General features: G+C 46.8%; 1 protein-coding gene across 1 annotated transcript; it reads right to left on the bottom strand.

The window, feature by feature from the left end:
* Positions 1-3,903: 3,903 nt before the first annotated feature.
* On the bottom strand, positions 3,904-40,165 carry PSMB2 (proteasome 20S subunit beta 2). Its single transcript, XM_084815969.1, has 6 exons — positions 39,976-40,165; positions 34,686-34,808; positions 33,238-33,308; positions 9,118-9,280; positions 6,339-6,388; positions 3,904-4,119 (listed from the first exon to the last, which is right to left on the bottom strand). Exons 1-6 carry the CDS (start codon positions 40,064-40,066, stop codon positions 4,012-4,014), a joined length of 606 nt encoding a protein of 201 aa, XP_084672095.1. The 5' UTR covers positions 40,067-40,165; the 3' UTR covers positions 3,904-4,011.
* Between the last annotated feature and the right edge of the window lie 31,924 nt (positions 40,166-72,089).

The following is a 72,089-nucleotide window of genomic DNA, read 5'->3' on the forward strand; positions in this document are numbered from 1 at the left end:
GACCATGAAGACCAGCCCCTCTCGTCAATGGAGGGGGTACCCAGCCTCCTCTGGCTTCTGGGGTTTCATCACGCCCTTTCAAGCTTGTGTTTGCTGCCATAAGGACTAGAAACCTATCTTTGAAAAAAGCTGACTTTCTCAAGATGTTGAATGCTGTGCCCATAACTTAATTCCATGCTTATGCAGGGCATACAGAGTCTTGCGTAGGTTCCCCCCCCCCCCCCCCGGTAACTATTTCTGCTTCTAGCAATTGTATCTTTTCCGAGATTTGGGGGGCAGGGAGACAGGGGCTGCCCAAACTGTACATATAATTTATGTACATGTAGTTATTTATCATTTTTTAGATTATAAGTGGCAAATTATATTATACAAATATTTATTATTTGTTTCATGTATCTCCCCCCCCCCCCCCCCCGCTCTTTAGCCTTTTCAGGTCATTTCTTCTTGTTGTTTTTTAATTCATCGGAAGAAAAATGGGAAAACTCAGTTAAATTCTGTTTTTGTTTGAAATTCTTGGGATTCCCTAAAATAAAATAAAAGAAAGCAAAATAAAAAATAAAAAATGAAGATTTTCCTAGAACGAAATGTTCCACTTACGGATCCGTTTTGGAAGGCTTGGCCAAATTTTTGTTCCGTGGCTTACTGCAGGACCACTTTTTGTTTTATTCCAAGAGGTTGCTGCTCTGCCCTCTTCCAACACCACCTCTCCTCTCTCCCCTGTCCGTGGGGGATTTGGCGCTTGGTCCCTTGCCCTGAGGCAGAACACATGCTCCCTTCTAACCCAACTCCAACTAGCCTGTTTGGGGGTGGAATCATTAATATACATAAAACTATCACCTGCCAGTAAAGACGGACTAACCATGAAACACACTCACATACACACCCACAGGCACACACACACACTGACTAATATTCTAAGCACATCCAGTTTGCCGGTGATCATCCACAATGCAAATGATCGTAGGGTTTGTATTGGCGGAAAGACATGACAATGTAATTTTTTACCCTTTAAAAAAAAAAGAAAAAGCACAGACCAGGGTCATTTGCAGCACCACTAAATACATTTTCTGCTTGGTATGCAGCGAAAAGACAGCATTACTACAGCCTCAGTCTCACGGACGTCACCATGGCTTCTGGATAAAAAGGAAACATGCAAAAAGCAGTCAAGATCGGCGGTGAAATTAATTAGAGGGAGGGCCTATTAAAAGGAGCTACGCTAATTCCACATGAAGGGGGACGCGCCCAACGGCAGCGAGGGCGTTGCGAATCAGTCAGCCTCAGCCACCACGTTCAACGAGGAATGTGTCTGCGTTGCCAGTGCAGTTGGGCCTTTTGACAGAGATGTACAGCGCAATCCCATGTCTGCTCAGAAGCCAGCCCTCTTAGGCTCAATGGGACTTACTCTCAGGTAAGTGTGTATAGGATTGCAGTCTTAGGATTGCCCTCTTAAAAGTGGGCAAGCTCCACTTACCCCAGCTCTCTTCTGGAATTTGGGGGGGAACTGTTTTTTTCTCTTGCTTTTCATCTTTACATATGCTATGGAGGTATTGGGACTTGACATTTCTAAGATGGGTTTTCTTGTATTGCCTAGTTTGAACAAATCCAGCCTTCGCAACCTGATGCCCTCCAATGTGTTAGATTACAACTCCCAGCAATCTTGATCATTGGCCATGCTGGCTGGGGGAACATGGGAGTTGTAGTCCAACACCTATAGAGGGCACCAGATCGGGGAAGATTGTATTAACCTTTTGTTAGCTACCTTGGGTCGGGGGAGGGGAGGTCTTTTTGGCCAAAAGGCAGCACAGAAATAAAGCATAGCCTAAGACATAGCTGCCGGTTCAGACCACCAGACCTCAGAGCTTCATATTCCCTACTCCACTTTCCCAAACTCCTGACAATTAAGGCACTCTCCCCTAGCCCATTTGATCCACCTACTGTTTCCCTGCCCACTATTGCCTTAGGGGCAGGGCACTTTGCAATATTAATGGGCAGTAGATCAGGACAAGATGAAAGACAGGATGCACCTCTCATGACACAGTGCAGAGTTAGCGCATGGAATTCACCACTGTGGGCTCAGATGGATTTAAAAGGGGCCTGGACAAATTCACGGCAGATAAAGCTATCAGTGGCTACTAGTCCCGATAGCTCTATGCCTCTAATACTGGAGGTAGCAGCGTGCCTATCAACACCAGTCGTTGGGGAACATGGGGTGGGGGGAAGAGTGCTGTTGTAGTCATCTTGCTTGTGGGTTCCTGGTCGACAACTGGTTGGCCACTGTGTGAACAGAATGCTGGACTAGATGGACCCTGGGTCTGATCCAGCAGGGCTCTTCTAATGTTCTTATGTACTGCCAGTCAGTGCAGATAGAAGGACCCATTATGTCACTCAGTGTAAAGCTTCCTCTGTTCCTTCACCTTTACTGCCACAAGACGTAGTGATGGCCACCAATTTGGAGGACTTTAAAAGGGGCCTAGACCAATTCTTGGAGAAGGCGATCGATGGCTACTAGTCTTGATGACAATATGCTAATTCCAGTATCAGAGGCAGTATTGCTATGTACCCCAGTTGCTGGGGAACATGGGCGGAAGGGTGCTGTTGCGCTCTGTTTGGTCTATGAGACTGCACATGGGTACTTAAGAGTTAAATACACAAAGAACCAAGAGGTCACGCAATTGTTCAGCCCCTTGAAGAACTGAGATCATCTCTGACTCCCCCCACCCCAAAATACATTTATTCAATGCAGACCTCGCTGTGGCATAAAGAAGTAACGAGGACAAGTAAGGGAACTCTCCAAACGTACCTACACAGCATGTAACTCCAGATGACTGAAGTAAACCAAGGTCAAATCCCATTTTTATTTTGTAACATATAAAGGGTTGGGTTGAGTGGCTACTCTGTTGCTCTTTCCCACGGCTGTATGGCAAGAGTAAGCAACCTTTCGGGGCTGTGGGAGCATCGGGCAATTTGAGAAACTGTCCTGGGCACCGCCACAAAATAGCTGCCATGGAAAGCATGGCAAAAGATAAGTAGCCTGCCCCAAAGACAGGGTACACGGCAGAGATGGGGTTTGAACCGAACAGACTAAAGGGCTCCTTTTAACCCTGTTTTCAGCACCAACAGAAACCTATTTCACAGCCATCCCAGCTGCTGGTAAGAAAACGTGTTTTTTAGAAAGTTAGAGTGGTAGGGCACCTTGGCGGGCACGAAGGAACATGTCCGGGGGTGCATTGAGGCCCATGGGCACCACGTTGCCTAACTCTGCTGTATGGTAACTATGCTTCATTTGCACTGAGGCTCTCTGTTCTTTGAACTTGCTACAACATCTCTAACCTTCTGGGAGGGGGCACAGCTCTGTAGCAGAGCACACCTTTTGTATGCTGAACATCCCGAGTTCAACTACCGGCATCTCCCAGGAAGAGCTGGAAAGGCTCCAGACAGCTGCTGCCACTCACTGTAGACAATTTTGATCTAGATAGTCTGACTCTACATGAGGCAACTTTTTTTGTTCCTATTTCATGACTATTTATCTGCCTTTTGAAATATATGGCTTGTCATCATTAATTGGCGTTTGTTGCAGAAAATGATTTTGTGTGTGTGGAAAATATAGCTTGGTTTTTAGGCAATCAAGCAAAGCCAGGCTAGCTCTGGGGATGTGACATGGAGAGGATAGTTAGCCAATATAACCATGAGTGAGAACACCCCCCCCCAAAAGGAGGAAACCATCCACCAAGCCTTGCAAATTCAGCCTTCTCCAACCCGCTGCCCTCCAGATGGCTGTGGGATTCTGGGAGTTGTAGTCTAACACATCTGGAGGGCATCAGGCTGGGGAAGGCTGACCAAATTCATCCAAGAACTGCCTTGCCCCAGAATCTGTTGGTTTGTGGAAGAGTAAAAGAGCGGGCATCATAAGAGTCCATCTTTATTTGTATTTGCAAAGTGTAATACATGAGCTCTGGATTTCAGATAAGTACAAAAAGCCAAACCGAGGTGAGAGGCGGAGGGTGCGGGTGTTCAGGCCACTGATTTTAGGAGGGGTATGCTGGTCACTTCATGGATGCCGTCTTTATCGATGAAGCGAGCACTGAAGGAAGGCAAGTTCAGGATGAAGCGTTTCTGAAGCTGTGGGAGGAAGGAGGCAAGTGTCGTTCAGTGTTCTCAGCAAGTCACCTAAACATCTGCATAGTTTTCTCAGCTGTCCATCTCAGTTTCATTTCTATGCTGCCTGAAATAAAGCTTGTTTTCCCCCTAAGAAATCCAAGGGGCTGGAGCTAAATGGTCATGGTGAAATTTTATTTCCATTCTCAGTTACCATCTACTCCAGGAGTCCCCAACCTCTTTGGGTCAGTGGGAACATTTGGAATTTTGAGAGCTGTGGGTGTTCTCACAAAATGGCTGCCATGGGGGTTGCCCATTCACAAAAGATGGTTGCTGTGGTGGTCATGGCCAGTCACAAAACACTCATTTCCCAGAAGGCAACTGGTGAGACTAAAAGAAAAATAACCTGCCCAAGAACTTAAGTATAAGGCTAAGATGGGGCTGAGCTCCAAAGCACAAAACCATTCGTTTGAACCCAAATAAAGATGATGCTGGAGGACAGCACTTTACTTTGCAAAGCACTTTACAGCACTTTACTTTGCAGCATGCTAGCCGCCCAGTCCAATAATAATAATTTTAAAAATCTGAATAAAATTAAAATCAGAAGGGACAGGGTGCCTGGCAGGTGCCACGAGAGAAGCCCACATTGGAGATGCTAGATCTAGTCCCTTCAAAAAAATTGGTAGAAAAAGTGGGGAACCATCAAAAAGTCACAGGAGGATTGAGTGGACTGTGCCAGTTAAGAGTTGAACAATTCCCGGGCACTTCAGATTAGCCAGTCCCCCCACCCCCCACTCATGGTCAGCAAGGGGGCAGCTGCTGGAGTAATTGTGTGTCTGGGGTGGGGGGGACTGAGTTCAGAAGACAGATGTACTCTGAGCCTAATCTCCACTCACCCTCCACTTCCCCGCTGCCGTGGGCGAGTAGTTAGTCCCTGCACACTACTCTCTTACACCAGGGTCTTCTTATGAAATGCGATGTTTTATATGATGATGATTAACAACATTTACAGACCACCTAATAATATTAATAATAGTAACAACAACAACAACAACATGTATATACCGCCTTATAAATCAACAGCATAACGGTATGGTCCTTACTTAAAGATTTGTGAGATCAAAAGTCAGCTTGCCGCAGTCAGGGGCATGACCATGAGGAGGGCCCAGTTTCGAACCATGGTGCCCCCACAACTACCAGTGGGAGTGAAGCCTCCCGCAGGGCTTGTGGTCTGGTGGAACATGTGCCAATAAGGCTGCTGAGGCTTTCACAACCCTAGTGGCCCTTTCAGGAAACGCTGCCATTGTGCAAAGGCTGCATGCACACCATCATCCCGAGGTGGGAGTTCTGGTTCCAAGGAACAGCACCTCCCTCTGAGAGCACCAGGAGGTGAGCCCAGCAGGGCGCACACCACCTCCATGCTCCCCTGGGACAGCAAGGAAGGCTGCTGTTGGTTGACCTTGGCCTTTCTTGAAATCCTATTGTCCCCTGCCCTCCAACAGTGCAAGCTGACTGTAACTTTGCACATTTTTAAGCTGAAGTGATAGCATTACCTAGGTAGCAAACATATGAATCAGATGAAGGAGTAAACCCCTGGTCAGAAGGTGAGGCAGAAGGGCAGGTTACTGGTAATAAATATGGACCTATGGCCTGGAGTCCACCAGGAGAAGAGCCTTCAGTGTGGTGGCCTCCTGTCTTTGGAATTCCCTGCCTTTGGAGGTCAGGCAGGCACCAACACTGTGCTGTTTCTGGCACCTCCTGAAAACAGCACTCTTCCAGGAGGCATTCCTTAATTGACGGTTTTTACTTGTATTCTGTTTTTTTTAAATTAGCATAATGTTAATCTGGTGTTTTAATCTTTTTATCCTTTTACTGTTTTATCTCTTGTGTTCACCACTCTGAAATCTGTTCTAGATATGGAGCAGTATATAAATATTGTAAATAAATAGATATGGAAGAACCAGAAATGTAATTCAAAAGGGAAGAACCAGAAACATTCCCAAAAAAGAAATTTAAGCTTTACAATCTGGAAAATATGAAGCAAACTAGGACAAAACAGGGGGGAAATGCTTATTCCCCAGTAGCCAATTTCACATCCGGCTGCTTTGTATTTATTTCTGCTTCTGGCAAGAATATATTTTTGGGGTAGGAGGAGAGAAGATGGAGCAGCAGAAGAGAGGGAAAAGCCCTGGCCAAACAAAGGCAACCAAACATTAGTCTCCGGGCCAAGGCAGGTCACTCACCTCCTCGAGACATTTCTGGAGAACCTCCACCGCTTCTTCGCGGGTGATACCTGGAGGAGGAGGAAAAGAGAGCAACACAGACTGCTTTGATTAGCTGCCGAGTCTCTCGCCCCCCCAAAAAACCCTGTATGAAGCTCGAACAGCTTTTCAGCCGTGCACAAAGGAACGAAAGTCTCTTTCCCAGCTCTGAGAAAACTCGTTCCACATGTATGAGGGATCACCTGTGCCCCAGCTCTCTTGTCCAACGAGCCATCGGAAATTGATTTGTTCCACCGTAACGGGAAGCCCGACAGAATCCTCCCTCCCACGGCCAGGGGCTCGAGTGCTGGAAGAGGCCGGCCAGCTCAGCCTTCTTGAGCTTATTACAGCTTTAAATCAGCTCCATCTGTCCACGGTCGGCTGCGAATCCCTCAAAGGGGTGGGGTGCTGGGCTTTTAGTGCGGCATTTTAACAATGGGAATGGCACGTGTGCAAAGTGCCCCTGCTATTCTCATGCATGAGAATAAAGGTTTGCCCATGCTGGGGACAGCGAACTGTGACAAAATGTTAGGTCAGGGGACAGAATTCTGCTCCCACCAATCATGGGAGGTGCGGGGGGTGGTGGTGGTTTGTAGGAAAAAGAAGACAACCAAAGACATCTTGCAGAGGCAAACCAGTTTAAAAGCAGGACAGAATTTGTATAGAAGCTGCTTCTTCAATGAGATTATGCTCCAATCAATAATTGAAAAGAAACGTTCACACATAGTCAAAATTTATCAAGATGTCCCACCTGGCATTTGGATGAAAGAATTCAGATCCACACTTGCGCATAAAATTTTAATTCAAAATTTGGTAGGTCAGCACTTTAAACTCGTCGACACCTCTATTGTTTGGGCAGGTGTCGACTAAGAAACTGCATACACCAGCCTGCACCAACACGGTCCTCTCCAGGTGTTTTGGACTACAACTTCCATCATCCCCAACCACTAGCCATGCTGGCAGGGCCTAATAGGAATTGTGCACCAAAACATCTGGAGGGTACTAGGTTGGCTTAAGCTTTCAACAATTAAATATAGTCACATACTATGCACTATTGCGGGTCATCTATCAAATACTGTCAGATACATAACACTATAGCACGTCAACGACCAAATGCTATTAGAGATTAAAATAAAACATCTTAGAATCTAAATGGAGACAAGAAATATTCAATAAATATTCAACAACATACTATTCTGGACAAAAATTGGGGGAGCAAATTAATTTCTGCTTTACTCCAACCCTGATCAGGAGGAATTTTATTAATGAGCACAGACACTTCAGGGAGTTGATACTAAAACCCACAACAAAAGGATCCTTTCTTTGGCATCTGTAAGCTTATCATAGGAAAAACCTAATTTGACATTTAGAAAATCTGAGCCTCTAGCCTTCATGAAGCTTGGAAATGCACGGGCAGTGTCTGTAGAAGGCCCAGAAAACAAAGAAAGGGCTGGGAAAGGTTTTTTTTTAATCTATTAGGAAGTACCACCCAATGCATCTCCCCTTGCATATTTGTCAGGCACAATCCAAAGGTGTTTTTGTGCCCTAGGCAAATTAAAATGTTACTACTACCTAACTGAATGAATCATATTGTATGTTGAGCAGGATAAGAGCAGCACATTAGAAGATCAAAACTCAACATGCAACTTTTTAATTTCCTTTTTTTCCATTTCAGTATCTTATTCTGGCCCATATTAGTTAGTGTGGACTAAATACCACTCCCACATTCCTGGACACCAGAAATCTAACACAGCTTAGAATCCCCACTGCAGCTATGCGCTGAAAAAGCAGATAAATCCCAAAGTGCAGGCAGCAACTCTATCTTCAGGACATCCCCGCAGCCGAGGCAAGCGCCCCTGCTACATAAAGCTACCACATTTGCCTCTATCACTGGGCTAGCTGTGTTGCAAGCAGTGACCTGGTTTGCAAGTAATGGCTCACTATGGGTTGTTTAACCATAGTTGGTTGTGGCCGTGCAGCAGCAAATAACCCAGAGTTAACCCAACAACAAACCAACAATGGGCAATTCCTAAGTTGTTGACTGACGGTGGAAGCAACAAGTGTGCGGGAGGAAGCACTGCCCTTGCTACTGCTCACCCCTGACAATTCCTGTGTTAAACAACTGAGGAATTGTGGTTATGTGCAAAAAGGGATAACGGCTCCCCCCCCCCTGCCTTTTTTTTTTTTTTTTACAGTGCTCAGAGATGAACATGATGAGTTGGATCCCAGCTGTTAGTGGTACATACGTCCCACTGAAATCAATGGGACTTAAGATAGTCCTAACTAATTCTTCATATTGATTTCCCTGGGAAACACATGTGCAACTAACATAGCCTGGATCCAACCTAGTATGTCTTAACAGAATACAAGAATTCTGCACTAAGGAAACGGAATTCTGAGACCTGCACAAAGTTTGGCAGAAATCTCCTTGTTTTACAAAATGTTGTCTGCTCTTACTAGTCCAGAGGGAAGAGAGCTATTCAGATCACTGAACTCTTGCTTCCAGACACCCAGAAAAACTGTTTTGCCCCTCCAGCCCAGTGTCTGATCAGGCACTGCTCACACAATGCCAAACCTGTATTTAAGCTGTATTTTGTGGTTTTAATTTTTGTGAACCGCTCCATTGGGCAGTATAGAAATGTAATTAATTAATTAATTAATTCTGCCTTTTGCAGCCTTAAGGGCTAGAAATTTGGGTTTTAGTAAGGAAGAGTTCAGCTGGGATTCTTGGGATGCCCCACCACAAATTTGCTGTGCTTACCTGGTTTGTAGTAGCGGTCAAGGATGCTGAGCGTCAGGAATGCACCATAACCATGGGCTGCAAAGGGAGCTTTCGCCAGGGAGGCGAGGTAATCCATATAGTAAAGGGCAGGCCCATCCTGTTCATCGTAGCCTGCCAGAAGGAGGTTGACATGATACGGAGTCTGCAAAGAAGAAGAAACAGTCAGAACACCAAACTGGAAAGAGCAGAAGAACCTGGAAAGAATGTTGCCAACGTTCTAAGAGCAAGAAAAGAAAACCACATGCAAGACCTGTGAGTTGCAAACACCACAGCCTCCTCTCCCACTCACCCGATGTATCCCTAGCATTTCCTATTGGGGAACTAGAATTCATTTCCAATATGACAAAACAGTCCTTTTTCTATTCTATTTCCAACTTCAGCAGGGATGAGCAATGCATGGTCCACGGGTTGCCTGTGGTCCACAGGTCGCATATCCCCCCCGCCCCCATGAGTGGTTTTGCAGCCCACACTGGGTCCTCTGCCACTTCTGCCATGTGCATGGAAATCCAGCTGTGCAGCCACAGGGGAGGGGTGCAGTTTAAGGGACAATGCACCCCCCCAACCTACTGAAGTTGGCCACCCCTGCACTATAGGATGGGTTCCTTTAAGATAGTAAGCTGTAAATCTCTGCAGCAAGGGAAGATATCATTATATATGGAAGCAACATGAAGAACATCGGAAGGATTCCTGAGATCAAAAGCTGCTCCCCAGCTCCAGCATTATTGATTTAATTAGCCCATTTTAACACCCCCTTATTTATGCCTAAGCATCTTGCACGTACAGAAGCTGGCAAGTGGAAGGTACGCCGTAATTGGAAAGTCAGGTTCCGGGCCACAAACATGGCTTCTAAACACCAACTTTTATCTGAGTCTGTGTCAGATGTCAAAGCATACATAAATAAATGATGTGCAAGCTAATTAGACCCAGACAGCTGTGCAACAACTTGATCAGGAATGCTTATTTGACACAGACAACTGCAGAAGGCATTTCAAGCCTTCCTCAAATGTCATATTCCCTGAATTTGCTACTTGGGGGGGGGGGGGGAACGACGACACATACACAGGGAACTATACATTAGGAACATAGCGAGCTGCCTTATACCGGGTCAGACCGTTGGTCCATGTAGCTCAGTACTGTTGACAGTGGCTGGCAGTGGCTCTCCAGAATTTCGGGCAAGAATATTTCCAGCCCTACCTGGAGATCGAACGAGGGACTGTACATGAGAAGAAGGTGCTCTCCCTGTGAGCCATGGCCCTTCCGCATTATGAGGGGGAAGGCTGTCACCATGCTTCCATTCCCTCTAAGTGCCTCATTATTACCCTGGGCTCATTTCCACAGCCCTACCAGTAGAAATGCACAGTGCAATGTCGTACTACACCAGTTGCTCCTAAACAATGTGCTAGGTCACACTTGCGTACTGCAAGCAAACTGCCAGCATTTTGCTGGGAGGGGTGAATGGGTGGGTGATCCTAGCACTGGACGGGATTGGATTATTACATACACACAGCCACCTTGTGAGGCAGGCTCAGCTGAGAGACCACAGCTGCTCCATGGAGTATTGCGACCCAGCAGGGATTTGAACCTAGATCAAATACAGTTACCACCGAACTTTTGCAATGAACTTCAAGGTTCACTGTAGATGCTCACAAGTAAAGCTACAGTTTTGCTTCTTTTTTAAAGTACAGTTAGGAAGGTTTAACTTTAGGGATGGCAGGTTAAAGAGGCAGAGTAAAAGGCTTTTGAAAAACAACAACCATGTCAACGCTTAGCGGAAAGAAGGGGTGGGGGGCCTTTTGCCTCTCCGCTGTTCGATTTAAAATATCTGCAGTGATTAGGACGAAGCGTGAAATCCTTCAGAATTTACAGCTGGAGGGAGCCACGGTGACAACCGCACAAACAAAACAACAAAATCAGCGATGGGAGGTTGGGGCGGTGGCAGTGTGACATCTGGCGGAAGCCAAAGTCACAGAGGAGGGGAGGGAGATGCAACGGGCGTGAGGAAGGCGCCCTACCAAGCGTGGACAACGAGAAAGGAACTGCCAGGCTCTCTTTGGACCCAGGCCAGGCTGTGCCACCTATAATTAAAAGTATCACCATACGGAGCTGCACTTGATTGGGGAAGTGTAAGCATATCGGGGGGGGGGGGGAGGGAGATGCAGCAATTCTATGCACAAACATAGCAGTCTTTGCATACCCAGAGTAGGTGGATTGGGAGGGGGGGTTGCACTGAGAGAACCCAGAAGCCCCATTCTATACCATGTAAAGGGCGGCGTTTCATTTGGGTCTTGGGAATGCCGCTTCAGCTGAGGCCAGAAGGCACACAACGGCTTGGTTCACACGTGCATGGACTTTGCTTGGTTTCTCTATGCTTGACAACAGGTGGAAAGTGACTCAGTCAAAAAGCCCTGAGTTTGAGAAGATGTGGGGTGACGTTAGATGTTCTATGCACGGTGGCCCACTGGCACGTGCAACAACACCTAGAGACAACACATCCTTAAGAATGTAAGAGCATTCTGTTTCCACCCATGGCTAGCCAAATATGCCCATGCTCGGTCTGTGAGCTCTCCCCTGCTGCTTCGCCTCCAACAAGTGGTATTCAGAGGTATCTCTAAATTTGGAGGTGCTGTTAGAGCTGCCATAGCTGATGGCCACTGAGAGGCCTTTCCTCCTTGGATTCGTGTCATCATGCTGTAAACAGGGCACGGGCCAGTCTGAACAAGATGATGGCTGAGACAGCCCTTGCCACTGAGGGAGGTAAGTTCAAAGTCAAACCCTTTAGCTCCTGGCCGTCATATCAGCTCTCTCACCTGTCTGCCTGATTTACTCTGCTCCCAGTGAGCTTGGCTTGCCAGGTTGTGGAATATTTGACTTTTGTTCTGTGGTAAGCTAAAAATAACAAGGTTTCAATCAGATGGACAAAATTGTCAGTTTCGCTTTCTCCCACATTCAAATTTATTAAAACTCAAGTTCTTTCTCTCCCAACTATGAAGAACTTTGAAATCTATCGTTTTCAGTTTCTCCCACATTTGAATTGTCTTAGTTCCAAGTTCTTTTTGTCCTGAATATGGAGAACTTTGCAAATTTTGGTAAATTCTTATCAAAACCAAACTGAAACTAAATTCTCACCCATCCCTGGTTTAAACTTCCCCATGATGTGACTGATCTGTTGGCAAGGAAAAAGATAGGAAAAGCAGGCTCACTGAAGTTTTATAGAGGAAAATTTAAAAGTGCTAGAAACAGCTATTCGACAGTCTTCCCCCACTAGACTTCCAAAAAGGCTTCCAAAAAGCTTTCGACAAGGCTCTCATCAGTCACAGCATAAAGTGATGCTCTTATCGATTGGTAAGTAGTTAAAAACAAGAAGAGGGTAGGAATAGATGGGCAGTTTTCACAATGGAGGGACACAGGCAGTGGATCCTAAGGATCTCTATTGGGACAAGTGCCATTAGCTAGAAATGATCTGAGTCAGACTGAGCAGTTAGGTAACCTAATTTGTGGATGACAGCACCACAGGCAGGTGAAATTCCAAGCAGACTGTAAAAAGCTCCAGAAAGGATTACTCCAAAACAGGATGTGTAGCCAACAAGATGGCAAATGAGTTTCAGTGCTGTCATGAAACATGATTGCAGACTGGGGCATAAAATAAGTAAATCCTAACGTCACATCAATAAATCCTAACTCACTGCTGTAAACTGGCAGTAACGAACCAGCAAAATGATCTTATTGTGCTGGATAGCTCAATGAGGGGACAACTCTGTTCAGTAGTGGCGAAAAAGTTAAATGCCAGTATTTTAATCTGAACATCGGATTTTTTTTTCACTTAAAAAGAGAGCTACACTTTCATCACTTCTTTTTTAAAAGCTGTTTTTCTTTGTTACCTTACCATAAAAAAAGAAAGAAAAAACAACTTTTCTTTAGAATTTGGAAAAAAAACTCATCAGGTTGCCCTGTACATTATAAAGCAAGCTAAAGGTGTGGGGCTTCTGTACACAAATGTGAGCATTCATGCTGCTTGAGGGAAGCCATAACATGACGCACATTGCCCCGTCAGGCCTTACACATCTTGTAAAAAGACCAGCCATGTGCTCTGACATATCAGCTTAAGAACTGCCTTGCTTAATTAAACCAAATCCATTTAAGAGGCCAGAGAGATATCACTGGAAGCTCTCAAGCAGGATCCAAAAGCATCAGTCCAGACTGTTGGTCTATTGCTGATGATTAGCCATGATAATGGACCACCCCTATTTACAGAGGCCTCTGCAAACAGGGGGCCCATGCTCACAGTCAGTCGTCACTGATAGACTGTCCTCCATGAACAGCAAGCTGGGGCTACTGAATAGTACAGGGGTGGGCAAGTTTGGGGGATCTAGGGGCCGTTTTCATCCACACTCCTACCACCGCTGTACCATCAAACTCAGCGGTGGCAACCCCCCCCCCCCCAGCTATCTGCTGCCAATTTTCAGTGAAAAACTGCCACGGAAGGCTAAAATCGCCAAATTTTACTTGAAAACAAGCTAAAATTTGGCCACTTTAGCCTTCTGTAATCATTTGCCATCAAAATTCAGCAGCAAAATTGCAGCACAGCCACATGTTGCTTACCCCTGGTATAGCAGAGCAGAGGTGCTCTTCCCCATAACATGGAAATGAAGAGCAAGAATTGGATTTTGGTGCCAGAACTCAGTCCACTGCCTTCCAGGAAGCAGCTCCTACCAAGCACTAGGAAAGCAAAGTGGGGAACCGGTGGCCCTCCAGATGCTGGACTACAACTTCCTTCGCCCGACTATTGCCCACGCTGGCAGGTGCTGGTGGGAGCTGGGAGTCCAACAACAACATCTGGAGAGGCACAGGTTCCCTGCCCCTGGTTTAACGTTAACAACATAGAAAGACCCCTGCTAAATCAGACCAAAGTCCTATCTAGTTCAGCATCCTGTTTACACAGCAGCCAACCAGATGCCCACGGGAAGCCCGCAAACAGGACATGAAGGCAATAGCACCCTCCCGCTCGTGTTCCCTAGCAACTTGCATACAGAGGCAGACGCTCTCCAATACTGGAGGCAATATATAGCCATCATGACTAGTAGCCAATGATAGCCTTATCCTCCTTGAGCATAGCCTTATCCTCCATGAAACAGCCTTTGTTGTTGTTCAGTCGTTAAGTCGTATCCGACTCTTTGTGGCCCCGTGGACCATAGCACGCCAGGCCTTCCTGTCCTCCGCTCTCTCCCCGAGTGTGCTCAAGTTCATATTCATTGCATTGGTGATGCTATCTAGCCATCTCATCCTCTGCCGTCCCCTTCTCCTTTTGCCTTCAGTCTTTCCCAGCATCAGGGTCTTTTCCAGAGTTTTCTCTTCACATTAGGTGGCCAAAATATTTCAGCTTCAGCATCTGTCCTTCCAATGAGCACTCAGGGTTGATTTCCTTTAGGACTGACTGATTTGATAGCCTTTTTTAAAAAGCCGTCTAAGTCAGTAGCTACCACCACAATGTCTGGCAGTGTATTCCAACATGAAGGACGTGCTGCGAAGAAACGCATCCTTCAGTCAATCTGATCCTATTGCCGATCGACTTCGCTGGGTGACCCTGAATTCTAAGGTGAAACAATTCTCTCCCCCAGGTCATGCACAATTTTGCAAACCTTGCTCATGTGCTTCCTTAGCCATCTTATTTCTAAAGTAAAAAGCCACAAATGCTTCAGCTTTTCCTCACTGGGAATGTGCTCCCATCTACTGAATGCTTCCCACTCCCTGGCATCAGCTTCAGACATACTCGCTGTCCTTCTCATTAGAGCAGCAGTCACCCACTGTAATTAGACCCACTTCCAAATTTAATTATTTCAGAGGCAACATGGCACAGATGCCTTATTATACCAGAGAGTTAACACAGTATGTATTTTCCTGGCCAGTTTCACTTGCTAATCCAAAATAACATCACTGCCATATAGTCAAACTATGAGTGCAGCAGTTTGCACCCTCTAAACAGGAAAAAGTTGAAGCTTCTTGCTAATTCATTGTTGTCCTTAACTCAGATCAAATCAGAGATGGGAGAAACCATTTTATGTGTCAGTTCTGTGTCGGAAGTGGTAAGGATCTTGTGTATAGTTCTCATGTGCTATCACTAGGACAGGAATATTTTAGTTCTCATTTTTTAAAAATGGGAAATCTAGCACTTTTACGGAAGAGACTTTGGCATCCTGACTGATTGTAGTGCCAGCTGCCTCCCTTCTCAGACAGTCCTTCCCGCTGTGTTCTCTTGCTCCCACAAGCATTGGCCTCATAGTTTCGTCTAGCACTTTCTAGCACCCAGTCCAGTGAGTTCAGAGGCACTGGAGTAACAGCAATGTTAATAAAATATAATCGAATATTAATATATTTTTTCAAGTAAATATACTTTAAACATAGTTGACGATTGCAGTTCTGCTCAACCCCTCCCACACCATTCAGTCATGCAAGCTTCTAGTCCTCTTAAAAGAAAAAAAAGCAGAGTCTCAGGTGGCTAAATTTCATACTAGGTTCTGAACTCCATACTTGCACAGTGAGAGAGAGAATGTGTGTGCGTGTGTATATATATATATATACATACATACATACATACATACATACATATATATATAACAGCCCAGCCTTTGCTGGTCAATGGCAGATCACCCACATCCGCAGATTGATCTATCACTCTTGTTTTACTATGGCAACCTTCCCCTGGCTGGGAATTATGGGCGGTGTAGTCCTAACATATCAGGAGGGCACCAGGTTGCAGAAAGACTGTGCTGGGGCAACTCAGTCAATTTTTTAAAACTTATTTAACATGGACAACACAGAAAGCTACAGGACAGAATGCTATAAATAAAAAAATACTTGCTTGCGGACAGCAAATACAATTGCAGGGGAGCACAGCGTTCTTACAAATCAAAACTTACAGATGAGGAAACTCAATGCAGCAAGAGCAGCAAGGGACATCGCTTGAGCAGAATGACCACATCAAGCTGGAGTGCAACCCTGTGCCAGATCTGGAAAAACCGGTATTTAAGCACAGCTAATGTTGAAAAGAATCCCTTGCTATGGGTGAAACTTCAATGTCACGGATCCAACAGCATCCCCCCCCAGCCCCCATTCTCCACATTTTGCCTCTTTCCCAACAAAATATTGAAACTCTTAGGGGAAAAAACCATTTGGGATGTTTCCCCGTTACTCAATCACTCTTGGAGAAAATTTGCAAGGCAGCTTCCCACCATTCAGGCCAGCACTTTAAAGGAGGGCTGGCCAACTCACTGACAACGTGCGCCGAGTCCCATCTTGCCCAGAAAGACAGCTTATTGGCTCCACCAAATTTTAATCAAAGGGCAGTAAAAATTTTGCCCACCATTTCAGCCCAAATAAATAGAAGATAGTTTTCCAAAGATAAGAAAAACACCAAACCTTTACTGCCACACTTCTGCTTAGCATTTCAATGCCATAGGTGGGACCCACAAAATTTTGCAGCGTACCCCCATGCCTGAAGGGGACTACAGGGCTCCAAACAGTCCTGTTTAGGCCTCTCAGAGCAGAGGGAGGGTTTCTTTGTGGTGGGTGGGATAAAGGACTTGACATGCTACTGCTGTCCTATATATGAGTCACAAGGATGGCTCAACTCCAAACCTGAGGTTTTATTTCATTTTATTTATTACAATTCTATACCGCTCAGTAGGACTTTTTTTCCTGTCTAAACGTGAGTAGGATTGTGCCCTAAACATATTGGCCACATGTGCATGACACACGAATAAGCTATGCAGTGTGGGTTGTTCACAGAACAACCCACGGTGTGCCCCACAGACAATTTGGCTCACCATAGGTCATTCTCCCACTCCTTGCCCCTCGGACCTCCAGCCAGTATCCTTCATGGCAGAACCCATCTTGTTTGCCTGTCCAGCTCCCCCCCAAATGTGTGCAAATGGGGCCATAATTTGTGTGTATGTGCGTGCACTTTCAGAGGTGCTCAAGTGCACACTTATGGCTGTCCAATACGTATAGCCTTGCCTTGTCAACAGCACTTATATCTTTCAGCTGTCAAAGGAAACAAAGTACAGTAGGAAACATACAATGACATTGCCGAGATCGTGTATAGGCTAATCCCATGAAGATGGTTGGTGGGAGATTCAGGACAGACAAAAGGAAGTATTTCACATAGTGCATAGTTTACCTATGGAATTCGCTACCACAAAACGTAGTGATGGCGACCAATTTGGATGGCTTTAAAAGGGGGTTAAATTCCTGGAAGAGAAGGCTATCAATGGCTACTAATCCTGATGGCTATAAGCTACCTCCAGTATCAGAGGCAGTCTGCCTTTGTACCCCAGTTGCTGGGGAACATGGGTGGGAGGGTGCTGTTGCACTCAAGTGCTGCTTGTGCGCTTCCCATGGGCAGCTGGTTGGCCACTGTGTGAACAGAATGCTGGACTAGATGGCCCCTTAATCTGATGTTCTTGATTTGTACACCTTTGACAGTGACAGGCCAGAAAAAGGGGGAAAGATTGGAAGAAGTGCACCAAAAACAGAGGAGGACAATATCACCCACTTTTAAGTTTTCAGTGTTGAACTGACATTTGTCAGTGTCCTGCTTCCATTCAATACTTCCCAGGGTCTCCAGCTACTCGAGGAAGGGAAGAGCTAGGCTCCTCCTCCTTTTCACAGCTCCCTTTCATAATAACTACCAGTAACTGCTCTGAATGGGGATCGCAAAAATGGAGGGGGGGGAACCTGGATCTCCGCTTTCTGGAGTAGCTGGAGCCTCAGGGAAGTGTTGAATGGAAGCAGGACACCAACAAGCGTCAGTTCAACACTGAAAACCCAGAGGATCACCTCGCTAAGTAGGCGATATTGCCCCTGCTCCCTCTGGTGCACTTACTTCTCCCTTTCTTTCCCCCTTTTTCCAACCTGTCACTGTGAACGGTGCACAAATTAGCTAATGCACAGTCTCATCCTGCTGATTTCCTTGTATGTTTCATACTGTCATGTGATCTAGTTGCCATCCATGAGAAATTTCCCCTTTCTGGGCAGAACGCTGAATAAATTAGGGCTGGAATAAGGAAGCTGGGCCGATTTTTGCTTTTTAAAAAAGCCCAAAGCAAAGAGGAGGTAAAAGAAATGGCTGCATGCTTCCGACAGGGTCATTTAGCACAAGGGCTTCCGATCTCAGCAGGTACCTTGTTGAAGGGCATTTACACTTCTGAAGAATGAAGTAGCAACATCTTCACACATGCCACCCCCTACCAAGAGAGAAATTTTGGAAGGGGAGGGGGCTTTGATATCAGAGGGAACTCACAGCGGTGTTCTATCTGCAAGAGAAGTTAATACTAACACACAGTTTCAATCAGCCTTGGATGATGCTCACACATGGTTTGGGGCAACAAACCCACAACTGGAGGTAGCCACAGAGAAAGCTTGTACACCTTATCTGTGAAGCTGCAACAGCCCCTACCTCAAATTTGAAACTGACAGCCAGACAGCCATCCCACAGGAAGTTGGTTGGCCACTGTGTGAATGGAATGCTGCAGGAGATGGACCCTTGGCCGGATCCAGCATGGCTCTTATATTCTCATTAACCAATGTTAAGATCCACCACTACCAGACTGTATAAGCTGGTTTGCTAATATTCTCAGCTTTCATTCATGGGCAGCGGCTGCTGAAGCCCCACAAGCCAAAGAAATGGCTGAGTAAGACTGCCAGTGGTCCAAGGGTGGGGTTTCTGTGCCCTATATCACTCCTTGCCCTTTCCCACAGTAACTAGGAAAAGCACTTGGTGCAAAGGTAAGAACTCATGCACACAGACTCAATTTCCATATTTTATGCAAGTCACAATATTCAGCTTTTCTTCCCACAGGATTTGGGTGAACTTATTTTTTTTATATAAAGGGCAGGAAAGGCAACCAGGCACAGGTCACCTTCTACACACACTTCCTGCTTCAGGGCAGCAGTATACGTTACGTTGTATGACTGTATGTGTGAGCCAGAGTAGGATACTTTGTCCACCTGTCCCATTTACCAAATGATGGGCACACCACAGTTTGGCAAAGAAAGCAAAAGTGGCAAGAATTAGAGTTGAAGGTATAGAGCCATGCCTCAGTGTACCAAATTGTGCCATGTGATGGGTGTGTATGGGGGGAGGGGGGATGCCCATCATAATGCCCTACCTTCTTTCTTCAGCAAACTTCATTCCACGTTGCTTCTACCTAGAATGACCAAGCCATCAGAACCATATTCTGTATTCCATCAGTTGGGGAGATTTGTACAATGGGGGCAAGGGCAGTGCCTCCTCTATCGTGGCTCCACAGCTTTGGAATGTCCTCCCAAGAGAAGCTTATCTTGTTCCATCTCTACAAAACCTGGCAACAACCTACCTGCTTCACTGGGCTTTGAGAGATGTTTAGCTGCTCAATCTGCAGCTGATTTTAAAGGCAGTTTTGTATACTGTTTGTAAAGCTCTGGTAGTTTTGAGCTGTGGTGGTTGTTTTCTGTAAGTCATCCTGGGCACTTGAAAACTGGAAAGGTCATTTGTACATTTAAAAAATGATGCTGTAACCACTGCCCATTTGCAGCAGAAGGTTCATGACACAACCATGGTAACCCAGCATTCGCCATGGTGCAGCCTTAGCAATATCCCCCCACCCCCCCATCCTCACTCCTGCTCCCAGGTTTTAGCTTATACTCAAGAGGAGCACATTACTCACAAGAGGACTTTCCAAACCCTGCATGAAGTTTGCTTCTTAGCATTTCGATGAATGGCAATCCCAACCTTGCAGGGCCAAAATGGTCCACGTTTTATAGAACAAGAGCAGCTTTGTACAGATTTTTTAAATATTAGTATTGTTTTTAAAACCGGAGGGATCAACGTAGCCCAACTAAGGAGAAAATATCCCATCCAAACCCAAAACATGGTGATCAGTCAAGCTTCCAGAAATTTAAGTATAACATGTGCCTCTCCCGAGAGACAGACACTGCTCTGCTCGAGCTTTACAGCCCCACCTCAGATACCCCACATCTGTGGGGCCCATCTCTTTCCACTTTCATGTGCACAAAGGCAGAAAGCATGACTCTCCCTTTCTGATTTCTAAGCCTTAAGGGCAAACTGTTAGGAGCCCATTTTAAAAAGCCTTGTGATTAGAATCACATGACTGGATCAGCAGCAACACAAATGGCATCATTGCTCTATGACAATCAACAGAGCCAGCCCTGCCACTGGATACAGCAGACCTCCCACCCAGGCCACTGCGTGCCTGCCAGACTCTCTGGATTGGGGGATCAGAAGAAAGAAGCCAAGCTGTGGCCAGGGGAAGGGGCATCTGGTCACCTGCAGGGTTTTGAAGGGGACAGCAAGGGATCATGGGAAGTGGACTCTTCTGAGGAGGGGGTTGTCCTTATTAGCACCCTGCCCCACCATGGCTGCACCTATACAACCCACACTCAGATCAGCACCAAAGGCCCAGCTATGTGTGTCCCTCACCAGCTCAGGTATGGCAGGTTGCTACACGAAGCAGAACTGTTTCTGTAGGTCAGGGCTGGGGAGCCTCAGGCCCACGGGCCAAATCTGGCCATCCTGGGTTCCCCAAACTGCCATGCCCTATTTCCCCTGGCCGCCACTTTAGTGGTTTTCCAGCTGGTGCACCATTTTCTCATTCTAAACGGTTGAAATGTCTTTCCTAAGGCTTAGTTACTGGCAGGAAGAGCTTCAAGCTGGAGTATGCTGGTATTTGGGGTATCTGGCTCTGCGCACCACTGGAATGTGGCCCCTGCGAGCTTCTCTGAAATTGAATTCAGCCTTCGGGCTGAAAGAGGTTCCCCACCCCGGCTTTAGTGGCACCTAGGCTGCGGAATTCCCTTCTGAAGGAGGGCCAACTCTAAGTCACTTAGAGCCAAAGGTGCTTGTTTCAAAGAGCCCTGGGAATAAGTGATCACTGAATTCTATTATGGTCGATTGACTAATAAATCTGATGATGATCACTGAATACCTGCCCTAATTATTTGCTGGCCACAGTACTTGCCATGTTAGATTTCATTCTGTGCTGTAGTGATTTTCTATTATTGCCTCTCTTTTTTTGGTATTACTTCGTTTACGCTTTATTTTATCCATACGATACTACTGTAAAGCAGGTAGGATGTAAATATTTTAAGCAAAGACATACTTCAAAGAACGCAAGAAGGAGTAGATATGGAAACAACTACTTTTTTTTCTCTGATTGAAAGAGAATCGTAAAATAGCAGTCCCAAAATGAAAGCACACTCTTTAAAGTGACCAGGAGATGCACTCTCTGATAACAAGAACTGCGGTCGAAAGCTTTTTCGCCTTTCATGCAAGTGAAGTGTGGGGAGATGTTCAAAGAGGAAGGAGCCCCCTCCCATCCCCACCACACCAAGTGGCACGACCATGGTGTCAAAGTGCACCGTTTGCTGGAGGGCACTGCCATCTGCAAGAGCGCAACATTTCATCTCCGGTAAATAAACACATCTGCCTCTGCCAGTGTCCTCCCTGCTGCGTGGCCCATCTGGAGCAGGTAAGCTAGAAGGCAAAGCCAGGCATGGAGGGAGGGAGGGAGGGAGGGAGAGGGGGGCAGGATCAGGCCTCAAGGGACCTGGCACACAGAGGAAGGGGGCGGAATCCCATTGTGTCGCATCCTGCTAACCCCGCTCTGCCAGGCAGCATGTGAAATTGCCCTCGTTAGTGAGGATGCTCCAAGCCAGTGTCACCTGGGCCATCTGCTCCAGAGGTCACATGACCTTGCAGAGCAACGCAAGGAGGCAATGCTCAGCAGTGACAGCGCTTGGGAAAAGAAAGCCCAGCAACTGCAAACTGGGGTGGGAGGTGGGGTTGAATCGCAAGGTTTCCCCTACAGCCCATTCAGAAAAAACTGACCACCCCCACTCCCAAAAACCCTCTAAAGAAGGAACTATACCACCCCTATACTCTGGACCCAAATAAATTGTTTTGTAAACTATTGTTCTGCATACTTGTATACAATATCACATCAGGGTAGAATTTAGGTTTAGGTACTCACTCAACAGTCCGAGAAGAGGGAGATGGGGGGAAAAAACAGAACTGTGGTCAAGTGGCCAGCCAAATAAAGTTCTTGCATTGAAAAGATTAATTCTGTAGAAGTGCAACAGACAGAACGATTTATGGTAAGGACAAAAATGTTAACTGCTCTGAAACCGTGACCTGAGAGACAACATTATAATCCATTATTTATATGCAGCAATGCTATGCACACTTAAACGCACATCATCAATACTGAAGAGACTGAACGGCTATTATTAAGAACCCACAGATAGGGCCAAATAGTACCAGATTTTGTTTTAACAAAAATAACAATTCAAGACCCAAACATATAATGACTGAAGTCATACTAGCCAAGGCATGGATTGACAACCATGAACGGGCTTCACCTTTGCATGCTCCCTCCCCCTACATGTCAGGGATGGGCAACCTCCAGGGATTGGCAGGACTGCATTGCCCCCACCGAAACCTAAAGGGGGCACACTCCACCCCACTGAATTTGATATGGCAGCAAAAATCACAGTGCTTTTGCAGGGAAACAAGGCGTGTAGGGAGCACATGACTTGTTTCCAAGCAGAATCATGCTTCTAGGAGGCTTCTGGGAATGTGATTCTGCTTCGAAACAAGGCACGCACACTCCACATGCCTTGTTTCCTTGCAAAATCACAGTGGTTTTTGCCACCACCATCACCACCAATTCGGCAGTGGCAGCAGAGGAACACAGCTGGGCCTACAAAGCTGGCCATGGGGGGGGGCACCCCTGCCATATGTGCTCCAATTGCCTGCCTCCCTCCCTAGTTTGGGCAAACCATACTTTGCCTCCAAATCAGGACTGAGTTTACACCAAGGTTTCCAAATCTGATTTGGAGGCAACCTACGGTGTACTGAAACCAAGTGAGTAAGGTGAGGAATGAGCATGCGACCATGAGGCACACTGCAGACAGCCAAACCATGGTTTGCCCAGGAAATGTGAACCAAATTCCTGCAGGGATGGACAGCAAGAAGCCCCCAAGCCTTTCCTTTCTGTCAGAGGAGATTATGAAGTGATTAAAAAGAGAGGCAGACTCCTACATGCGTGCTTCATTCTTGGCTTTCTGGAATAGCTGATCAAAATCAAGTATTGCCAGATATTAGGCAGTCAATTGACAAGACATCCCAAACCTAGCCAGGCTCCTGCTATAGAGCGAGAGATGCATCCAGCTTCAGTTCATGGCCACTGAAGAGATAAAGAAGGGACTGAGTAGAAGTGAAGAGAGGAGGGGAATGTGTTCATACTCTTGTGCTGGAAAAGACAGCCAAGGAAGGGGCACTCTTAGAAGTTCCTTGCAGAAGGACTATGAAAAACTCAGCTATTGCATCTGAGCCTATACACACACACTCTTCAGCTTCATATATTTACTCAAAGCTTCATGTTCAGTTTTTACAAAAGCAGCTTGTTTGGCACAGCACATCAAACAGCTTCACTCTATTAAATTGTTTTCAGAGAGAGATTAAACAGAATCTGCGCATTTGCATGAGAACTGAAGGCCTTATCTAGTGTTTTTTTAATGGCTTAATTCCTTTCTGCTGTCTGTGGCTGAGTGTGAAAAAAACCCTTCCCTCTGGAAGCCAAGAAGTTAACACCACTACAGTTGCAAAGAACTGCCTATCACAGGCCTGCCCAACTGAGGATTCATCAGGGCAAACACAATAAGCCTCCTGGGCTTCGCTTCCTACCCAGGACTACAAAAACAGGGATGTGTGTGTGTGTGTGGTATTTGGCAAGCCAAAATTCATAACTGGGGATGGGGGGGTGCATTTGACTTGTTGGATGACAAGTTGTGCAGACCTGACCAATCGTCTAAGGTTTTGTTACAGTTTTCCAATCCTCTCAGCTCAAGGGGATCAGAATAGAGAGACACAAAAGTCTCTTGCATTGTACTTGTGGTGGCAAGGCAAACCATAAACAGCACATATACCAGCCTAGCGGAGAAAGAACAGAGGTGGCCATGGAACGAGAGAGAGAAAAGGGTGGTGGTGGGTGGGTGAAAAAGGCAAGGACAGTTGTTGGGAGAGAAAGATGGGCAACATAAAGAGTGGAAAGAAGAGCCAGGTGTTCCCACAACTTGTCAATTATATAGTGGTGTGTGCGTGTGTGCATGCGCGCGCGCGTGTGTGTGTGCATGCACGTGTGTGTGTATGTATGAGAAAGATTTGTGCTCATTAGAACTTAGTAGCAAGCTGTGGGCATTTAGCTCCACATTAATGCAGCAGGGGCATGACATTCCAGGTCCTACTTTCTCTCCCCCAACCCAAGTTCCACTTGCCGACCAATGCTGTACTGACCAGGCACATCCCTGCTGAACTGGAAACGTGCAGGCACATTGGTCAACAGTTCAGAAGGGATTATTAAATAAGTCGCCAAAGCAAGCAGTGGTTCGTGGGAATGCACATGTGGCGGGGCCAGTCAGGAGCTCTGCTCCAAGACTGGGATGCTCCCAAGTGAAACTGGAAGTGTCCAACCTTGGGGTCAGAATGTGAGAGTCACGAGGCATTGGTTTCCACTGGCCCCGATGGCACCCCCAGCGTGATCCTCAGCACATGCAAACTAAGAGATGCAGTGTATCATTGCTTTAAACAATTAGAATTTGGCACAAATGAAATCTAAATCAGAACGTGCATCTATGTACCTTTCAGCAGCTGAAATGCCATCCGCAGTGCAGCACAATGCAACTGCATCACGCAACACAGGCGGGGAGGTCTCTCCCCGACACAGACCACACTATGCTTACCACAAAGTAGGCAGAATTCAGCCCCTTCCATTTCAGGCCCTCAGCTCTGCACAGAGTGCCAAGCAATGTCTGCTAATGCAAGTCAACTCATTTTTTTAAGGGTAAAGCTCGGGACACATGATAGAATGACTAGGAAACTTGTTGTGCATTTCTCTTGGTAGACTCTTTTTCAAACAATGAAATTACATTTTCAGGCAACCATCTTCACTTGCAGGTACCGAAAAATTCCTGCCAAGGCGCTTTTTGCAATCTGAGTCAATACTTTCTTCATAGGATGGATTGTTTTAAAATCACAATTCAGCACGGACATGCACATGGCGGAGTCTGGCTCATGGTACAGTAAGGACTGCTAAGTCCAAGGTCCATCTATTCTATTTATTTAAAATATGTTTGGATTGCTCCACTACTCAATGCGTACTCAAAGCGATGTAAAATAAAAATACAAACAATAAAATGTATACAAATACAAAACCTAAAACGTATTTTAAATTAATGATAAAACGAGAGAGCGGCATTAACTGTTAAAAGTGCCGTGGAGCAGTATCGCCTTCACCGGCCATCACAAAGACACTAAGGCCAGCCTAACCTCCCTGGGGAGGGAGTCCCACAACCGGGGTGCTGCTACACATCTAGTCCAATATCCCATTTCTAGCAGGAGCTGGACAGCTGCTTCTGGAAGCTTACAAGGAGGGCATGAAGGGGAGGATGGCTTTCTCCTGCTTATCCCAAGCATCTATTATTACAAGGTCTCCATACACAGAACCTTCATGTTTACTTTCAGTATGCTCCTCAAGCAAGCTGAACTCTCCGCGGTAACTACACATACTTAGTCTGATCCAGAAAACTATGCTCAACCAAACCCCACGGGAGCCCCAAGCTCTGGAAGGAGAAGCTCGGGATGCTCATGCCATCCTATAGTTAACATGGAGAGCAATCCAGCTGAACAGATGGCACTAAGTTGCTAGTTGAGCACTGAAATAAATCAATGGGGCTTAAGCACACCAAAACCATGTGTGCAATTTTGACTTCAAACGTGGTAAGACTAGTTGCCTCCTAAAAATAGCTATCACTGCCTTGTTGTGGCGAAGGGGCTTGCGTAACTCAGTGAAGCCATAAGCTATGCCGTGCAGGGCCACCCAAGATGGACAGGTCATGGCGGAGAGTTCTGACAAAATGTGGTCCACTGGAGGAGGAAATGGCAACCCACTCCAGTATTCTTGCCAAGAAGACCCCATGGAACATATCACAAGGCTAAAGGAGATGATGGCAGAAGATGAGCCCCTCAGGCCAGAAGGTGCCCAATATACTACTGGGGAAGAGCAGAGGGTATTTCCGAGTAGTGCCAGAAAGGGTGAAGCAGCTGGGCCAAAGCCGAAAGGATACTCAGCTGTGGATGTGTCTGGTGGTGAAAAGAAAATCCGATGCTGTAAAGAACAATATTGTTTAGGAACCTGGAATGTAAGATCAATGAATCAAGGTAAGCTGTGGTCAAACATGAGATGGCAAGATTGAACATCGACACCTTGGGAATCAGCAAACTAAAATGGACAGGCATGGGCGAATTTAATTCAGGTGACCATCATATCTACTACTGTGGGCAAGAATCCCTTAGAAGAAATGGAGTAGCACTCATAGTCAATAAAAGGGTGGGAAAAGCAGTCCTGGGGTACAATCTCAAAAACGATAGAATGATCTCAGTACGAATCCAAGGCAAACCATTCAACATCACAGTAACTCAAGTCTATGCCCCAACCACTGAGGCTGAAGAAGCTGAGGTTGATCGGTTCTATGAAGACCTACAACACCTTCTAGAACTAACACCAAAAAAAGATGTCCTCTTAATCATAGGGGATTGGAATGCCAAAGTAGGAAGTCAAGAAATCACCGGGATAACAGGCAAGCATGGCCTTGGTGTACAAAATGAAGCAGGACAAAGGCTAATAGAGTTTTGCCAAGAGAACATGCTGATCATAGCAAACACTCTTTTCCAACAGCACAAGAGGCGACTCTACACATGGACATCACCAGATGGTCAATATCAAAATCAGATTGATTCTGTCCTTTGCAGCCAAAGATGGAGAAGCTCTATACAGTCAGTAAAAACAAGACCTGGAGCTGACTGTGGCTCAGATCATGAGCTGCTTCTTGCAAAATTTCGGCTTAAATTGAAGAACGTAGGGAAAACCACTAAACCATTCAGGTATGACCTAAATCATATCCCTTATGAATATACAGTGGAGGTGACAAATAGATTTCAGGGATTAGACCTGATAGACAGAGTGCCTGAGGAACTATGGATGGAGGTCCGTAACATTGTTCAGGAGGCAGCAATTCAATCCATCCCAAAGAAAAAGAAATGCAAGAAAACCAAGTGGCTGTCTGATGAGGCTTTACAAGTAGCTGAGGAAAGAAGGGAAGCGAAAAGCAAGGGAGAAAGGGGAAGATATATCCAACTGAATGTGGATTTCCAGAGAATAGCAAGGAGAGACAAGAAGGCCTTCTTAAATGAACAATGCAAAGAAATCAAGGAAAACAACAGAATGGGAAAGACTAGAGATCTTTTCAAGAAAATCGGAGATCTCAAGGGAACGTTTTGTGCAAAGACGGGCAAGATAAAGGACAAAGAAGGCAGGGACCTAACAGAAGCAGATGAGATTAAGAAGAGGTGGAAAGAATACACAGAAGAACTATACAGGAATGATCTTAATGTCCCTGATTGCCATGATAGTGCGGTCACTGAACTTGAGCCGGACATCCTAGACGGTGAAGTCAAGTGGGCCTTAGGAAGCATTACTAACAACAAAGCTAGCAGAGATGACAGTATTCCAGCTGAACTATTTAAAATCCTAAAAGATGATGCTGTTAAAGTGCTGCACTCAATATGCCAACAAATTTGGAACACTCAACAGTGGCCACAAGACTGGAAACGGTCAGTTTACATTCCAATTCCAAAGAAGGGCAACGCCAAAGAGTGTTCAAACTACCGTACCATCACGCTCATTTCACATGGCAGTAAGGTTATGCTCAAAATCCTACGAGCTAGGCTTCAGCAGCATGTGAACCGAGAACTACCGGAAGTACATGCTGGGTTTCGAAGAGGCAGAGGAACTAGAGATCAAATCGCCAACATTCGCTGGATCATGGAGAAAGCAAGAGAATTCCAGAAAAAACATCTATTTCTGCTTCATTGACTACACTAAAGCCTTTGATTGTGTGGATCACAACAAACTGTGGCAAATTCTTAAAGAGATGGGAGTACCAGACCACCTTACCTGTCTCCTGAGAAACCTGTACGAGGGTCAAGAGGCAACAGTAAGAACCAGAAATGGAACAACCGATTGGTTCAAAATTGGGAAAGGAGTACGACAAGGTTGCATATTGTCGCCCTGCTTATTTAACTTATATGCAGAGTACATCATGAGAAACGCTGGGTTGGATGAATCACAGGTCGGAATTAAGATTGCCAGGAGAATTATCAACAACCTCAGATACGCAGATGATACCACCCTAATGGCAGAAAGCGAAGAGGATCTAAAGAGCCTCTTGTTGAGGGTGAAAGAGGAGAGTGCAAAAGCTGGTTTGAAACTCAACATTAAAAAAACGAAGATCATGGCATCTGGCCCCATCACTTCCTGGCATATAGAAGGGGAAGAAATGGAAGCAGTGACAGATTTTATTTTCTTGGGCTCCAAGATCACCGCAGACGGTGACTGTAGCCATGAAATTAAAAGACGCTTGCTCCTTGGGAGGAAAGCTATGGCAAACCTAGACAGCATGGTATGAAGCAGAGACATCAACTTGCCGACAAAGGTCCGTCTAATCAAAGCTATGGTTTTCCCAGTAGTAATGTATGGCTGTGAGAGCTGGACCATAAGGAAGGCTGAACGCCGAAGAATTGATGCTTTCGAACTGTGGTGCTGGAGAAGACTCTTAGGAGGCCCCTGGACTGCAAGGAGGTCAAATCAGTCTATCCTAAAGGAAATCAACCCTGAGTGCTCATTGGAAGGACAGATACTGAAGCTGAAATATTTTGGCCACCTAACGCGAAGAGAAAAGTCACTGGAAAAGACCCTGATGCTGGGAAAGATTGAAGGCAAAAGGAGAAGGGGACGGCAGAGGATGAGATGGCTAGATAGCATCACCGATGCAATGAATATGAACTTGAGCACGCTCTGGGAGGACAGGAAGGCCTGGCGTGCTATGGTCCATGGGGTCACGAAGAGTCGGACACGACTTAACGACTGAACAACAAATCCTACTATTTTTCCAAAGTAAAGAGGCCACACACACCCCCAGGCCTAATTTTATGGATGTTGTAAGCTTTTACGTTTCTGTATCCGCCACAGTCTCAGCATAAGATGAGAAATGCTTGCAGCTCTTGTCAAAGCAAGCAGCTCTGCCATCTGAACTTGCCAGCGCAACACGTGCTTCTCTATCACTACAAAAATAGCTCAAATTCCTACAACAAATCAAGTTACATAAATACATATTTTAGGACAAAAGAAGTCGTGAAGCAACATCTTAGAACTGAATGCAAATGTATTTGGAAGCTGGCATTTAACATTACAATACAGTAAAACTTTGGTTTGTCAAGATTCATTTGAGATCCTAAGGATACAATTCTACGCATGTCTAGACAAAATAAAGTTTGTTTTCTGTCTAAACATGCATAGGATTCTGCCTGAAGAGGCTTGTTAAAAGAAGAGCAGAAACAAAAGTAGCATAAGGATGATTTGGAGAGGCCCAGAACTCAGAGACAAATCCCACATTTTGCATCCCGGGCTCAATCCTGGCATCTCCTGTTAAAAACGCTTCAGGTAGCAGGTCATAGGAAAGACCTCCCTCTGCTTGAGATCTTGGAGAGTCTCTGGAGAGTAGACAATACTGGGCCAGATGGACAAATAGTCCAACCTGGTGTAAAACAGACTCCTATATTCCTACTGGATTAACAGTAAGCAACATGGGAGGATATTTTCTCCACACCACTTGGAAACAACTGGGTGTATAGCAAGGGATGGGGAACCTGCAATGCTTGGCCTGACAAGGGACACAGGGGCTCCCCAACCAGCCTATCAGCTTCTCCCATTGGCCCCTCCTGCCACAGAAGGAAAAACTCATTCCATCAGCAGCTGATCAGAACGAAGTGTTTTCCCCTGCTTAGCACTGAAAAAGGCTCTTTTTCTTGGTGTGTAACAGGGGAAAGCACTTATCTCTGATCAGCTGCTGATCAGATAATGAGCTTTTCCCTCTGGAGGGGCTGAGAGGCTCGGGGAGGAAGCTGCTAAGCAATTCAGTCCTGCTTCCTTCTGAGCCTTGACCTGCTTCTTTCTGAGTAGTCATGCCAAGGCATGCCCTGCTTACTACTGAGTAGAACTGGTTCCTAGTATAAATGGGTAAGAATGGAATTGGAGGGGGAGTGTTTGGAATGGAATTGGAGGGGGAGATTTTTCATCTCTGCCCACTTTGCCTTTGGCCCCACCCACTACTGGAATGTGGCCCCCTGAGTGCTTCTCCAAAAAGGAATCCAGCCCTTGGGTGAAAAAAAGGTTCCCCACCACTGGTGCCTAGAATTCCATGACACAGCAACTCAAAGTCTGTGTCTACAAGTGCAGTCCAGAGGAAAACATGCCTGTAGAATGCAGAGGCTGCTTAACTATGGCCATGCTTTGAACAAGCCAGAAGGTGGGGCCAATGGCTCTGCCACCAGCCACTTCAGAGGCTGGTGGCAGGTCAGCTTCATGCCTCTGCAGCGCATGAAGCTGACCTGCCACCAGCCACTCTGAAGTGACATCCATGTGGGCTTTGAAACTGATTGATATTAAGGGATCACAAGAATGAAGGAGGGTAACAGCAAGAACAAACATGGGGAGTTGCCTCATATGGATTTGGAGCAATGGTTCATTTAGCTCAGTACATTACTGAGTACTCAGTACTGTCCACATTACTCAGTACTGTCTACATTAACTAGTCTCAGGGGTTTTCCCCAGCTCTACCTGGAGATGGTGGGGATTGAGCCTGGGAACTTCTGCATACAAGGCATGTGCTCTACCACTGTGTTAGGGCCCTTCTTTAACGCCGAAAGCAGCCGTTTCCAAAGAAGAGGCAAACTTGACTGGTCACATGCCATTTCCATTGTTTACTTGGCGTTTTCTGCCCTGCAGCACTCAGTCATGCGTAGGCACATGTCTGTATTTATTCCCCCCCCCCCCCCCAGAAGGGCATAACAGTAATCATGTCAAGAAACACTGCTGGATCGAGGAACTGTGAGAGAAGAAAGAGCAAGAACATAAATGCAGTCTTTGCATTTCTGTAGAGGCTTGAGGAAACTTCATGCTCTTTGGCTCAGGGCAGGCGTAGTGTAGCAGCTACAAGCTTGGCTAAGGATCCACCCGTTTGAATCATGCCTCCACCATGATCTCACTAGGGGGGCTTAAGAAAGCCACTGAGTCTCAACCTCACACCTGCAATACGAGGCTACTACTTTACAGGGTTGTTTTAAGTACTACAAGATAAGAGCAGCTTTCAGTTGTCACAACAAACCATGATTTGTTGCGAGAAGAACATGCCCAGTAAGTATGCTGGCAGCGGAACGTTAGCAGTTGTAGGACTTTTCTCTGTCTGAACATGCAGAGGATTGTGCCCTAAATTATGCAGAAGAGCAAGCAAGTTCCAGAATTAGACAAGAGAAATTAGGCAGATTTGTTCAGTGTTCTCAACTGAAGGTAAGCCACACACGTCAGCTTTCTGTGGCCCAAAATTTGGATTAACGTAGGAATCGGCCTTATTCCAAGCCAGGCCCTTGGTCCATCCAGCTCAGTATTGTCTGCACCAGACTTGCTCAACCTGGTGCCCTGCAGATGTGTTAGGCTGCAACTCTCATCATTCCCAGTCAGCACAGACAATGGTTAACTTGATGGGAACTGCAGTCCAGAACTTCTGGAGGGTGACAGGTTGAGAAGACTGGTCTCCCCTGACTGGCAGCGGCTCACCAGGGCCTCAGACAGGGGTCTTTCCCAGCCCTACCAGGGAGACTCCCGGGATTGGACCTGGGATGTTCTGCACGCAAAGGAGGTGCTCCACCACTGAGTTATGGCCCTTCCCCTATTCGCCCTTAGCATAGGACTTTAATTTCTTTTAGCAGGGGGCAAACCAAACACCTTTGCTTAGGACACATTTGACACAAATGACACTAAACATAATTTTTGGGCATTTGTGTATTTGCAAATATTAATGCAGCACATAAATGGGGAGGAAAGCCCATTCTCAAGGCAAACAGAGCACCCAGAATTATCACCATTTAAGAGCAATCCAAGAGACATATGTCTTCTTGTTCCTGAGAAGCAACATGGCCTCAGCAAGGCCCACTATTTGCTATCGATTACCACCTTTACCAAGGGGCAAATGCAGCACTCAAATTCCTCTGGAGAGCTTGGCCAATCTTGTATTAAGAACTAAGAAGTGTCAGTCAGATTTATTATTTACCCAATGCAAAACATCGAGAAAAGTTGAAAAGTCAAGTCAATTTTAAATACATTCAGACATCTGGACTACATTCTGTTTAGTATCTGATCTACTCAGGCCTTCACTTGTGCCAACAGAAGTGTGGAAACTCTACCCATTTCCTTGAAACCATTCTTAAACAGCAAGAAATCAATGACTTGGATCCTACGTTTTCCTAAGGAAGTATATAGAAGTAAAGTTTCCCATTCCTTTCTCCCCACTGCAGATGGCTGTGTGCCTCCCCCTCCTGAAAAGGTTCCCTGGAATGTCAGGGGGTCTAATGTGGGATGGGGAAAATCACCCCAAATTGGGTGGACCTCTGCCTAATTGTGGGCAATTCTCCCATCCCACAGCAGCCCTCGCACACAGAATCTTAGAATAGTAGGGTTGGAAGGGGCCTAAAATACCATCAAGTCCAACTCCCTGTTCAATGCAGGAATCCAAGTCAAAGCATCCCTGACAGATGGCTGTCCAGCCTTGTCTTATGCCCAACCTCATACTGGAAGGTCAGGGGCCTCGTGAAGAGACTTGGGGGGGGGGGGCAGACGGAAGGGGGTGCAGGAGGGAGGAGGAGACAGTCAAGTTTCTTTCTGTGCGCATCCGTAAGTTAACTTATCTTAGGATCCAAGCCTAGGCTTTGAAGGATACACAAATACATACATATATTTAAAGTTAGTAAGAATCTATGCAGGTGGCATATGCCTACGGGCCACGAGAACAAATGTTTGAACACATAACAGTCAGTGAAAGATTATGCAGACATGAGACATTCAGACAAACATGCCTTGTGGACGCCACCTTACTTACCCTACTCCGCAGATAGTCAGCCAGATTTCGACGTGTGAAGTTGGCAGCCGCGGTTGGAGAGAGCTCATATCCTGCCATTAAGAAAAGGACACAATTGTGAATTTTGAAAGAAAACAGAAACATGTTCTGGAGAACTTTACATCTGTAGGGCAATTTTTTCAGCTTGTTTTCATAGCACAGAGAAATATTGATCTGAATATTATTACACCATCATCTGTGTACGTTAGCCTTTTACTAAGGACAGGTAGGGCAAGTCCTTGCTTCAAGGGGCTTACAATCTAAAGCAGACTCAGGGAAACAAAAGAGAAAGGATAAAATGGACGCATGGGTGAGCAGGGGAAGGATAGATAATTACCTCAGTTCCACTACTTTGGCTTACTTACAACATGGTATAGGGACCTGGGTGGGGGTGCGTGGATTGAATAAATACAAGAACAGGTCAAGGACACTCCAATCTCCTGGAATCAGGGCTGGATGAATTCCACAACAGATGTGGGGGAGAAATCTCAGCAGCCTTGTCCCCTGGGCATCTAAAATGTTGTTATGTGCTTTGTAAGAGCATTAGCTCTTACAAAATTGCTCACTTTCCAGCCCTGTGCTTATAAATAAAAAAAATGGGATTGGGGCATAAAAGACTGCTAGGAATCCACATAGCTGTGATCACACAAACAAGAGAGAGGTAGACGATCTACCAAGGGCGTATGGAATACTTAGGAGTCAATCTAAATATGCAGCATAACGCACCACCTCTCTGTTGGACTCGGCCACCTCAGACTGGGGGTGGGTGGGGGTTGTATATTTGAATGATCCTTGAGAAAAAAAATAACACTCTCTGGCCTTAGAAAAGCAGCACTTCAAGGGAAGAATTTGTATCCTAATCCTCCCCGAGTGCTGATTTTCTAAGGGAAGAGAGTCTGTGCTTGCTTGTTTGTTCTAAATACTCGGGGGATTTGTCCATAGAATTGCCACCTGCACTCTGAGATGATACACTATTGCAGCTTCCCCAACTTGGTGCCTTGATGTGTTGGACTACAACTCCCACCATACCCCAGCCAACAGTTATGGATCATTCCCATCATGAAGACTGGCTCTTAGAGACTCCAGAACAGTAGGGATCCAAGAAACCACAGGTTTACATGTGCAACATTTCTTTGTTGGCCTGTTGCACTGCCATTCGCTAGTGGGAAAACAACACTGCCTGAACAATGGAGACTGGGATACAGAAAGGCACCGAGTGAACAGATCCATACTCTGCCCTTGGGCCTAATGAAGGTGCATGTCAAATCTGGGGTGAGGGTGTTGGATGAGCAGCCTGGATGTAACCCAATCACATATCTTGCATTTCGTGCATAGTTTTGAAAAAGTGTACAGTTCATGAATGCAGAATCCTAGACACCTAGATTTTACTCTACACACACGCAAGAGCTCAGCACCAGCCACACACTCACCGTTCCTCATCTTGTAGAGCTGGACATTTTTCTGGATGTATTCTGCAAACTGGACGGTGTCACCAGCCTCTCCAACACACAGGAGCAAAATTTTCTCACTCATCTTAAACATCTTGTCGTGATCTAAATCAGTATGGAGGGAGAAGAGAAATACACACACACCAGTGTCAGAAATAAGAATAAGCTAATGCGAAGTATTCATGCTGAGAGACAGAAGGGGAGAGAAATTAGCAATGTCTCTTCTAATGGGCTCAAGGACTCTTTCCCCCCTTTACATCTAAACTTAAAGGTTTGGTATTTTATGGCAGGGGTGGGCAGAAAGCAGATCTGCAGTAGATTGGTAAGGGTTTCTGACAGCAGTACAAAAGCAGTAACAAAATCACACACACACACACCCCTGCTGCAAGCCTAAGTTATACTGCTGAATGAAGAAACCTTGGGGTAAGCAGGAGTGGATTTTTGTGTGGAAGGACTGTGAGTTCCATTCAGTTCTGGTACACAAAACAAATTTGTGGGCTGAGAATTCTTGAATTCTAAGTGTATTTCTTTTACACCAAGGAAACAAAATATACCAAAGTGGATCACAGGATTCTAGTATAAAACAACATAAATCCTGCAAGCTTGAAGTTTGGCCAACACCATCTTGTTGAAAATAAAGGTGTAAACGAGCCTTGGTCATGCGTGGTGCAATTACTGAATCGGAAGATAATTTATTTATTTAGCACCATGTCCTCAGCCTTCTGTATTGATGGCTTCATAATATACAATTGTATTTAAATCTACTAGATTAATCAGCTTAAAAGACGGTTGATCAGTTTGCAACACTAAAAATCAAGAGAAAAACATCTGAAAGCACTAACTGCAGTTTAGAAAGTGCTCAAAATCACCTGAGGGGTAGGGAAGTAGAAAGTTAGGAAAATCATTAAGCTGTATTTTCCTCTGGAAATGAAAGTTTGAAAAAGAAGTGCTTGTTGGAAGGGAAAAAAAAAGTCTTTAATACTACAAAAAAACGGGGGAAAGTGCTATTTTTGTACCACTAATGATCCTGCTATCTTATCTTACCCTTAGCCTGCATTAACTAGATGTCAGATATATTTATTTTCCAGGAGCACCTTGTGTCTTTGGGTAAAGTAGCTCTTTCTGTATTTCTAGTCCTTGGACCTTCCACAGAACAGTCTAAATCTCTCTATCAGAATCTCACTTTCTTTTTCTGTTTACAAAATAATGTATAATCTTCCCTGGAGGACATGTTTAAAAGCTTCTGATATATTATAATCCTTTAATAGGATTAGCAAAGTATTTTACAGTAGTTAAAATACTTCAAAAACTTCTGCATTTGGGAGTTCAGGACCACTAAGTGTAGAGATCTTCACTGGAATCCATTTATAATATGACGGCATACTTTAGCTTAAAGCTCTTACTGACAGTAGCTAAGCCTCAGCAGAGGCATTTCAACCTTTTAGAATGAGGAAAAAACTGCATGAAAGCCAGAAAACCAGCAAACAATTGGTGGCTGGAGGAAAGGGGAGTGGCCCTCTGGGGAACCCCAGAGAGCCAGAATGGCAACCCATGGGGGCTGGATTTGTTATCCAGGCCTGAGGTACAACACCCTGGTATATGCCATCCTCTGTGTCATTTATCACCACCACCACCCTTTTGTTAGAATGGGTCATGGGGGTCACCAAATATTTTAGCACCTGGACAAATCTGACCAGCCTTCTGCAACACACACATAGTTTCTCATTTTACCTTAGACTTCTTCTGGAAACTTTCCCAACCCAGAATATCAAGGGAAGCAAAAAGAAACACTGAAGACACTCATCACATTGTAAAGTGCTATTGGCAGAGAACCCAGCAGTACAAAAAGAGCCCCCCCCCCCACACACACACTTTCACTTTAAAACGGCACCCCACTCCATTCGTTTTTTACATATCAATTGGGGCAGACTTGTGCTTAAAGATATGGGCCTGTGGTGTGCCGCCATAAAGCTAGTTTGGCTCTGGGTGGGTAAGCTGAGTTATTAACCAGCAGTGTGAGGCTTGTAGCTGCTCATTTTTAGTATGAAAATGCTGTTCCAATAAAGTTAGCATAAGCCTGGAGGGGAATTTTGGTCCAGGAAGGAAAATTCTTATACATCTGGTTATCCCCTGCTCCTTGCTTTTCTGATTCTACCTATTTATTAAGCCATGAATCTCTATTTCACTTAAGCTCACTTACAGCTGGATTATTTAATCTTCTTGTGTACTTTGTACCACTACATGTTCCTTTAAGAAACTTCTTGGAGCTTCTCTTTAGCATTCTCCCGCTGAGACGTACTTTACATATAACCTGGCAGAGTTTTCTGCACCTAGAAGCAGCTATCATCTTTGTGAGGAGCATACAGGGTTTTCTTTGCTCGCCTTCTTCTGGTGACCTTTGTTCTAGTGCAGAGCTGGGAAATCTGTCCCCCTGCCCCATGGTGTTGGATTATTACTCCCATCACCCCTCAATTTGGCCAAGCTGGCTAGGGCTGATGGGAATTGGGAGTCTAACAACATCTGGAGGGCCACAAGTTCCCAGCCCTGTTCTAGTGCTTTCTAATTTCATTTTTTATCTTTTCCCCCACTTCTCAGATGGTAAAAGCTAAGATGCATGTGTTTAGTACCACAATCTCTCACACTAATATTGGGTAGGCTCACAATTTTGCATGTAGAGAAATTTTCATACTTTTGAGGCAACAATCCTATGTTTGGTTATGTCAGAGTATGACTAAACATAGTCAGTCTTACTTCAGAGGAAACATGCACAGGCTTGCTCCATGTATTCGATAAACATGCCAAACAGTACCATTTCTGAAAATTGCACATCTCTAATTCCAAATATTCCATGCAGCCTTCACAACCTGGTGCTTGGACTACAAATCCCATTATCCCCAGCCAGCTGCCTGCAATGACGGAAGTTGTTGCCCAACACATCTGGACAGCACCAGGTTGGGGAAGACTTTAAGGCAGGGATGGAGAACATGTGGCCCTCTAGATGTTGTTGGATTGCAATTCTGACCTTCCCCAACATTACCTGCGCTGGCTAGGGCTGATGGGAGTTGCTGCCCAACAGCATCATGAGGACCACAAGTTCCTCATCCCTGCTTGATAGTAACTGCTAGGAAGATCTGACAAGTTGCCCACCCAGCCCAGTATTGCCTGTTGCAATGGGAAGCATCTCTCCAGGGTGTCAGGCGGAGAATGGAGGGGTCTTTACTATCACCTGCTTGTTACCTGACAGCCAATGTGGTGTAGTGTTTAGAGAGCTGGGCTGAGACTGGGGAGATCCAGATTCTAGCCCCCACCCTGCCATGAAGGTCACTGAACGTTAGAACAGCTGTGCTAGATTAGACCATGGGTCCATGTAGTCCAGCATTCTGTTCACACCGTGACCAACCAGTCGTCAACCAAGAACCCACAAGCAGGACATGAGTACAAGAGCACCCTCCTGCCCATGTTCCCCAGCAACTGGTGTACATAAGCTTATTGCCTCTGGTACTGGAGGTAGCACATAGCTATCAGGACTGGTAGCCACTGATACCTTTTTCCTCCAGGTATTTATCTAACCTCCCTTTAAAGCCATCTAAATTGGTGGCCATCACTACATCCTGGGGTAGTGAATTCCATCGTTTAACTACGCACTGTGTGAAGAAGTCCTTCCTTTTATCTGTCCTGAATCTCCCACCAATCAGCTTCATGGGATGATCCCTCTGGGTTCTAGTACTATAAGAGAGGGAGAAAAATATCTCCCTATCCACATTCTCCACACCATGCATAATTTGGTACACCTCTAGAACATCTTCTCTTACCCTCCTTTTTTCCAAGCCAAACAATACCAGCTGTTGTAACCTTCTCTTACAGGGGAGATGCTCCAGCCCCTTGACCATTTTAGGGCACAATCTTATGAGGATAGTCATCCACCTCCAAACTTGGAGGCGACCAACTATCCAATGCAGGGTGGGCAGGGCGAGGAGGCGATCTTCTCCTCTGTGCTCCAGCCGCCCTGCATTGCAGCTAGATGTCCGATTTTGGTCTGGGGGGCCGGTGAGAGGAGGCTGGATGGCACACAGGCGCTTGTAACGGCGCTTCCGCCATTCCTCCCCTCTCCCAGGAACGCCCCCCTTTCCCCTGCTCTGAGCTGCTCTTATGAGCATGGAGCCAGGGACAAACCACACCACCTATGAGGCACCAGGGGAGGGCAGTTTTCTGGGAACTGACCTTGGAGCACTGGCTCCAAGCTCAGTTCCCAGAAAATGAAAAATCCTATGGCCATCTAGCCTCTGTCCATCAGCCATAGGATTGTGCCCTTAGTTGCCCTTTTTCCAGCTCTACAATATCTTTATTTAGGTATGGTGACCAGAACTGTACACAGTATTCGAAATGTAGTCACACCATAGATCTGTATAAAGGCTGTTTTATTCTCAATTCCTTTTCTAATTATACCTAACATGGAATTTGCTTCTTCTTTGTTTTACAACAACAACACACTGGGTCGACATTTTCATCGAGCTGTCCATCACAACCCCCCAGATCTCTTTCCTGGTCAGTCACAGTGTAGTAGCTCTTTTTCCTTCACTCCGTGGTCTCTCTGACTCTGATTTCTGCAACTATAGCTGGGCGACTTTGGGCCACTCACTGACTCTTGGCCTAACCTACCTCTCCGGGTTGTTGGGAAGATAAAAACGGAGAAGAGAAGGACCACGTAAGTCACCTTGGGCTCATTCCCAGAGGGAAAAACGGCAGGATATAAACTAAGTAAGTAATAATTTATTATGGTCTCAAGACCACCAAAAGAGATATAAATGTGGCAATAAACAAACAGTAAAAACTAAATCCTCTTAAACTGCAGGTCGCAGCGGGGAGCCCCCGCGTGCAAAGCACGGGCTCTACCACGGAGCTGCGGCCCTGTCCGGAAACTTTTCGTTTCGTTTTTAGAAAAGGAGATGCGGGTGGAATTCCCTTGCGATTCCCCAACCTGGCGCCCTCGAGATGTGTTGGACTACAACTCCCAGCATCACCCAGCCGGCTATGCTGCACCCTTCCCTAACCTGGCACCCTCCAGACGTGCCAGGTTAGGGAATAACCCGGCATGGCTGGCTGGGGGAGCTGGGAGATATAGCCCAACACACCCTGAGGGCGCCAGGTTGGGGAGGGCTGCTCTACCCACTGAGCGCTGGACCCTCCCCCCCGCCCCCCGGGCCTTTTTTCCCCCTCAGTCCACCCCGACGCCCTCGCTGCCCGCCTAGCCGCAGCCCAGGGAGGGACTGACCGCGCTTCATGTGGACGATGCTGGAAGCGGCGACGGTATCGGCGGCCACCAGCACGAAGTCGGGCCCTTGAATGCCGATGAGGTACTCCATTGGGGCCCGGTAGCGACAGGGACCTGCGCTGGGGTTGCTGAAGGGGGAAGCGCGCGCGACTATGACACAGCGAGACGGTAGAGAAAGCCGGTGCGCCGCGGCGCAGGCAGATGACGTCGACGCCAAGCGGGGGTGAAAAAACTCGGTCAACTCCTCGCGAGGGCCCCCGCGCGATCCGGCGTCGCTCTAGCCATAGGCTCTATGGCGCTTGTGCGCGAGTCACGTGATCCGCTCCTTTCCCTCTCTACCCGCCCCCTTTTCCCATCTGCCTACGTTTCTTAGTCACTCACCCCGCCCACAAAGCCTCTCCGCCTTCCAGCAGCTCGCGAGACTTCGCTGAGTCACGTGCTTGCCTGAAGGCCAGCCCCTCCCCTTGCCTTCCCCAGAGACGGTACTGCAGCTTCTGTTCCCCATCCTGGCGCCCTCCAGATGCGTTGGGACTACAACTCCCATCATTCCCAGCAAGTAGGGCTGGCTGGGAATAATGGGACTTGTAGTCCCAACACATCTGGAGCGGGCCGGGTTGACGGCTACGTAGTTGTATCAAAGCCTCCCCCAAAATGTGTCATACTACAATTCCCAGCATCCCCCAGCCAGCCATGCTGGGAGTTGTAGTACAAAAGTTTGGAGGGCACCAGGTGCTATATCATCTCAGTGGGTGGCTCAATTAGCATCTTTTCTGCAAATCACTTTATTAATATGAAAATCATTAATACACACATTTTATAGAAGTTAGAGAATCATGCAAAGGAGCCCTTGAGGGCTAAATAGAACCCCTGTGTGAAGGAGCAGAATACCTCTGCATACCTGATACTCAGGGCAAACCATCAGAGAGGGTTTCTGCTCGCACTGCTTTGTGAGCTTCCCCACAAAGGCACCTGACTGACCACTGTGGGAACCTGGATGCCGGATTAGATGGACCTTTGTCTGATCCAGCAAACTTCTTCCTGCGTTCTTAATTTGGCTTTCTGCCTTGAGTTCCATTTTACTTGGTAGAAAGGTGGGGTACAAATCAAATAAATACAATCAGTAAATAATAAATAGCATACCATTCCAACAGGTGCCAAGTTAATAACAGAGGGAGTTGAAGGGAGGCCAAGACCCATCTTTCATCCCTTTTTCAAACAACTTACATCTTCTCCAAACTTCTCTGGGCTTTCCAGCCCCATTTTTAAGTACCTCTCCTGCCACGTCCTTTCAAGCACCCTCTTTCTGCTCCCCTCTTGCATGCCTGTTTCACCTCTCTTATAAATTCCCTCTTTGACCCATCTTTGAGTAACCCCCAAATCCCATTTCTGACAGCTACTCCGCTCTTTCTTGCATGGTGTCCTGTTCCTTCCCTCCTCTACTAATTGTCCCTAGGAGCTGAAAAGGGACAATAAGAAAAGACAAATAGAAGCTAAAAGATAGGAGAAAAAGTTGGCCAGTGGCTCATGCTTCCATATGTTTGCAAATTGCCTACTATCCCTTCCCATTAATAACCATGCCCTGGGCCCAGGATAACTTAAGGCCCACCAACTCCTGTATGATTTCACCCATAAGACATTCTTTGGATGCCCTGGTCCATATGAGAAGTATCATCAGAAGTATGGACAGTGGCAATGTGAGACTGGGCCTTCTCCACAGTGACACCACATTGTGGAATTCCTTCCATAAGCTCTTTCCCTGTTGGTCTTCAGATGTCCACCCACGCTGGCAGTCTTCCAGAGAGCGTTTGGGATGCTCAGACTGCTTTTTGTTATTATTATCAATAACTGAATCCTTCTCAGGGGCTGACTCTGGTGCTTAATTTATTTTCTAGTGCTTTTGTTAATTGGGATTGTTTTCTGCTTTCACATTATGGTTTTAAATTTGTATTGGTTTCAGTATTTTTTGCAGGCTGCCTTGGGAATTTGAACAGTGGAGTTTATATGTTTTAACATCAGATTTAAACATGACAGCAAGCTTGGTGTGACTTAGGGCATCCCTACACCAGCCTAAAATCCTGCATTTAAAATGGGGCTTTCTGTTTCTGTTTTAAATGCAGGACCACAGCGATCCCCTTTTTCACCCACTTCCTTTTGCCCCTCCCCTTTCCCCCTCCTTCTCCCTGTATCTGAGTCTTCCATTATCTTTCATTGATCTTCTCTTCTTGCCACTTTTCCTCTTTTCACAGAGGAAACTAAAGCGGAACACTTAGGGGTAATTTGATAGCTCATTATCTGCCATCTATTTAAAAATGGAACAAAGGGCATTTAGTGCAGGAGACACCTTGGAGGGTCATGGCATCATGTAAAGAGTCCGTAAACTTCCTGCCATCTCAATCACAGGATAAAAGCTCCGTGTGAAGGAGCCCTTAATCTGGGCAGGTCTGGGTCCAAATCCCACTCAGCCATGAACCTCACTGATCTACCTTGTAGTGCTGTTGTAAGGAGAAAAAGGTGGGGGAGAACTAGAACCCTGAGCTCCTCAGAAGAAGGGTGGGATATAAATGTAATAAATAAAGAAAACTTGATAAATAAAAAATAAAAAATATTTATTTTAAATATTTATTGGCTGCTTTAAAGGCAGAAGCCCTCTCATGGCAGCTTACAGAATAGAATACATTAAAACAGTTAAAATATTAAGAGTGAAAACCCCCCAAACCCAATACAATAGCAATAAAAGCAACAATAAAAGCCAACAATAAAAACAGCCAGAACAACAATGGCAAACAGAAGAGAATCCATAAGAAAGCAATGTGTTAAGTGGTGAGCAAAGCGTTCACCACTTAACACATTCCTATGCTTTATGGATTCTCTTCTGGTGTCTATGAAGCCCTGATTTCTGGGGAAAATATTTCCCATACTCCAGGTATTTGTAAGGTCTTTCTCCTCTGTGGACTCCCAAGTGTGTCACTAGGGTTGTTTTTTGTGAAAAACATTTGCCACACTCCACACATTTATATGGTTTCTCTCCTGTCTAGATTCTTTGGTGTTTTCGAAGATGTGTACCCTGGCAAAAGCATTTGCCACATTCCAAGCATTTGTGTGGTTTCTCTCCTGTGTGGACGTTCTGGTGTTGTTGAAGCTCTGAACTCTGGGAAAACGTTTCCCACATCCCAAATATTTATGGGTTTTTTTCTCCTATGTGGACACTGGGCTTCATCACAAGGAGCTTTTATCCTGTGGTTGAGATTGCTCCTTCATGAAAGTTTGTGGGCTCTTTACATGATGCCATCACCCTGCTGTGACCCTCCTGCACCAAACGCCCTTTGTTCCGTTTTTAAATAGATCGCAGATAATGAGCTGTCAAATTACCCAATTGTGTTCCACTTCAGTTTCCGCCGTGAAAAGAATTAAAGCGGCAAGAAGAGGAACGAGATCAATGAAAGATAATGGAAGACTCAGATACGGGGAGAAGGAGGGGGAAGGGGAGAGGCAAAGGAAGTGGGTGAAAAAGGGAGTCGTTGTTATCCTGCATTTAAAACAGAAGCAGAAAGCCTCATTTTAAATGCAGGATTTTAGGCTGGTGTAGAAATGCCCTCTGGTGTCTCCGAAGGAAGAAAGGAAATGCTTCTTGGAAAAGGAAATGCTTCTCGGAAAAGCATTTCCCACCCTCAACACATTTGTAGCGTCTCTCTCCTGTATGAATTCTCTGATGAATTCAAAGGTGTGATGGCACAGCAAAGCTTTTCCCACACTCCATGCATGTATAGGGCCGATCTTTGTAAACCACCCAGAAAGCTTTGGTTATTGACATGGACATGGAAATGTAATAAGTAAATAAGATCTCCATTGTGCAGCATCTGATGCAACACAAGCTGTGAATGTTCACCAAAACACTTCCCACATTCTGAGCAATCATAGGGATTCTCTCCCGTGTGGATTCTCTGATGTCATCAAAGGTTTCCTTTCCGGGGGTGGGGGGGAATTACCCATGCTCTAAATACTTGTGGGGCTTTTCTCCTCAATGGGTTCCCTGAAGCTTCACAAGTCCTGAACGCTGAGGGAAAGATTTTCCACACTCCAAGCATCTATAAGGTTTCTCTCCTGGGTGAAGTCTCTGATGGAGCAGAAGGCCTGACTTTTGAGCAAATGATCATTTGCCACATTCCAAACACTGATAAGGCCTTTGTCCAGTATGGGTTCGCTGATGGTTCATAAGGTGTGGTCCTCGGGAAAAGCATTTCCCACACTCACTGCATTTGTAGGGTCTCTCTCTCATGTGGACTCTTTGGTGTACACAAAGCTGTGAATTCTGGGTAAAGGATTTCCAACATTCAGCACATTTGTAGGGCTTCTCTCCTGTATGGATTCTCTGATGGATTACAAGGTGTGATCCGCAAGCAAGACATTTCCCACACACAATGCATTTATAGGGGGGCTTTTCCTTGTGGCTCTTGCCATGGGTCACAAAGACTGAATGCTGAGCAAATGGTTTCCCACATTCCAAGCATTTGTAGGGACTTTGCCCCTTATGAGTTTGCTGATAGCTCACAAATCAAGACCTTTGAGAGAAACATCCCTTGCACTATAAGCATTTGTAGGGTCTCTCTCCAGTGTGGACACTCTGGTGTTCACAAAGCTGTGAATTCTGGGAAAACATTTCCTGCACTCCAAGCATTTGTAAGCCTTCTGTCCTGTGTAGATTCTCTGATGGACTACAAGGTGCGATCCATTATTAAAATGTTTCCTGTACTATAGGGTCTTATTGTTGCACAAATTATGCTTAAGTTCATTCCCTCTAGGAGGGGTATGCCAATATCCCCTCAGAGACACACAGAACTCTGAGATTCAGTCCAACACAGTTTTATTTGGCAGGAGACAAACAGCGCTGTTCGGGTGGATTCTCGCAGCTAACGCCACAAAGGAGAACCACACCCTAGATGTTTTTGGTAAAGCTTATATACATTCAGTATAATGACCTCATTAGCTATGCGGGGTGGGCCACATAATATTCATGAACTTCATTAAGCATGCGTAGTTGACATGTCTCTACGGCTGACCTGTCCTTGCAAGCTGGGCAGGAAGCGATCTAGCTGGAACTGGTTCTAACCAGCTGCAGGAGTGGTGGCTACTCGAGGGGGGGGGGGGCTCCTCTGGCTGTACCTGATATGACACAGACTGTTACTGTTGTTTTCAACAAGGCAGTTGATAAGACTATCTTCCTCTGGGACTTTCCACTGTAGGAGGCTGCCTCAGATGGCTGCCAATACTTTAAGATGGTGCCTCTTTGGTTCTATCAATCCCCCCTTAAAAGCCTTTCATCGAGCATTAACCACGTTAGTCAGCCATCTCGACTTTGTCATAAAGCAAAAGCATTTGTTTTGACAAGGCAGCTTCAACTAATCTTTGGGACAGACCCCTAGCTCAGGGGATGATGCAACAGCCAAACAGTACCAGAACTCCGACAACCACTACAAGCGAGATAAGGATAGAGGCTGCCAAATGTTTCCATTTACCGAACCATTTTTCCAGCCAGACGGTTAAGGGGTTGTTAACTCCTGAATTCTCAGCTAGTTCTTCAGATAGGGTGGTGAGGCCTTGCAATGCCTTAATTACCATGCCATCAGGGGCGGTGTTATTGGGATGAAGGTGCAGCATCTCCCGCCTAACATAACGCATACTCCTCCTTTTTCTGCTAACATCATGTCAAGAACACGCCGATTTTCCCAGGCCATTTGGCTAGTGGCGTCTAATTGTTCAGGCAATCCCTTTATAGCATCTCGGGTATAGTTTATAAACCTTTGCTGATTATAATAGATGTAATTAATCCAATCTACATTTTTGTTAATGGTTGTCCACCAAAACAGAGTAGATTCGAATTCCGCGGCTACCTGGTTTCGCCCTTTAAACTCATCAGGGACTCCTCGTGGCACCCCTATTGAATCTATATATATTCGATTGTCAAAAGGGGTCGCACTTTGCCTTCAGCGGGAACAGGCAGGCTGCTGGGGTGGGTGGAAAGCAATGGAAAAGGGGACCTCAAGCTGAACCAGCCCGCAGGTCCCAGACCAATTTGAGGGAAGGGTTTCAAAGAGCTCCAGGCCTCCACAATACCACCAGAGGTCGGCTCGGGGAATGGGCAGCGAGTTATTATGGAATGTTGTGGTGTTGAGGCAGGTTGAGAGATTGCCCAGAGCGGTACTATCTTGCTCTAGGGACCGGTAGATGCATCCGGTGTGGTTCCGTCCCTCCATGGAAGACACGGGGGTAGGATGTGACCTTCTATTTTGAAGGGGGGTAGAGTTTATTGAGGTCTTGGCAACTCTCGTTGCCCCACGCATCGGGATGTTGAAACAGATGGATCATGCAAGTAAGAAGGGAAGGCTGGTCCCATCCTAAGGGAAAAGGTAATACCTTGGCGACGGATCTTCCGGCCGCGCATACAAAACAATCGGATTTGTTTAAGGACTTGGCTGTGTATTTTACCCACTCTAGCCATACTTTATCAGTTTCTTTTGTCATTGGGATCCCTAACCGGGCTCTGCAGGGGCAGTCTTTTATTTCGGGGATTTGCACTAAGGGTGGCTTGGGAGGGGCTTTTGTAATTAATCTGGCCTGTTGTATGACTTGCTTGATGGTTTTATGGACGCGCAGTGGGCTCCACTAATCTAATCCCCTTGGTGAGGCAGACCTTGGTCCCTAATAGTAACTGGCTTTTCTGACTGCCAGTGTAGTAGGTGTAAGGTTTAATCAGCTGTACCTCAAAAACGCTTTTTCCTATGCAGGTGATGGACTTCATGGATTTATAATATTCTGCCCCTAAAGAGGTTCTGAAAACTGCTTGGCCACTTTCTTGACAACAAGATTGCCCCGCTCCCACTACTCTATTGGTAAGTAGTGCTAGGACCCACAGACACTTCATTTTTGGCGAAAAAGTCCCTTCAGCCCCTCAAGAGCCTGATAGTCCCACGCCGTCTCTAAATCTTGCCTTGTGGCTCCCCGAGCATCCGGGGTCGGGGAGGGCAGAGGGTTGTTGCTTGTGGACCCTGGGTCTCCTTGGGGACAGGATGCAGAGGTCTGGTCTGGATACTTTTTTTATCCTAGTATGATCAGTCCACCTATGCCACCCCAAAAGTTTTATCGCTGTGTTGCTAGTCAGGGCCACAGTATAGGGTCTGTCCCACCTGGTAGTCAGGGGCTCCTTTTTCCACTTTTTGACCAGGACTTGATCTCCGGAGCAGAAAGGGTGGATGGTCTGGTCAAGCAGCGAAGACTGGAACTCTGCGGTGTGGTGGTGTAACTGAAACAAAACAGACTGCAAACCAGTAACATGGTCCCACAACATTTGCTTTCCCACTTCCCAAGTGGCTCCCTCGCGTTGTCCCAGGGGCAGAACTCGGGGTGGCCGCTCAAACATGAGCTCGAAAGGGGACAACTTAATCCCTTTGCGCGGTGTTTTCCGGATTTTGGTTAGGGCGAGGGGGAGGGCCCATACTCCTGGCAAAGCACACCTGCCGCCACCCCCCTTTGCTCATGCATGAAGAGGTGGAAGGCTTTGGCAGGATTTGGGATCATCAAGGCTGGGGGAGACATTAGGGACCGTTTAAGCTCTTGAAAGGCTTTTTCCATATCCTTGGTCCAAGCCCAATTGAGCGCCCCTTCTTTTGTCAAGGATTCATAGAGTGGCTTAGCCTTGCCACCATAGTCTGCAATCCATAAGCAACAGAATCCGGTGAGGCCCAAGAACGCCCAAAGTTCACGTGGGCAGCTCAGGGAGGGGTAGTCTTGAATGGCCTGTATTCAGCTATGATCAAGGCGGCGCTGGCCCTTTGAGATTTTATAGCCTAAAAAGGTGACTTCAGCTTTTACAAGTTGCGCCTTTTTGCCAGAGACTTTGTACCCGCAGTTGGCCAGCAAATTGAGCAATTCGCGGGTATATTGTTCACAGTCTTGCGGGGTCTCGGCGGCGATCAACAGGTCGTCTCAATACTGTAAGACTTAGCCTTTTTCAAGGCCCCCCTTCCAGGCGGCCAGGTCTCTTTGCAGTTGAGACCCAAAAATCTCAGGAGCGCATGTGAGCCCCTGAGGCACTACTGTCCACATTAGCTGGGTCTTGTGGTGGGTGTCAGGGTCTTCCCATTCAAAGGCAAACAGGGGCTGGGCCATTTCATGGAGGGGTATTGAGAAGAACGCATCCTTCAAGTCTAAGACAGAAAAGCAGGTGCTCTTTGGAGGGATCTGGGTCAGGATCGTGTGGGGGTTCGGCACGACAGGATAGGGAGCTATAATTAATTTGTTAATAAAGCGTAAGTCTTGCACAACCCTGAAATCTGGGGCCTCCAGTTTGGGGACCCCCAAAATAGGGGTGTTGTATGGGGAAGTTCCTTCACAGAGCCAGCCGCAAGCCTTGAATTTCTCAATGAGGGGTTTCAGGCTTTTCCGGGTAGCCAGTTTCATTGGGTACTGGCAGACCTTGACAGGGCCGTGGCTGGGCTTTAGAATAAAAACAACAGGGGATGCAGTCTTTGCCTGGGCCCACCCTCCGTTCTCAGCCCAGGCAGAAGGGTCTACACCCGGGAATCGTGATCACTCAGGACTCCCCTCAGGAGCCCTGACCATATAAGTCAACAAGGCCATCTGGTAGTTGGACCCCTGTTGTTTGGGAATTCTAACTTCTATTTGGCCATTGCAAAAGCTTATCTCGGCCTGTAGTTTTGTCAAGATGTCTCTTCCCAGGAGGGCTACAGGGCACACGGGGCTGCAAACGAACTGATGAGTAAAGTGGGTGTCACCAATTTTAGCGAGGAGGGGTTGGGTCATTTCGAGGTGGGTTGTATGACCCTCAACGCCCTGGATCTGCGCACTCCCCCCGGGCCCCCCGGAGCCCGTGCAAAGGGGACGAGGCTAAGCGTAGCCCCAGCATCAATTAAGGCAGGCACGGTCTGGCCCTCTACTTCAATTTTTACTACAAGGTCCAGGTGTGCGCGTTGTTGAGCCATGAGGGGTTACCCGGCACCCTGACGCCCCTATTCTGAGTGATTTTCAGCATAGAACAGGGGAGCCGGGGGGGGCGGTGTCTGTGCAGGACCAGCGGGCGCACCATTGGCCTGGTTCTGGGGACATTCGTTCTTCCAATGGCCGTGCTGTTTGCAGCGGGCGTGCTGGTTCCTGTCTAAATGGCGGCCCGTGTTTCTATTACTCTCGCCGCACCTTGGTCCGCTGTGCGAGGACCCCCCCCCCGGGGCCCCTTCCTTAGCATCCAGGATCTTCACCCCGGATGGCCTGTGCTTGAGCCGTCTCAAAAACACATTCCCTTGCTTTTGTTTTTACTAGTCTATGTTCCTCAGCTGTCAATAGGGTGCGCATGACAATCCGCATGTCTTGCCAAGTGGGCTTGTGAGTGTCAATGATAGTCTTGAAGACTCCGGCCCTTTGGCCCGGTTCTTCGGAGAAGGTAGGATTTTGATGTTTCCAATTATAGAGGTCGCTGGTAGTAAAGGGAACATACACATAAACTGTGTGTTCCTTTGAGTCAAGGACTTCCCTTAGGGGAGCTTGGAGAGATGTTTCTGGCGTCGCCTCAGGGTCATTCGGGGGGGGTATGATTCGTGGCTTTGGAGAGACTCTAACTGAGCCTTGGCAGCGGCCGCCTCCCTCTCTTCACGTTCCTTTTTCCAAAAAATCCTCCCAATTTTTTTTATCAGCCTGAATCTCGGCCAGAGTTTCCTGGGACACAGGTTGTGGGAGGCTGGAATAGAAAGGAGGGGGGGGCTAAAAGGTCCTCAGGTGCCAGGGGAATAATGGGGCCTGACAGGGGGCAGAGGCCGTCCGAAGCTGCAGCCTTCAGGGGACCTCTGTGGACAATCATCATTTTACACTGAGACATTTTACATTTCAATAACCATGACGGCGAAGGTCTCCTTGTAATCACAGATTCCCAGGAATAGGGATGTCAGAGAATTCCGCGATGGATCTCAGTGAGGCCAAATGCCAGTGCATTCGGCCCCCCAAAATCCATCGCGGAACGGCTTGCTACCCCCCCGCCCCCCGCGGATCCCCCCCGGGACAAGACTTAACTGGGGCGGATGTTCCGGATGGCGGTGGCTCCAGAGGTGGCTTTGGCGGCGGTGGCGGCTGGTCTTCCGACTGATGGCCTCTGCCGCCATTTGCAATCTGTGTTTTTTTCCCCCCATAGACGTGATAGGCTACGTAAAGACTTATGTAGCCTATCACGTCTGGGTAAAAAAAAAAAATAACGCGTACACAAATGGTGGCGGCTACGGCCGCCGCCATTTGCGTTCCTTATTTTTCTTCGTCTTAGTCTACGTCAATATTTACGTAGACTAAGACGAAGAAAAGAAACGGGAACGCAAATAGCGCCCACTATGATCTTTGAAGCTTCACAACTGCGAAGCTTTACAGCTTTGAATCTTCGAAGATCATGCCTGAAGTAGAAAAAAAAACATGGCAGAGAAGCCCCGATTCTGCGAGGATAACGCCTTAATTTAAAAAAAAAACATCTGGAGCGGGGGATAGGAGGGGGTAAAACTTAGTCTCATTTGAAGGGATACAACAACCCCCTGCTCAGTGCAGGAAGCCTGATTCCCAGGCGGTCGCCCATCGAACTACTGACTGGGACCGACCCCGCTTAGCTTCCGAGACCAGACAAGCGTGCACAAGAATACAGCAGGAAAACAACACAGTGCTCAAGTGTGAACTGAGCTCGCACATTCGATGAAGCACTGCAACGGGGAAAATGGGTGAGTGTGAATAATCACGTTTTAATGCGAGAGCGTTTAACCTGGCGAGACACCGAATTCATTGCGATGGTGGGTGCAATGTAGATCGGCCCCAAGTCTATGAAAAGCTTTACAGTACTTTTCATGGCAAGCCTTTAGCAATCCGAAGTTCTAACCAAGGGAGAGTCCATGTGTGGAGTGCCTCCAAAAGCCCAGACAATGATGGATCCAGACAGAGAAGGCTTCAGGCAAGGAAGAGATGTCCTGCTTGTGGTTTCCTGGCTATAAACTACAAGGCCACTGCAGTGCTGAAGCTGAGCCCTGATGGTGCACATATTCCCTCTAGAGCTAAACAAAAAGGGAGTTCCAAACTCAAACAGTCATAGCGAGACACAATGTCACACCAAAGTGTATTTCAAAAATATACAGCCAGACAATACAAGATATGCAAAAGTAATCTACAAAAATGGACATGTACGTACAAACTGTACGAAATATCTATATGCTTGGAGGTATAAAGACAGACTGTTATCTCTGTTTCAGAGTCTTCCTCAGTAAGAAAAGGATTCACAAACTGATGATGCTCACACAAATTGTCTGGATTACACGAAGTCTGAAAAGTAACCAATAAACTTGCCCATTCCACCTTTTGTTTCTACTCTAGAGCTAAGGCAGTTAAGAATTTAAGAAGAGCCCTGCTGGATCAGACCAGGAGCCCATCTAGTGGACAACCAGATACCCCAATGGAAAACCCACAAGCAAGACGCGAGTGCAACAGCACCCTCCCACCCAAGTTCCCCAGCAACCAGTTTCTTAAGCAGACTCTTCTCCGCAGCCCCTCATGCATGCACATTTGGGCTTTAAAAATTAATATTATTGCCATCTTTTTGCAATAGGTCTTAATCCCACCGCCCCACCCCAGCTCAGTGCATCAGGGATGGAATGCAAATAAATAGCAGGGAGGAAGAGGAGGAGGAGGGAAGGGGAAGAAGAGCCCAGGTAGTCCATTTGCTTGCAGTTCAGTTTAGCAAACGTCTTCATCTTTAGACCAGAATTGGACAGGACAGCCCTTCAAATGGAGGACGGTCTTTTGGCAGCCCTTCAAGTACAGGACTGACATCTGTCAAAGGAGAAAGATGGCCATGATGGCTGCCTATGGATTGCACTGAGACTGCTTTTTTTGGCATCTGGGGCCGCTGCAAAATGCACCAGCCAGGACTTTAGAGTCAGGCTGGCCCTTGTCCCAACGTACTGCAGCTTTAAAAACATGCCAGGAGAGAAAACACACACACACACACCAGCGACAAATTGTCTTTAAGTAACAGTATAAATAAGACTAAGGCGCGTATTCACCATTTTGACTGTTTTCCAATCGCCCACAGCTACGCTTGTTAAATTGAGCGCCACACGTGTAAATCAAAACAGGATGTTTCACTTTGCTGAACAATGGCAAAGGCCCACGCCAGTTTTTAAGTGTGTGGATCCAATTTGGAGTTTTAAAATATGTTTTCCCTGTAGATTCTGAGGAGCAGTGCACATTACACAGAAAGCCAGCCCGCCTAACTTAGGGTTGCTGTCGTTTCATTTCCCAAAGTAGTTTAAACGAAACCTGGGAAGGTGGCGGGTGGAATCCAACTGACTATCATCCTTGCTGATTTTTACTGCGCCCTAGGGCACAATTAAACGTGAAGGTTGTTACTGAATTCTCTTGACAGACTGAATTTTCAAAAGGAAGAAGAATCGGAAAGAAGGAAAGGAAAACATATAGACCAAATTTTGAAAGGGAAGGAAGAAAAAACGATATGTACAAAGCTTGTGCGTCAAGAAGATTGGTTCAAAGCTGATTATGTATTACCGAACAGAGCTGGAAAATGTTGAGGCGGCTGTTTGCTCTGGTGCCTCAGAATTTGATGCTGGTGCCGAGGAACTTTAAATACTTCTTGGCTTTACGCAAAGTTCAGGCTGACATCGGCTTTTGGCATAGTTGGGCACAGGGTGTTTTTTAAGGAATTGTTATTGGGCATCCGTTTTTTTCATTCAATGGCTTCCACATGGAAGCTTCTCTGCCATGTACAAGCCCTGATGTTTGGACTGAGGCAAAAGTGGTTCCAATTAAAAAACAAAACAGGCTGTGAATACAGCAAATGCATTTACACAAGTTACTAACCTAGCAAAATTCTTACTAGCCTGCCCATCCAACAATAAATACATGAATAATAATAATAATAATAAATCTCTAAAACTCTAATTTCAGAACTTAGAAAAATTTGTTAAAAACACAACTGTTCTGGCATTACAAAAAATAAATAAATAAAAATAGTTATTTTTATTTTTGTTTTACAGTAACTTAGGGCATCTCTACACCAGCCTAAAGTCCTGCATTTAAAATGGGGCTTTCTGCCTCTGTTTTAAATGCAGGATCACAACGACTCCCTTTTTCATGTTCTTCCTTTACCCCACCCCCTTCCCCCTCCTTCTCCCCGTATCGGAGTCTTCTATTATTCTTCATTGATCCCGCTCCACTTCTTGCTGCTTTTACTCTTTTCATGGAGGAAACTGAGGCGGAACAGATAACTCATTACTGCGATCTATTTAAAATGGAACAAAGGGCATTTAGTGCAGGAGATGCCTTGAATGATCATGGCGTCATGTAAAGAGCCCGCAAACTTTCATGAGGGAGCAATCTCAATTGCAGGATAAAAGCTCCATGTGAAGGAACCCTTAAGGAAGGTATTTTAAAAACTGCATTGTTGTTGTTGTTCAGTCGTTCAGTCGTGTCCGACTCTTTGTGACCCCATGGACCATAGCACGCCAGGCCTTCCTGTCCTCCGCTCTCTCCCGGAGCGTGCTCAAGTTCATATCCATTGCATCGGTGATGCTATCTAGCCATCTCATCCTCTGCCGCCCCCTTCTCCTTTTGCCTTCAGTCTTTCTCAGCATCAGGGTCTTTTCCAGAGAGTTTTCTCTTCGCATTAGGTGGCCAAAATATTGGAGCTTCAGCTTCAGTATCTGTCCTTCCAATGAGCACTCAGGGTTGATTTCCTTTAGGATGGACTGATTTGACCTCCTTGCCGTCCAGGGGACTCGTAAGAATCTTCTCCAGCACCACAGTTTGAAAAAAACTGCATAGCACACAATAAAAAATTTAAAACACTGAATCCTGTTATGCCAGAACTTTAACATCACAGAAGAATTATTCTGGGATTAGACAGGACTGAAAAGAAAATATTTGCTATTTCATTTTTATATTTTGTAGTGAAAGAGCAATGGTTTACCTTTCTGCAAAGAAGTTTTCTCTCTCCTCACCCCGACCCCCAACAACTGTTTAGAAGAGCAAGGCTTTGCAGTTGAAGCTGGACGACTCACACAAAGAGTATATAATCTTTCTCAGAACATGTATGGGTGTGCTTGATTTCAGTCCTAGAGCAACATGATTTCAATACCAAACTGAGTCACAATAATAAAATCCCTCTGGACCCTTTAAGCATATTCAGAGGGCAGACCCTCCCCCTCCCCCCAGAATGATCTCCATGGTCTTCAGGCAGCTTTACACTTTTGAGCCCTAACACTTTTCTTAGGAATTAAGCTCTGGCCTCTGAGCATACAAAGAATTCCCTTCCCATATCATAGGAAGTAACCTTAACCAAAAAGGAAAAAGCAACAAGGCTGTGTGTGTGTGTGTGTGTGTAATAGTTTTTTTTCTGGCCTACCTTTCACAGATCACGTAATCACTCATTAGGCAAACAAACACTACCTTACAATTTGGGAGGGTGACCATCAAAGAGACATCCAACCCAGACAGCCACTGTCTAGGTATGTCAGAGAAATCTGCAATGGAACAAATGAGTTTGGATTTTCATGAATCCGACTCACGGATTCCACAGTGGACCACCTGTTGGGTGGATTCCACAGACTTGTAGACCATTTTTCTAACTTTCCCGAATTTTGCGCAAATTTCATTGTAGAAAAATATGCAAAATACAAAAAAACCTGGCCAAAAACACACATTCCCCCCATAGACGAAAGCATGAAAATGCACGTTTGGGGGAATTTGCACATTTTTGCACGCGCAAATTTGCGCAAATACACATTTGCGGAAATTCGGGGGGGATCTGATTCTGTCGATGGGAGGAGGACAGAACGAATGGTGCCTGACTCAAAACGCAGATGGAACGGATTTTACACAACCTGTATGTATGTATGTATGTATGTATTTCATTTCTATACCGCCCAATAGCTGAAGCTCTCTGGGCAGTTCACAAAAATTAAAACCAAAGAGCACACAATAAAACAATACAAAATATATAAAACATCCCTACCACTGCCTGCCAGAAAAGAGTTATAGGCCCTGTCCACTAGTCCTTGACCAGCAAGTCTCCTGTCCTCTGAGCGGCCTCCTAGTGTCTGAAAGATGGCATGAGTAGCTCTATTGTGCCGTACAAAGGGGGATTTTAACTCTAGTCTGCCCCTCTGGATGAAAGAGGTATTGACTCTTCTGATCCCTCCGGCTCCATCTCTGGGACAAATATCCGATTCCTCCCAAGATTCCATCAGGCAGCCACAGCTTGTAAGGTTACAAGTGCATTCTGCATCTAAAGAACAATCTTGACCATATGAAACATTCAAATTTGAGTGACCTGGACAAGAAGAAGGGATTAAACAAAAACACTGTGGAAAGGTGCTCAACAAACAATTCAGCAGAAAATAACATTATTCACCTGCACAGCTGCCACCTCTGTAGCACCTAAGCCAAAATCATACCCAATAATCAGCAGTACCACCTTCTATTTCTCCAGAAACCCCTTCAGAGAAAACGGTCATTGCTGCAATAACTTATGATCTACAGCCACAGGCTGAAGCAACATCTATAGCAGTTCAATGTAAGGAGTTGATCGTATTGTTTGTTTGTTTGTTTGTTTGTTTTCTAAATTGCCCATCTGGCCGGTCACCCGGCCACTCTGGGTAATGTACAACAATGCAACAATCAAAAACAGTAAAATTAAGCATTGAAACATCATGTTCTAAAAATACCCTAACCCACCCCAAATGCCTGCCTGAACGGAGGGATGAGTCCATCTCTGTCCGGGATCGGGGAGCTTGCCGAACTGCCCCCCCCCCGCAGCTCGCGCAGCCCGGGCCTACTCGACGAGCTTCCTTGCTTGCCTTGCCTTGCCTGCCCGCGAGCTGAGCGAGCTTCTCCTTTTCCGCGCACCGGCTGACAAAGGCCAGCGTGGGGAAGGAGGGCCTTGGTGCAGCCACCCCCCCCAGCCTCTCACCCTGGCCTTCTCTAGAGGAGGCCAGGGAGAAAGCACTACGGTGCCGCCATCACCCCTCTTCCAGCAGGTGGGGGTGGGGGAGAAGAGGATAGGTCCCCACCTGCTACAGCAGCGGTGGCTAGGGACAAGCTGGTCATTTTCCATAAGGCCCTTACACTTACGGAAAACGAGCAGCCTGTCCTGCGCCACTGCCGCTGTAGCAAGGGTGGGGGAAGGAGGAGAGGCGCTGCCTTCTTCCCCTCTCCTTGCTGAGGGAGCAGGCTCCCGAGCTCTTGCCTGACTCAGGATGCTGTGAGTCGGGCAAGAGCTGAGGTCCGTGAACTGGCATCCAGGGGGCTGAACCAGCAACTTCTCGCCGTGCTTCGAGCCCCAACCGGACACTCGCGACATCCCTAATCAATCCTAAGTCTCAGTCAACTGTTGCTGCACATGCACGTGGTGACACTGTGATCCATACAGAAAAGGAGGAAATAGGAGAGTCACAGCCCAACGCCATGACAAAGTGAGATTATTTCAATAATCTTGCTCTTGAATCTTCAGGCACATCATCACGTTGGTACAAAGGTCATAAAATGGACCTGGACTGGCTATTGAAGAAATACTGCTTTCTGAATAAGTCCGATGAAGTCGATGGAAGGCGTACAAGGCCTTACATCTGCTCCATTACCTCTAAACCATATGAAACAGAAGCGGCTCAATTTCCTAAAAATGGGATTGTTCCACTGGCCAATGGAATCCGGGTTGAAATCAAGCAGAATCTTGAAAGACGAATTGATCACCTGGAGACCAAGGCACACACAAAGCTGCATCAGAAGCAAGTGAAGCTGCAAGAGTTCAGGACAGCGGAGGAATCCATCCGGGGGCTCAAGTCCACCAAGCTTTTGGTGGACTTGAGCCACCAAGAGTCCCCCCCCCCACGACTCCAGCTCATTTGTCTGCAAGCTAGCTTGACTCGACCTGTGCCGGGTCAGGCCAGCTCATGGATTTCTGCCGCTGGCACCACCATGTGCAAACCCCTCACACCCTCCTTGCCGATGCTGACCCCAGCAAGTAGAGCACAAGAGGACTCCCTGCCGCTGCCACCTGCCGGCACCACTGCCACCACGTGCAAACCCCTTATGGTCTCCTTCCCGCCACCAGCAAGGAGAGCACTAGGGGGTTCTGAATGGTGGTGCTGGCGGCAGAAGTCCATGAGCTGGCCTGACTTGGCGCAGGTCGAGTCAGGCTAGCTTGCAGACAAGTGAGAAGGGGCGAAGGCACGCATCCCTGCTGCTGCCACCCACCGCCACCGGCACCATCACTGCTGTGCGGAAACCCTTTGCACTCTCCTTGATAACACCAGCAAGGAGAGTGTGAGGGGTTTGTGCATGGTGGGGGCAGAAAGAGTAGTTCGGGTACTGTGTGCAAATGTCTCCTTTTCCCTCCCAGATCCCAGGAGGGAGGAGACATTTGCACACAGCGGGGGCACTGTGCACAACAGCAGGGTCACCGCTGTGCCCTAGGAGGGAGAAGGAGACATTTGCACACAGCAGGGTCGCTGTGAACAAGTGTCTCCTTTTCCCTCTCTGGGCTCTGGAGGGACAAGGAGATACTCACCATAGAGGTCCTCCCCCAAGTGCTTCCTTTGAGGGAGGTTTGGAGGATGGCAACAAAGGAGAAAGCCTTCTCAGTGGTGGCCCCCCATTGTGGAACACTCTCCCCACTGAGGCCTGCCTGGCACCAACATTGTTACTCTTTCGGAGCCAGGTTGACACTTTCCTCTACTCCCAGGTGTTTGATAGCACATAATAAAGTTTTAACTGGACCTGGGATTTTCTTAATTGGTGAGTGTTTTAAATTGTTTTATAAATGGTTTTTATATTATTTTTATTATATTTTAAAGGTTTTAATCTTTTGTAAATTCCCCAGAGAGCTTTGGCTATTAGCTGGTATAGAAACATTGATGATGATGATGATGATAGAAAAGTGGGGTTTTGAGAGGGAAGACATTTGGATGTGCAGATTTTGGAGAGAAATATGTTTAGGACACAATCCTACGCATGTTTAGACAGAAAAAAGTCCTACAATTCCCAGCATTCCCCCAGCCAGCATGCATAAGTTTGTGCCTTTAAAAATGCAGATTTTTTTTAAAAATCGCAGATTAATTAATACATGCAAAAGTGACACATCCTGGAAATAGCCCAGTTTGACCATCTGTTCCCTGGGACTGCCTCATTCGATGGCATATGTGGGTCCAACCCAAATATACTTATAGGGTCTGGATTGCCCCAATGCCAAGTGACAAAGCAGCAGATACAGGCTGGTCATTCCTCTGTCTACTAGAAACCATTACTGGCTGCCTTTTCCCCCCATCCCCATCACTTGCCCTGAATGAGCTGCCCCCCGCCAAAGAGGGCTCTTGTCACACTCACTACAACTGCCCACAAGTTGTTTCACTCTCTAGATAACTTCCCTTTCGATACAAGGACAAGGTGTGTGACCAGGACATCAACCCTTGCAGGCGCACATCTGGGATCAGTGCTCCACAGCCAGGGTTTCTCAAGCGATGTTACAGTGAGCCTCAAGGAAGGCAAAGGGATAGACTAGGTATGTTTTGGGTCCCTTCTTTTGGAAGCTGGTTTGTGGCCAGTGCTGGCACCAGGATTTTGAGGGTCGTAGGGCAAGTGTCAGGGTTGTATCTGAGCCCATAGAGTCCCAAGGCAGCTCTGATTCTGAGGAGGAGATACAATTCGTGGGGGAGGCACTCTCTCAGACTTCAGAGGCACAGCTGGAGGGAGAGCCCCTCCCCTCACATCCCTGGGAGCGACAGTGACCCAGGCATGGAGAGGGAGGGACAACTTGAGCTCTTAGATGCAAGGCGCAGGCACAAGAAACATATAATGTGCCTATACTTAGGCACTCAGCCCAACTGGCTCGATGTCAACAGCTGCGCCCAGAGGCCTCATGGGAGAGGGGGAGATCTTCCCCTCCCACCCTGTAAGTTCAGAGAGTTGCTGCATTTTTCCCAAACGGAGATCAACTGACGTCCTAACCCTTAGAAATCCCTAGATGGCTGTTCCTTTGTAGTTCCTCTGAGTCTCAGGCAATTAGCATCTGTATGCTTCATTTGGATGAATGGAATTAAAGCTTTGGAAAGCAGCCCTTTTGTCTGAGTGTTGATTCTGTCTATTGGAGGATTCAGTAGGCAACAGGGGCATCCTGACAGCAAGTCACCCTCCGTGGGCCCCCTCCCTTCGGGAGTCTACCTTCGCACCACCATCATCACCGGCTCCGCTCCTGTTGCTCCTCAGCCTCTCCCTCATCATGGCTCCCACTTGCTTGCTTGCCCGACAGAGAGCCAGTGAGGCAGCCGGCAGAGGCACCAACTGCTCTTCCTTTTCACCACCGGTGTTGTCCGGGCCAGAGCAAGAGGCAGGCGAATGAACAGGACCAACTCCAGGGGGTTCTTGTCAGTGGGCGCCTGCTGGAATATGGGCCCTCAACAGGTGTCCAAGCATGCCTACCTTTGACACCAGACCTGCAACCGTGGTCCCAGCACATCTTACTCTTAACGCCCTCTGCAGTAGCACCCCATGGGTTAACGGAACCAGCTTCTTTCCTGGGAATGGACCCCTTTTGCCTCTCACCAATCATCGGGAGTGGTGTTTACTCTCCACCTGAGATGGGGAAATCGATTGGTGCATGCAGGTGAAAATGGATTGCAGTCCACTTGTCCAGTGGTGTCAGTGGAGGCCATTAGCACCTATGTCCATTTTCAGTTGATTGATAGCAAAGGCGAGAATCACTGCAAGGCCAACTGGGACCCAGTTACTGTGGCTTCTCGCTTGGCCGAGAGCTTCTGTCAGCTGTCAATATGGACAAGGAGACGTTGGGTGGACAAAGGCGCTTTGTACCTATGGCCTGAACATAATGATGCTCAGGACAAACAGAAGTCTGGACAGTAGAGAGAGGCAAAAGAGAGACAAAAGGAAGCATTTCTTAAGCTGATGCATGGTTAACATACGGAATTCACTCTCACAAGTTGTAGTTAAGATTTTTCAGGGTTGCTGATGTTGCTTTAGGACAGGAACTGCTCATCTGCACGCTTCCTTCTTTGCCCACGTTATGCCCACTACACTTGTTGTTCAATTGTCGATAAAGAGATCACGACCAAAAACCCCAAACAGCAAAACACTCATACAAACATTATTTGTACACCTCTCTGGGAAGCTTTTTGGCCAAGGACCAAGATAAAATTGCTTTCAATAAATAATAAGCAAACAAACACTATAGATATTTCTCCGTCAATTTGCTTTCACTCTGGGTTGCTTTACACATGATGCAGTGACAGGCACATGCTTACTGCCTTATGGATATGCAGTTGGGGAACCTGGCCAATAAAGTCTTCCTAGCACATGTGGAGACAAACATGTTTGTTCTGTTTGTTTATTTAAAATATTTTTAGCTGTGTTTCAGGGCTACAAGATGCAAGACATAGCTGTAGTAACAAGCAGACAGGAGACAAGCTGCTTTGATTGCACAAGCCAATTGCAAATTCAGTTGAAGTCAGCTTTAAACAGAAAGCAGTGGAGGCTTGGGGCCAATCTCGCTGGTGGGGCGGAAAGGGGATCACCAGAGGCGGAGCCAAAGGGGTCACCAGAGGCAGAGCCAAGGACACCTGTGCTGCTGTCCGTATCTCCTCCTGTGCAAGCCAGGAATTTATCCAGGAACATGTGTTTTTAGTGCTGGAAGTCAGTCCTGATAAGTCAGCTCATGCCTTTGGACATGCCTACACATTTAAGCCAGGGTCAAGCCTATGTGTAACCTAGGGGTATTGAACCTTCGAACCGTAGGAGTAGGGATGGCGGAGAATTTCTCCATGAATCTTCGGGAGGCTGAATGCCAACGCCTTCGGCCCCCCGAAATTGGTGGGGAAATTCTCCGCCAGCCCCCGCCCCTCCCCGGGATGGGACTTACTGTGGCCAAATGTCCCTCTCCATGGCGGGCCCCGGCGGCGTTTGGCAGCGTTTCATCGGGGGCAGGAGCGGCGGCCGGTCTCCCGACCAGCTGCCGCTGCCGCCATTGCAAAAAAAAAAAAGTAAAGTAAAAAAAACAAACACCCGTGATAGGCTACATAACGATTTACATAGCCTATCACGGCTAGATTTCCAAAGTCAGCCATGATAGGATACGTAAATCATCACGTAGCCTATCACGGGTGACTTTGGAAAAAAAAAAAAGTGCGTATGCAAATGGTGGCAGCCCATGGGTGCTGCCATTTGCGTTCCTTATTTTGGCACATCTAGTCTACATACGCGTACGCGTTTTTTTTTTTTCCAAAGTCACCCATGATAAGCTACGTGATGATTTACATAGCCTATCATGGCTGACTTTGGAAATCTAGGCGTGATAGGCTACATAAATCGTTACGTAGCCTATCACGGGTGTGTGTGTATGTGTTTTTTTACTTTTTTTTTCGCGGCCGGGTAGACGGGGCACTCCTACTAGGGATGTACGAAAGGGATGTATGAAAGGGACTTACCTTGTCCCGCAGCTTTTTTCGCGGTGGGGGGGAGGCACTTCGCTTCTCCCCCCGAAGTTCAGGAGAGGGGGGGAGGCGTCCCACCTCGCCCGGCCGAAATTCAGGCCGGGGAGAAGCGCCCCGTCTCCCCAGCTGCGAAAGAAAAAGCAAAAAACCCCACAAAACCCCGTGATAGGCTACGTAATGATTAACGTAGCCTATCATGGCTAGATTTCCAAAGTCAGCCGTCATAAGCTACGTTAATCGTCACTTAGCCTATCACGGGTGACTTTGGAAAAAAAAAGCGCGTACGCAAATGGCGGCGGCCTACGGGTGCTGCCATTTGCGTTCCTTAGTTTGGCACATCTAGTCTACATAAAGATTTACGTAGACTACGGCGAAAATAAGGGAACGCTATTTGCGTTGCCCTCATTTTCACCGTAGTCTACGTAAATCTTTACGTAGACTAGACGTGCCAAAATAAGGAACGCAAATGGCGGCGCCCATGGGCCGCCGCCATTTGCGTACGCGCTTTTTTTTTTTTCCAAAGTCACCCATGATAGGCTACATGACGATTTACATAGCCTATCACGGCTTACTCTGGAAATCTAGCCGTGATAGGCTACGTAAATCGTCACGTAGCTTATCACGGGTGTGTGTTTTTGTTTTGTGTTTTACTTTTTTATTTTGTAATGGTGGCGGCGGCAGCCGGTCGGGAGACCGGCCGCCGCCCCCACCAAAATGCCGCCAAAATGCCGCCGGGACCTGCCGCCGAGAGGGACATTTGCTGAAGGTAAGTCCCATCCCGGGGGGGGGGGCCCGGCGGAGAATTTCCCCAACACTTTCGGGGGGCCGAATGCCTCAGCGCTCGGCCTCCCGAAGATTCGTGGATAAATTCTCTGCCATCCCTAGCTCCTACCCGGCCTGAATTTCGCCGGCGAGGGATGGGGCGCCTTCCCCCCGGCCTGAATTTCAGCCAGGCGAGGTGGGGCACCTCCCCCCATCACCTGAACTTTGGGGGGAGAACTGAAGCGCCTCCCCCCCACTGCGAAGCAAGCTTCGAGAACAGGTAAGGGACTTTCGTCCATCCCTACGTAGGAGAAATCCGGCTCACATGGGGTCCCAATCCAGACCTCCAGGGTTCCCCTGTTGGCCATACCTCATTATCCTGGCCCCACCCCCTTCACCATGGGACCACTGATAGATTGGGGCTTTCCTATTTGGTACATGTTCCCCCCCCATTCTAAAAGGTATAAATGCTAGTGCTGTGCTGAAACCTTCCCCATATTTTCAGGAACTTTTTCTCTCCCTGTGAAGGAGGCATTCTTTTTTCTGCCTCTTTCGCAGAGAAGGGGAGAATTTCTGAGAATTTTCACCTTGGAGAGCAGGACAGGGTTTCCACATACTTTTTTTTTTTACGTGTAAATTATTCTTGAGGGGTCTATTTTTTTACTTTTTAAAAAACACCCCCCCGCATTTTCAGAAGCCCAGGCCTCTTCACCAGCTGGGTGTTCTTCCTGAATGCCTATTGGAGAGGGAGAGGTCACATGGTCTCCTGGGTGTTCGGAAAGAACTGCCGGGCTGGAGAAGAGGCCTGGGCTTCTGGAAGTCCAGGGGGAGTTTTTACAAAAATAAAAATTAGAAAGAAGACCCCTCAAGAATTGCCTACACTTAAAAAGGTATGTGGAAACCCTGTTCCCCTCCCCAAGAGAGAATTCTCAGAAATTCTCACCTCTCCCAGCCTCTTTCACCAGAGTTTTCATTTTCCCCGGCCCCAGAAATGCCAAAAATGGAAGAGTCTGAATTTTCGGCACATCACTAATAAATGCCTCTCCTAAGTAGGGATGGCGGAGAATTCCATTCAGCCTCACTGAAATCCGTGGCGGAATGGCCTGCCATACCCCCCCCGCAGATTCCCCCCGGGATGAAGCTTACCTGGGGTGGATGTTCCGGACAGCGACGGCTCTAGCGGCGGCGGCGGCAGCTGGTCTTTCAACTGGCTGCCGCGGCTGCCATTTGCATCCTGGTCTTTACCGTGATAGGCTACGTAAGTATTTACGTAGCCTATCACGGCAAGCCAAGCAAAAAAAACACCAGCGTACACAAATGGCGGCGGCTACGGCGGCTGCCATTTGCGTTCCCTATTTTTCACCATTTTATTATGTTTTAGCCTACATAAATATTTGCATAGGCTATTACGGCGGAAAAAAAGGGGAACGCAAATAGCGTAGTGGGTGCTATTTGCGTTCCTTCCCCCCCCCCCCGCCGTTTTAGCCTACGTAAATATTTACGTAAGCTATTACGGCAAAAAAAAAAAAGGAACGCAAATAGCACCCACTACGCTATTTGCGTTCCCCTTTTTTCCCGCCGTAATAGCCTATGCAAATATTTATGTAGGCTAAAACGGCAGTTTGTTGGACGCAAATGGCGGCTGCTACAGTGTCCGCCATTTGCGTCCACAGCAGCCTGTCTGCAGCCGGAAGTCCGGCTGTGGCTGGCCCTGGCTGGCTTCTCCGCAGAGCCGGCCAGGCAGGATTCCGGGGGAGAGAACTAGATCACCTCCTCCTCCATCGAGGATTCCAGGGGGAGGGACGGAGCGCCTCCCCCCCCATCGCGAATCAATTCCGCGAAAAGGTAAGTGACTTTCATACATCCCTACTCCTAAGTAGGGATGTCAGAGAATTCCGCCCAGATTTTAAATGGGCTCGAATTCTGACAAATGCGGTCTGCAGAATCTTCCTTGGAACGGGGCAGCCAGGTCGACCCAGACCGGAGCTCAAGCGGACCCAATTTTTTTTTCTCCGCCAAAGGGTAGATTTTTCAAAAATAATTACAGGAATAAAAATGGAAATGGGAAATGGAGGAAGAAAGGCCGGGAGCAGCTTTACCCTTTTTATGAGGCATTTTCTGGAGGCTTTCTTTCGCTGTAGCTGAGTCATCCACAGAAATCCTCCATCTTTTCTGTTTATTGTCTGTGGAGGTCAGGTGAGGCGAAATCAGGTGAGGTCAGGTCAGGTCTGGTGAGGTCAGCTGAGGTGAGGTCAGGTGAGGTGAGGTCAGGTGATTGGAAGTTACGTGGGGAATCCCTGTGAATGGTTTTAGTCTTATGGAGACCAAGGGCGCACAGAAAGGATTTTTCGGCAGGAATTACGCAGGTATTTATGTAAGTTCTGGAGCCAAAAAAAAAAAATGGGGGGGGGAATCTGAGGCAGGCGGATGGTGGAATGGGGCGACCCTTGGCTCTGCAGCATCCTCACGGAGTGGAGCCATTCCATGGGGATTCCGGGGGGGAGGAAGGGATTGTCTCCCCCTCCCCCCAGATTCCCCACCGGAACGGACGGTGGGGAATCCGTACACCCCTACTCCTAAGGCTTAGTTGCTGGCAGGAAGAGCTTTAAGCTAGAAGGTATTTTTGGCCCCTCCCCTCTTGCCTTCAGCTCCACCCACCACTGGAATGCCGCTCCTGAGAGCTTCTCCAAAATGCAAATTGGCCCTCAGGCTGAAAGAGTTTCAATACCTGTAGTTTAACCAAGGAACCATGGGAACTCTAATACTTTGAGGAAATAAGGAGCTTTGGCGAAACATTTTCATTGCTCACCTACAGTTAGCAGGGTCAGGGTGAGCTTTGCAGCCCAGTGGATTTTAGGTCAAGAGGACCTAAAATCTAAGCAGGTGTGAGTCCTGGTACCTCTCAGTTTAGAAAATAAGCCCAGATTCCACCTGTTTTCTGCATTTTTCAAAGCCAAGGCAAGCATGGAACAGCTGTTGTCCAACAGAGTCCATTAATTCCTTACGTCTTCATCTGCCCCTTTAATTCAGAGCATTCCTGTTTCACTCATGGATTGAGGCAGTCAGAAAAGATTACTGTGTGCCATTCCAAAAGGAGAATTATTCAGTCCTTTCCCTTCATTTGTCCTTCCTCCAAAGAGCGCAGGATGATGATAGACATTGCCCTCCCCTTATTTCCTCCCAATGACCCTGTGAGAATGGTCGAGCTGAGAAAAGCCAACCGGCCCAAGGTCACCCAGCAAGGTCTGTAGCAGAGGAGAAATTTTAACCTAGAACTCCCTAATCTTAATTCCAATCAGTGGATGCTGGTGGCTCCGATGTCAGTGGAGCAGTGAATCTGCTCCAGGTTTCAGACAGAACCAGTCAGAAGCACCTTGGAGAGCTCCTTTAGAGTTCTGACTGAAACCCAGGTCCACTGCCCCACTGATGTTGGAGCCTCCAGCCTCCACTGACTCCAATATGTTAACCATTCTGCCACACTTTCCTTCTTAGCCCTACAGCTCCAAGGCTCATGGTCAGCAATTAATTTTTAGCAGGTGCCATATTTGAGCCATTTGAAATTCCCGTGGCCCAGATCCCCCTGTGGACACCTCCTTCTCAAATGAGTGGAGACATGGGCAAAGTGTTCCACAACCCTTACCCAGTGTGATTAGGGACAAAGGAATGTGTCAGTTTCACTTTCTCCTGCATTCGAACATTTAAAATCTTGAGTTCTTTCCATCTCAGTTATGAAGACATTTGCAAATGTTGCTAAATTCTTACCAGAAACAAACCAAAATGAAATTCTTGACCATCTGCACTGGCCAAATTCGATGGGTACTGGGGGAAGAACCATGTTGTACCTGCCTGCCTTACAGCTGTTAAAGATGAGGAGCCTGGCAGAAAAAGGAAGTGGCAACCTTAATTCAGTACCACAAACTAGGGGTGGACGAAAGTCACTTACCTGTCCTCGAAGCTTGTTCACGGTGGGGGGGAGGTGCTTCGCTGCTCCCCCCGTGAAGTTCAGGCCGGGGGGGGAGGCTTCCCGCCTCGCCCGGCCGAAATTCAGGCCAGGGGGGAGGCTTCCCGCCTCGCCCGGCCTAAATTCAGGCCGGGGAGGAGGCGCCTCACCTCGCCCGGCCGCGAACTCAAAAGTTAAAAAAAAAAAAAACGCCCCCGTGATAGGCTACGTGACGATTAACGTAGCCTATCATGGCTAGATCTGCAAAGTCAGCCGTGATAGGCTACGTTAATCGTCACGTAGCCTATCACAGGTGATTAAAAAAAAAAAAAAGCGCGTATGCAAATGGTGGCCCCCATAGGGAGCCGCCATTTGCGTTCCTTATTTGGTCGCTGTAGTCTACGTAAATCTTTACGTAGACTACAGCGACCAAATAAGGAACGGGAATGGCGGCTCCCTATGGGGGCCGCCATTATCCATACATGCTTTTTTTTTTTTAAAGTCACCCGTGGTAGGCTACGTGACGATTTACGTAGCCTATCACGGCTGACTTTGCAGATCTAGCTGTGATAGGTTACGTTAATCGTCACGTAGCCTATCACGGGTGACTTAAAAAAAAAAAAGCGCGTACGCAAATGGCGGCCCCCATTGGGAGCCGCCATTCGCGTTCCTTATTTGGTCGCTGAAGTCTACATAAATCTTTACGTAGACTACAGCGACCAAATAAGGAACGGGAATGGCGGCTCCCTATGGGGGCCGCCATTATCCGTACACGCTTTTTTTTTTTAAAGTCACCCGTGATAGGCCACGTGACGATTTACGTAGCCTATCACGGCTGATTTTGCAGATCTAGCCGTGATAGGCTACGTTAATCGTCACGTAGCCTATCACGGGGGCGTTTTTGTTTTGTTTTTCTTTTATTGCAATGGCGGTGGCGGCAGCCAGTCGAAAGACCGGCTGCTGCTCCCGCCCCGGACGAACACCCGCCGAACCGCTGGCCGGACCCGCTGCCGGGAGGGACATTCGGCAAAGGTAAGTCCCGTCCCGGGGGGGGTGCGGGGGGTGGGGGGGCGGAGATTTTCTCCCCGAAACTTGTTCGGGGGGCCGAACACGTTGGCGCTCGGCCCCCCGAAGTTTCGGGGAGAAATTCTCCGCCATCCCTACCACAAACATGACTGAATACGTAGGGATTCAAACCCAGACTTTTTAGATCTAAGCACACAAAGCCGGGGGCCTGAATGGACAGATCTGTCCATTTTGGTTTCATCCTCATTCAGTTTTTTAAAATCTCAAGTTCTTTCTGTCCCGAACATTAAGAAATTCACAAATTTTGGGAAATTCTTATAAAAAATGGATGGAAATGAAATGGTCGCCCGTACCCAGCCTGCAGTGGAGAATCTTGAACTGGCAACCCGGGAGCTGTTAGTCAGGTGTGTCACCAGCAAGCACAGGGGAAGGCAGGATCTGCTATTCGAAGGACAAAAGTAAAACATTAAAGTGCACACACTCAAACATCTGGGCACATATAACGCAGCTCTTTGGAAACCAGCCATGGTTTGTTGCAAAATTCTTTCAAGAGAAAGCTTGGCTAGTCCCGTTGCAGTCAGGGGCTGGTTGACAGCAGGATGGCGTAACTTTTGCAACAAACGGCTGGACTCCCCGCGTCTGCCTAGCCATCACTTTGGATTATACCGAGAGCGGTATGATCAGTCATAATAATACTGCTGCATTGTCCCTAATTAGCTGATCTCTAACTACCTACCCCCAAGTTAGCTGTTAAACACGAGGAGCCTGGCAGAAAAAGAGGTGGCAACCCTGTTTCAGTGCCACAAACTTGGTCGAATATGTAGGGATTCAAGCTCAGACTTTTCAGAGATAAGCACTCAAAGCCTTGGGCCTGGGTGTGCTCTCCCGGGCTGTAGATATAAACATAGGGGCAGGAAATAATTTTGGGTGGAAAAGAAGTTAATGTGATATTTTTAGTGCTGGTGGTGGCACATGTCAGTCCACACGTTCGAGAAGTCCCCTCTTTGGTGTAAAGAACCTCTCCACCCCACAGGTCATAGGATGCCTGTAATTATGACCCAGGATGGAGGGAAATGCCACATCTTGAGACAAATCCCATCTGACAGTTTTTACAGTACGTTCGTTCGGAGCAAAAATGCCCTCTCCCCTGTCACCGGATTGAAATTATTAAGGAAGACAGACATTTCACTGACAACACTCGCCCCGGGCGAGAAAATATTCCTGCTGTTCCTCTCTGAAGGTCAGAGCTCACATCATGCAAAACACTTAAAAACATGTGCGCACGCACAGACACGCTCATGCATATACTGACACGCACAACCCAAACTTTTCCTTTGCTGGTGTGGGCTTGGATATAAATATATTTTTAAAGCACAAAGGGATTTATTTATATTTAAGCCAAGAAGTCTATCAATGCCATTTCCTTCCTTCGTTGTTCTATTTTTAAGAGGTTGTTCCCCACCACCACCACCCATATAACTGTCTCTATGGTTTTCTCACGCTTGCCTGTGCATCTGTGTGCCTCATGCATGCTCATCCAGTTTGTCCAGGTGTGGGCAACACATGGGCCATGGCCAGCATGAGCCCCCAGTCCAGCACCTCACCCCCCCCAATAGTCAGGAATTAAAATAAACAAATCACTGGTTTAACACCAAGATCCGGTATCAACCTGCTACAGAGGCTAATTTAGAACAAACTGAGCTTGTTTTCAAGCTACATTTGTCCACAGAACACCTCTGTAGCCACTACTGAGGCTTACTAAAGACAAATTTAACTTGTGTTCAAGGCAGCTATATTTCTTCTTCGTAAAACCTTTACTGGTTTGCTACTGATTTTTTAAGGGCACAATCCTATGCATGTTTAGACAGAAAAAAGTCCCACAATTTATTTATTTATTTATTTATTTATTTATTTCATTTCTATACCGCCCAATAGCCGAAGCTCTCTGGGCGGTTCACAAAAACTAAAACCAAACAACACACAATAAAACAATTTAAAATATATATATACAATTCCCAGCATTCCCCAGCCAGCACGGCTAGTGGGGCATGCTGGGAGTTGTAGGACTTTTTTCTGTCTAAACATGCATACGATTGTGCCCTAAGTGGTATAAAAGTCTGATCAATAACTTAGAATTGAATTCTTCCACTGTTTAATGTGGATTTGTGTGCATTTTTCAAAAGTACACATTTTTCAAACGTACGCATGTTGTCGCATGCATTTGTTTTCATCCGCGAATCACACTGCCAGGTCAGAAATGTGGAGACATCAACTGCAGCTTGCATCCCAAGTCCCTGTTCAGTCTGGCCTGGTATGAACTGGGTAAATCCTGATCAAAAATGAACAAACGAATTTCTCACATGTCCCTAGTGGATGGTAAATTTGCCCCCAGACCATCCAAAGTTGCTCACACCTGATTTAAGCCATCCTTTAACATCCAACTGTTAGCAACTGGGGTCAGCCTTACCCTGAGGGCAGGCTTGGGGTGATAGAGTTTGGCCTCCATTAAAGTTGTGGGAGACAGATCTGACCCATGGGAACTTTCCCGCTGGAACGGTTCCTGTAGTAACTGCTCTAAAATTAATGGGAGTCATGCAAGATCTGGGCAGCACACTGATCTGGCAGGACTCCAGCTTCTCTCAGTGGAGTTTGTGCAGGAGAACTTCCCAGTGGGTTGGGTTCCATGTTCATTAGCAGGGGAAGGCAGGTGCCATTTAGATATTCTTCTCCCAAGTACCACAGTGCCTTGGCCTACCCTAGGACCTACCTAGGACCTACCTACAATGCCTTGGCTTACCCTAGGACTTACCTATAGGATCTATTTTCTGAGTGTGGGCATGATCCAGCCAAAAGGAAAGCAACCTGTTAAAAGTCCCGTTGAAATAAATGGGGAAAGAGTGAAGGCTGTGCTTAACTCTCCCATTGCAATAAATGGGACTTTAAAATGTCTGGCTTACGTTCTGCATAGACCAAATCTGCACCCCCTTTATTAGGCAGAGTGCCTCCCTGTCTTAATTTGATGAAACTGCTCTCACAACTGATCTAGAGTGCATTGCCTTTGGTGGAACTCTCAACGTTTTTACTATTGGGGTAGTACGATTCTGTGCGTCAATAAAAAATGTACATGTGTCTTTACGTCTCAGTGAGAATGTGTGCTTCTTGGCCAATATGAGTCTTCCCAAACATGGCACCCTCCAGAAGCATTGGACTACAACTCCCATTATACTCGGCCAGAATGAAAGTAACATGAATTGGAAATAGACAGATGTGTCCATGTCTATTTTTATTAGTACTTATTCGTTCAACTCTTACATTAATTACAACAATCATAGTATAAACGAAAGCAAACAGGAAGGTGGTATCAGCGATGTTTAAAGAACTGCATGTATAGCATATTACCACCACCACCGTCACTATCATCATCTTCTATCCTGTCCTTCTACAAAGAATTGAAGGCGTTCAAGAGGGCTATGAAATTTACAGAATTAAAATAAAACATCCTTTCCCCTTAGATAAGAACTATCTATAATCATGTACCAAAGTATACATTTACAATTCACCAAATCAATCTCAGTGAACATGTTCCTCAACTTTTGAGCAGCCATCACAGATCTGGCACACAGGTCTCTCCTTTAACACCTTGCTGCCACCTCCCAGCAACTGCTGCCTGAGGTGACTGCTCCACTCTGCCTAATGGTAGGGCCAGCCCTGCTGGCCACCATTGCTCCAAAGCTGATGATTGCCCCAGGAGGGGACCTTCCATGGCCCCAATATTCCTAGGGGGAATAGCAGCCTGGGGTTGGATAGAGGGGACCGGAGCATGGGGGAAAGGGTTAAACTCCTCCCTATGTAGCGCAGTCCCCATCTTTATTGCCTCCCACCCCACAGCAACTATTTCAATTTTTAAAAAACTGGGCACATTAAATGCGATCACACCATTAATGCCACACGTCAAGGGCCCAAACAGACATTACTTTAAATCTGTGTCTAGGAGCTACATCTTTTTGTTCATTTTTCATCTAGGGAAGGTGCAGCAGTTCTAATTCTTATTGGACCTTAGTGTGGGGTGGGGTAGGGGGCTTTTAAGATCTGGATCAGGCTGGCTGGGGCATCTTGGGAACTGTAGGATGTTTTTCTTTATAAACGTGCGTAGGATTGCACCCTTAGAGTAATGTCTGTTTTGACCTCTAGTTTGACCAGTAAGGTTTTAGTTAAGAGCTGGTCCCCCCCAAAAAAAGTTAATAAAAACGCAACATACACACAAAACAAAGACTGCTTTAAAATCTATTTAAAATGATGCCCTCAAAAGTTTGGCCAGAGATCTAGTTTCAACACATATGCTGAAATTTTGTGAAATTTCTATGAAGTCCCATAACAGTGCCCACATTGTATGTTTATTTTCTCCAAGAGGCCATATAGCTCAGTGGTAGTTAAGTGCATGTTCTGCATGGAGAAAGTCCCTAATTCAGTCCCTGGCATCACCAGCTGGAAGGATCATGGAACTGGGTCATGTGGCAGTTCTGGGAAAGGTACCTGGGGTGCTGCTGCCAGTTGGGTCAGCAGTACTGGTCTTGATGGGCCAGTGGTCGTATTCAGCAAATGTCAGGAGTGGTGCTGACTTCAGTCTTGGGGGCAGGGGCACTGCTGTGCAGTTTAAAGATTCAGGGCCCAAGCCCACAGGACACAAATCTGCACAACGTTTGCATATGCTAATTTATATCTATATATGCACATTTAGAAATAATTACTAGGCTTTATTCACAGAAGGCAAATTGCTTCAAATAAAATAAATTATTCCATTAACTTGTACCCCACCCAGATCATCCCAAATCAATATTCCCACTTTA

The sequence above is a fragment of the Heloderma suspectum genome, chromosome 10 (assembly GCF_057233095.1).
Source record: "Heloderma suspectum isolate Gila_16-S chromosome 10, 16-S_ref, whole genome shotgun sequence".
NCBI classification, from domain to species: Eukaryota; Metazoa; Chordata; class Lepidosauria; order Squamata; family Helodermatidae; genus Heloderma; species Heloderma suspectum.

Coding starts and splice junctions, on each gene's coding strand:
- PSMB2 (XM_084815969.1), bottom strand. CDS start 40,066: ATGGAGTACCTCATCGGCATTCAAGGGCCCGACTTCGTGCTGGTGGCC. Junction 33,309..34,685: donor GCTCTACAAGATGAGGAACG/GTGAGTGTGTGG, acceptor TCTTAATGGCAG/GATATGAGCTCTCTCCAACC. Junction 9,281..33,237: donor CTGACTATCTGCGGAGTAGG/GTAAGTAAGGTG, acceptor TCTTCTTTGCAG/ACTCCGTATCATGTCAACCT.